The sequence below is a fragment of the Taudactylus pleione genome, unplaced genomic scaffold, assembly GCF_031769625.1.
Source record: "Taudactylus pleione unplaced genomic scaffold, aTauple2 ptg000037l, whole genome shotgun sequence".
Taxonomy (NCBI): Eukaryota; Metazoa; Chordata; class Amphibia; order Anura; family Myobatrachidae; genus Taudactylus; species Taudactylus pleione.
The window spans coordinates 10,445,154-10,517,242 of NW_028284439.1; positions in this window are offsets into that span (position 1 = coordinate 10,445,154).

Genomic DNA, 72,089 nt, shown 5'->3' on the forward strand with positions numbered 1-72,089 from the left:
CAGCTACCCCCTTTTGGTGCGAAACCCGGAGCAACAAAGCGCCCGTCGCTAGCCAGGTCTCGCGCATGCGCACGTCAGAGCTGGCTCCGGCGTGCGCAGTGACCTAACATCGACCCGCTCGCGAGCGCTATGTCTGAATCAGGCCCACTGTCCTCTGTGATTCTATTTCACATTTGATTACTGATTTCTTTAGAGGCCTTACATTGCACTTATTTGGTAAGTGCGCATTGTTTTAATGTTTAAAGGCGCTCTGGCGGGGTCCATCTGGAGGGGGTGAATGGCTGCTGGCGATTAGCTTGTTGTGCAGGCAGGTCCCTGTGAGGCAGTGCTGGGTCTCTGGCATCTTGGAGCTACTGTGGCTGGAAGTCTGTACTAGCGCTACTGGGTGCCGCCATCTTGGATTTGGTCACATGTCAGGAAAGAGCCAATCCAGTCTGAGTGATTCACAAGGGCTCTGACAGCCAATCCAGCTCCAGCCTTGGGTACTTAAGGGCTTCCTGGGAGTTCTCAGGTTGCCAGTGCAACGTCTAACATAGCTACTCTGTGAGCTAGTTCTCTGTGCTTCTTGTCTCGTTTACCTCCAGTGTCCCAGTTGCAGTACTCAGTTGGTGAATTAGTTTGCTGCCAGCTCCAGTTCATAGTGCCACTGCCAGTGCCTTGCTCCTCTCATTTCCGGTAATCTGCCGCTACGTTACAGATCCTCCTCCACCATCATTCCCAGTCAGCACCAGTACCAGGTTCCCATACCTCAGAGTCTTTGGAGCTGCGCTCTGCATACCTGGTGGGGTTTAGTTTCCCTTTCCCTGTGATCTCCGTCCTCCGCATCAGAGGGTCTTGAACTTTCTCACCGTCAGATGAGACAATTTATGCAAGAAATGTGTCAACGACAGGACACTGGCAAGCCTCCCTTGTCACGATCAACATCCCTGCTACAACCAGCCCTCAGCCTAGTTCTATCAGTCCTACCATAACTACCTTTCCATCACATCTCCATCTGTCGCCCCCCAAGCAAGTTCAATGGGAATCCAAAAATGTGCCTTTGATTCTTAAATCAGTGTGACGTCCATTTTTCGCTCCATCCCGCTAACTTTCCCTCTCCCAAAACTAAAGTCGCTTTTATTGTATCACTCCTCTCTGTTCCAGCCCTGGAATGGGTCTCACCGTTGTGGGATTGGCAGATTAAGTAAAATTTCTGTTGACATTTCATGGGATCTTTGACGAGACTGGGAGGGCGAATTCAGCATCCACTGAAATCATGCGCCTCCATCGGTATGTAGTCAGGAAGCCGGCGGTCAAAATGCTGTGAAACCTCGGCATGGGACTAATGATAGGCGTCTAAATACTGCCGCCTATCATCAGTCCCATGCCGAAATCCCGATGCCCGGCATACCGAACGTAGGTAAGCCGGGCGTCGGGACCTGTTAGCCTTGCGTAGGGGGGTGAGGTTTAGGGAATCCCGGGGGGACTTAGGGTCAGTCACCCCCCCCGGGAGGGTTAGGATTAGGCTAGGGGAAAGGGGGTTAGGGTCAGGCACCCCCGGGTGGAGGTTAGGGTTAGGCACCATCCCGGGAGGGTTTGGTTTAGGGAGCTGGGAGGGAGGTTAGAGTTATGCACCCCTAAGGGAGGGTCAGGGGGGGGAGGGGAGGTTTAGGATACTTACCAGGCTCTGCCGGGATCTTCATCTGCCGGACTTCTGGTGTCGGTATTTCATCCGCGTGCTTAGGTCCGGTGGTATGTCATACCAATTCCGCCTCCATCAGGGGAACAGGACGGTAGGCCAATATGTTATCTAGTTCCAAACATTGGCTTCGGAGCTGCAGTGTAACAAAGAGGATCTGACTTTCTGATCGCCTAAAAGATGATTTAGCGACACGTGATTTACCACCCAAATTGGATGACCTTATCTCGTTATGCAATAAAGTGGATCTCCGCTACCGTGAGCGACAGGCAGAGAAAAGTTAAACAGATCGCTTTAGGTTTTGGCCTACTCCACCGCCTCCTCTTGCTGCTCCTACTGAGACCACCACAAACAACCTATGCAGATCAATAAGGCCGACTTACCTCAGAAGAACGACAGAAATGTTGCCGGGAGAATCTCTACATGTATTGTGAAGAGGTCGGTCATCTGGTAGCCTCATGTACCCGTCGTCCGGGAAACTATCGCTCCTAAACAACCATGGAAATACTAGGTTGAGAGTACTGTTACTGTCTCCAACTAAATCTGAATCTACTATCCTTGTTGCCCTGTAGCTGACAAAAGGATCTAAATTGTTCTCTCTCTTCTAGCGGCCGGGAACTTAATTTCGGTTGAATTGGTCCAAAAGTATCAAATTCCTGTACAGTCATTGTCTCATGCTATTTCTCTCTCTGCGGTTGATGGAAGTCGCATCCTTAATGGAATCGTCACTCACCAGACTCATACGCTACAACTTTGTATCGGTGCTCTTCATGTGGAGCTATTGAAACTTTTAGATATACCGAAGACCTCTCTTGGAATTATTTTAGGTTATCCTTGGTTAAGTAAGCATAGTCCAAGAAATGATTGGCTGTCAATGCAAATTTTGTCTTGGGGGGATTCTCGTCATTATTCCGGTCTTCAACGTGTGAAAACTGTAAATTATATTCAAGTATCTGAACTTTCTCAACTTCCCTCTCAGTATGCCTCTTTTAAAGATGTTTTTTGTAAATCAGGAGCTGATATCTTACCTCCCCATAAGAGTTGCGATTGTCCCATAGAGTTGATGCCCGGAAATACTCCTCCACGTAGACGAACCTATCCACTCTCAGTTCCAGAATATAAAGCAATGTCGGAATATCTACCTCACCTGCAGGAGCAGGGTTCTTCTTCATAATGAAGAAAGATGGAGGACTTCGTCCCTTCATAGATTACCGTGGGTTAAATCACATTACAATCAAAAACCGGTATCCCTTACCCCTTATCACCAAGCTATTTGAATGGATAAAAGGAGCTACAGTATTATCCAGAGTACATATTCTAGCATCAGCTGCTTGTGTCAACCCGGCGGCACAGGCCGCATTCCAGCGCCAGCTGCTTGTGTCGACCCGGCGGCACAGGCCACACTCCAGCGTCAGGTGCTTGTTTCAACCCGGTGGCACAGGCCACACTTGTGTCCTAAGTACACTATCCTGTGTACCAATGCATGTGTCACCCCAGTGGTTCTTATCTTCATCTTCCACATCTAGCCAAGTTATACCAGCCCACAAGGCTGCTACACGGCCCAAAGGCCACATCTTGTTCTACAGCACACAGGCCACAGCTAGCCAAGTTATACCAGCTCACAAGGCTGCTGCGTGACCCAAAGGCCGCATCATATCGTACGGCCCACAGGCCCATCAAGCCAAGGCATACCAGCCCTCAAAGCTGTTGCATGGCCCAAAGGCCGCATCATATCATACGGCCCACAGGCCCATCAACCCAAGGCATATCGGCTCTCAAAGCTGCTTCTCGGCCGCATCTAGACAAGGTATACCAGCCCTCAAGCTGTTGTGGGACTTTATCCTCAAGAGTCACACCAGTGGCTTAACAAGCATTCACTAAATTGGACTTGCGAGGGGCCTATAACCTCATCCAAATTCGCCCAGAAGACGAGTGGAAGACCGAATTCAATACTAGCGACAGAAATTCTGAATATGTGGTCATGCCCTTTGGTATTAACAACGCTCCCGCAGTTTTTCAGAGTTTTGTTAATGAAATCTTCGACGATATCCTAATTTTCTCTTCCAATCTAGAAGATCATCGGCATATTGTAAGAGAAGTTCTGTACAGATTGCGAAAGAACAGTTTGTATTGCAAACTGAAAAATTGCCAATTTAAAGTTACCTTTATACCCTTTCTGTGATATATAGTATCTGGCTCGGGATTAGAGATCCTTAATTGGTCACGGCCAATGTCCTTGAAGGCGATACAAAGATTTTTGGGCTTTTCAAATTACTACCGCAACTTCAGTAAAGGCTTCTCATCTCTAGTAGCACCAATTACGGCTTTGACATGCAAAAGGAGCAAACTCCACGCAGTGATCCCCTGAAGCTGAGACTGACTTCCAGCTGGTTAAACAAGCATTTATCACTGCACCAGTATTACGCCAGCCTGATGTAAATAGACCCTTTTTCTTGGAAGTCGATGCCTCTTCTGAAGCAGTAGTGGCAGTTCTGTCGCAAAAAATGGAGGATAATAAGTTGCACCCATATGGATACTTCTATAAAAAAAAATTTGCCCGTAGAAAAACAAATTTTGCCATAGGGGAGCAAAAGTTGCTTGCAGTCAAACTAGCATTAGAGGAGTGGCATTATCTCCTTGAAGGAGCAAATTTTCCAGTCACTATCTACACAGGCCACCGGCATCTATTATTTCTGATGAATATCCAATCTCCAAATACCAGATTGGCTCAATGGGCTATGTTTTTTTCACAATTTAATTTCACCTTGACCTTTCGTCCATGATCCCAGAATCAGAAGGCTGATGGTCTGTCTCGCTCGATCATCCCAGAAAATCCTACTGAAACCCAAAGAGAACTTCCTGTCCTAGAACCCAGGGATTTTGCTGCCACAAAAATTACTCCGCCTCTTGGTAAAACCTTTGTTGCTCCAGAACTATGTAAGCAATTATTGGTATGAGTGCAAGTATCCCGCTTCGCCAGACACACTGGTATCTATAAAACCACAGAAATTCTTACAATGTTCTTATTGGTGGCCATCTATGAAGTTTGACATAGCGGAATTCATATCAGCATGCACTAAATGTGCACAGCATAAATCCTCCAGGCAAACTCCAGCTGGGAACCTTGTATATTTATCAATTCCTACCCATCCATGGACACATTTAACGATGGACTTCGTAACAGACCTTCCAGCTTCCAGAGGATATACCACGATTTGGGTGGTTATAGACCGATTTTCCAAAATGGTCCATTTCGTCCCTCTTAAGAATTGGTTCAGCATTTTATTTCTAAAATCTTTTATTTACATAGACTACTCTCTGAAATCATCTCTGATCGTCTTACGGAACATGTTAACAAGGATCTGGGAGCGTTTCTTCGTATTCATCTATCCTCCTCACAAGATAACTGGATGGATCTTCTGCCTCGGGCAGAATTTATACACAATAGTTCTTACCACTCCTCCACCGGTCATACTCCATTCTTTACTGTTTATGGCACACATGTACGGGTACCCGAGTTTCAAAGTTTACGAACTTTCAATCTGCCAACAGTTACATCTTCCTTACAGTATTTCTCCAATATTTTGAAAAAAGTTCAATCTACACTGCAGAAAACTTCTTATCGTTACAAACATTGGGCGACAGTTCCAAGTTTGAAAGTAGGGGACCAAGTATGGGTTTTTACTCAAAACCTACATCTACGAGTGCCATCGATGAAATTCACCCCTCTTTTTATTGTCCGTTTCCAGTGGAAGGAGTTATCAACCCGGTTGCTTTTAAGCTCAAACTGCCTTCTTACCTCAAGATTCCCAATTCTTTTCGCATCTTGTTACTAAAGCCCCTGGTTCTGAATCAGTTTCTCAAAACTCTGCCTCATTCTCCTAAAGTAATCACCGAAAGAGGAATTGAATTTGAAATTGAAAAGATCCTTGAATCCAGTATTTGGTGGACTGGAAGGGTTACAGTCCAGAGGAACGTTGCTGGGTGAACTCTTCTGATGTCCATGCTCCCATATAGGTCAGCAGGTTTCACTCTGAGAACCCAAGAAAACCCAAAGAGTGTCCAGAGGCCAACCCAAAAGGAGTGGGTAATGTCACAGGCTGCTCTGGAGGGCCGAGGGGGGTCCGGGACTTACCTGCCCAGGCGTTCTGGTGGGGTCCGTCTGGCAGGGGTGCAGACTGCTGGCAATTAACGCATTGTGCAGGCAGGTCCCTGGGAGACAGTGCTGAGTCTCTGGCATCTTGGAGCTACTGTGGCTGGTAGTCTGTACTAGCGGTGCTGGGTGCCGCCATCTTGGATTTAGTCACATGTCAGGAAAGAACCAATCCAGTCTGAGTGATTCACAAGGGCTCTGACAGCCAATCCAGCTCCAGACTTGGGTACATAAGGGCTTCCTGGGAGTTCTCCGGTTGCCATTGCAACGTCTAACACAGCTAGTCTGTGTGCTAGTTCTCTGTGCTCCTTGTCTCATTTACCTCTTGTATCCTCAGTTGGTGAATTAGTTTGCTCCAGTTCATAGTGCCACTGCCAGTGCTCTTCTCATTTGCGGTAATCTGCCGCTACCTGCGCTACGTTACAGAGCCTCCTCCACCAGCAATCCCAGTCAGAACCGATACCAGGTTCCCATACCTTAGCGTCTCCGGAGCCGCGCTCTGCATACCTGATGGGGTTTAGTTTCCTTTTCCCTGTGATCTCCGTCCTCCGCATCATCCTGCTAAGGGAGAGACATTCATGAACAAGTACCCCCTGCGTCCAGCCTCATTCCAATATCAGGAAACTGCTCACAAGGACTTACCTGCACCCAGTCCAGGTCCACTTCCCACTTCGGATTTGACAGAATGTAAAAGCACATTATAAAATGTATATGTTCCTTATTGCCTGTAACATTGTCTTACTGCCATATTTATTATTCATATGCAGTGTACACATACTCACATTTGTGAAATTAGGTTGTGCAGGAAGTATTCCCATAAATGTAAAAATGTAGATGTAATGTAAATGTATAGTTAATGTTATCTATCCATTGCAGCTAGACAAAGACATATTAAACTATCGAACAAAACAATTATATATAAACACTCCCTAGTGTAAGTGAATAAATTAATTTGTTTCTTTTTGTTTATATGTGAATCCTAACTGAATTTCCAGCCATTTTGAACATCATCATAGTTAATTGAATATCTATTTAATATTTCTCTGGTGAGTCGATTTCAACACTGTGTTTAGGAAAAGATACAGTTTTACTGGTAACACAAATATATCAAGTTTAACGTAATTCATTTGTTTAACTTTAAAGCAAACTGAGGACCTCTGTGAAAAATTATGCAAGTATTACATTGAGAAGCTAAATGAAACCATAATGACACAATAGATTTATCACCTGGGCTCGCTGTAACGACCGAACACATTTTCTGAAGCAGGAAAATGGTTTATTGATTTATTTTAGAAAAAAAATAGAAGTTGTCTGGTACTTTTTGAGCCTTGGCGTACTGCCTGTAGATAGCTTGTCTGGATGAAATAATGTGTGTGATGCAAAAGAATGCATTTATTAAATTAAAGCATATAACTCTGAGTTTTATATCCTGTGGAAATGTTTTCCTAACACGATGCCAAGTGAACCTTTGACTTTTGCGTCTTGATTACAATTTCATTGTATAGGATGTATTGAAGTTCCACACAGCATCTGATTCCCAATCAACTAATGGACATTGGGCACTGATGTCAGCGATTTTTTAATCAGATCATAATTTCTATTTTGTGATGCATCATCTACTGTGATGTTACATCTTTCGGTAGTACTGTATTTAGGGCCTCATTCATTACGCACGCAGACCCACTGCGAAAATATGCTAATGTTTGTAATTGCAATGCCGTCGCAGCCTAACATAAGGACGCCCACTTCCCCTTACTCACATTCATAATACATCACCAATCCCAAACGATCACTTTCTGTCAATCACTCTGCGATGGGTCTGTGTGTGATCGCAGTGAAGCCTTCGCGCACTGCTCAACAATCGGCAGTCTGTATGCGTAATTGCAGTTGTGAGCCATAATGAATCAGGCCCTTAGGGCAGAGCAGTCAACATCCAAACATTGGGCCTGATTCAGAGCTGAACGCTCTGACCAGAGTGCTCGCTCTGAATCAGGGCCCTCCTACCTTTTTTTGGAGCATCCTCATGGACGCTCGCATAGCTGTGGGTTACCACACACAGCTATAGCGAGCGTCCATGATGATGGTCGCGATGGTCTCTTGACCATCGCGACCATCGGGCTTGCGACGGAGACCCTGCGGTAGGGTCTCGCTGCCGCAAGCCCTGGAGTGATTTTGGCTCTATCAGAGCCAAAATCACTCCCACTGACATCACTAGTGATATCAGTGGGGCCAGCTTGAGACGGTAGGCGTTCCCATGGGAACGCCTCCGTCTGGCAGGCACGCCCCCGGCACGCCCACCAAAGGGGGCGTGCTGTCAATCAACATCGACAGCACGCCCCCTTTGGTGCGAGACCCGGAGCGATGATGAGCCCATCGCTCGCCGGGTCTCGTGCATGCGCACGACGGAGCTCCCTCCGTCGTGCGCATACGCAGTGGGGAACATCGACCCGCTTGCGAGCGTCCTGCCGCTCGCGAGCGGGTCTGAATGACCCCCATAGAACTGTATTTCAACATAGAACTCTATTTGAATGCAATGCTGTCCATATTAAACTGTAGAATGTGTTTTCAGATCCCAGTTATCCCTCTTTCTGCAGGCGTTCTCTTGATGTGACGGCAGATAAAATTGACTTACCAAACATGTCTTCACTCAGGAGAGGATATTAGGAATCATATTGAAATTTATCTCTCAGGCGTAAGCAATATGACATTAGGGACCTGATTCAGAGGTGGATGCTGCTGCATCAGCTCTTCTGTTGTCAGATTCATGGGAGTGATAATATGCAAATGCTAGTATCATCCTTCCCCTGGTGTAGTAGCCTGGGTCTGAGTGAGCTAGCTCTGAAACGCCCACTTTCTGCATCTCTGCACGGTGTAACACCGCCGGTGATTCATGACATGACACCAGCGCGTGCTCCAGCCCTATGGCAGATACAGTTTCTCTGTCTGAACAAGGACTCTGTGGCTGCCTGAGAACACAGCCGCTCTCACTGACACACCTGCAACACTCCCATATCACACCCAAGAGACTATTTTTGCGTTCACTTTAGGCCACCTCTCAGTCACCACCCAGGAGATCCCATCTCTTTGCCGGGATGTAGTCGTCATCCCTTCGTGCGGGAAGCCGATGGTTTAAATACTGGTGCCAAAATCCCGATAGCGTCGGGATCCTGGCACCAGTATCCAACCGACGGCATCCCGAAGGTAAGTATTGCCAGTTAGGGGAGGGTTAGGATTAGTGTGCGTGGAGGGGGAGGTTAGGTTTAGGCACTAGGGGGCAGGTTAGGTTTAGGGGCCATGGAGTGGCAATGGTGCCGCCCACAGAACCCTGCGCTCTGTGCGGCCTCCCTGGTTGCACACCTCTAGTTACGGCCCTGCCTCTAAATCAGGCCATAGATATAATAGGCCTCTGAAACACAGCAGATGCTGTTTCATTTCAGGGAAGAACGGTTGTCCTGAAGGCTCTGGATTAGAACAGAACTATTTGCTGATGTTTGGCAGAGAAGACAATATTACCTCTAAATTCTGCTGCAATGCAGAAAGAGACCCTGTCCGCAGTCAGAGCCTGATGCAATGCTGATGGTCACAAAGTTGAAAACTTTTTTGCTACTGCAGATGCGCGTAAATCCCTAAAAACTTGTAAGGTGCATGTGATACATACAGTTTATTCACAAAGGCGTAGTTGCGATTGCGACGCACTGTCTCAGAAATGTGTTGGAACAGTGTCGGCCATTCCTGGATGATGACTGGGTGGTGGCTATTAAGATGGGCAAATATGGTCTGTCTTATGTGCATATGGGAATGTCGCGGGCGTGTCGCTAAAGCATCTGCGTACACAGGTGCTTCATTGCTCAGATGGAATAGCTGCACCTGCCATAGGTGCGATTGATGGTGGCATCTAAATATGGACCAGTCGGTATTAGAGTGTCTACAGATGCCCAAAGTGGTCCTCTCAGTCCTTGCACATTCATACACATGGTTGAACACCAGGGAAGCGCTTTGCAGCAGCATTTACATAAAGTTGCAGGCAGGAGATGAACGTCAAAAGATGGAGTCGCATCTTTGTCCACCCATTATCATTTTTAGAACATGGCAGAAATAAACAGGGCCATTAGGGGGGCGCTGCCAGGCTCCGGAAGTCTACATAAAGAGACTTGCACTGTTGCTCGAAGGGCAACTCTGATGAAGATCCCTACCCTCCACCCACCCCCTATCAATAATGGTATGCACTCAGGGGGAGGGAAAGGGGCGGCAGTGCAGCACAGGGTGCACTACCGCCCTGATAAGACACTGGAATTAATAGTAGGCGAAAGCTGAATAAGCTTGAGAATATGTAAGAATACTGTTTTTTTTTGCTGTATGGCTGTTGATGACAGCCTTGTTGCTGGGAAGTTAGTTGGTGCTGTCTGGTCAGCTGGTTGGTAGAGCCAATGATATTGCTTGAGGGAGTGATCAGAAGAACTGTATCTATTGGCTCGTTTGCATGTATACAGCCTCTTTTTCTGGATCTTTGAAACAGGATCAGGCTGAGTATCTTTGTTCCATTTGTAAATTCTTTCTAACTTTGTATTTCCAGTTTCATAGTGCCTTTCCTTGCTTCCTCTTTGTATTTCTTCTCCACTGGTGCCATCCTTTATCCCACTATACCCCATCCATACTATTCTGCCTCCCCCTCCCCCCCGCCGGTGGGCTTAGTTCGCCCACCCACTGGTGCAGCTCCTGCAAGGGCTCCCCTTTCTCCTTCCCCACATGCTCAGGCTTCTCCTGGGCTGCGGGGTCTCCTGCCTGCGCAGGCCCCGGCAGCAGGCTTGCCTCTGCTGCGTCAGCGGGAGCGCTTCCGCTGCTCTCGCTGGTCACTCTGCAATATATACCATTCCCCCTCTGGCGGTTAGCGCCATTGCGCAGGCACCGGATCGTGCAGCACTGGCCCTCCAGCTATGGGTGGTCCCGGAACCCTGCTCTTGCAGTGTGCCCAGCGGCCATTTTAAATCCAAGCGGCCATTTTGGGCGATGCTCCTTCAGCATGTCTAGGTAGGGCAGCCAGGCTGCCATCCCCTGGATGGCCCAAATATCCCCTTGCATTTAGGCAAATGGCCACAGTGTCAGTGCATGTCTGCATGCGGCTCCTCGACAGGTGCCCTGTTACTAGGTCTTGTGTCAACTTCACTGTTATTCTGCGCAAGGGGTTCCTGTGGCTGGACCTTCCTGGTCTGGCATCATTGAGCTCCAGGTTTGCACCCCAGTTCACCATACCCATTTATCCTTCTTTTTCCTCTTATTCTTTCACTCCTCACTCCCCCCCCTTTTTACTTTCCCCCACTCCATTACCACTGAATTCCTCCTTCACAATTGCCCCCCACTTTGGATGCATTATCCCTTAGCTCACACCTCTATTTATACCAGGTGCCCCCCTTCCACTGCGGCCACCGGCAGCTCCTGGTTCACACTTGGGGCCTGATTCAGACCCGCTCGCAAACGCTATGCGCTCGCAAGTGGGTCGATGGTGGGGCATTGTGTGTGTGAGCCCTGGAGCGAGTGAGAAATTCACTCGCTCTGGGGTTCGCTACAAACGGGGCGGCTGCCGATGTTGATCGACAGCTCGCCCCATTTTTTAGGTGGGGAGGGGGGGTGGCTGGTCAAATGGACCTGCCGTTTGTGGGCAGCCCTACTGACATCACTCGTGATGTCAGTAGTGAGCTTCCTGCTCTATTAGAGCAGGAAGCTCACTGAGGCTTGCGGGAATGAGACCCTACCGCAAGGGTCTCGTCGCAAGCCCGATGGTCGCGATGGTCATGACCATCACCTGGGCGCTCGCAAAAGCTGTGGGTGGTCACCCACAGCTTAGCGAGCAGCCAGGAGGCCGGGTTTAAAAAAAAAGCGCCAGCCCTGGTTCAGAGCGAGCGCTCGCTTTTTGCGAGCGCCTCTGAATCAGAACCTTGGTTTTCCCGTGCAATCCGGGTCAGGCCTACCACCTCTAACAACCGCTTCCCGGCCACCCACTCCCCCATACCTCCCCGCTCCCGCAGTGGTGCCTCCTTTGTTTTTTCCTCACCTGTCTCCTATAGTTGCAGGCTTCCCTGGTTGCAGGAAGAGTTGGGTGAAGACTCGGTGGCTCATGCGGCTGAGGATCCTGTGCGCGTCGAGGTGGCCCTGGCGGTTGAGCTGGCGGCTCCTCTGCTTTAAAGCATTGAAGAGGAGGTTCTGGGACCATCTGGTTCTGGTGAGTATGTATTGTTTCACATTTTTCCCTCTGACTCCTGTTCTTCCTCTCATTCTTCAGTTTACCTGGCGCACCCGCGTAAGATTGACAAGAGGGTTGCGCTGCGTTAGTCAAGAGGTCAGGCGGTAATTATAGGAAGTCTGTTGATGCAGGTTATAGGGATTAGGAAACAAGGATACTGTACATTGTGCGAATACATTGTTTCTGGGCGGTTGCGCTACAGCGAGTAAGGATCCGCAGAGTTAATTGTGAATTTTTCTCGCTCACTTATGAGATGTAGTAGGATGGAATTAGGCTACGAATGCGAGTGTCATGGGTGAGATTCAATTTTGTGACTATAATAATTGGTTGAAGGGCATGATCATCTTCGCCGCGTGCTATTTGGTGAGCGGGCTGAGGAGCATGGGCACTTTATTAATACATCTGTTAGGTGCTTGACAGGTTTGTCCGGTCCAGAAATTTGGCATGGGGTAAGTTTGATGCCCAGTTCGGGCCGAAACCACGATGGTAGGATGGTTATGCCTTTTGGGGGTTAAAGATGTTAGGTTTGACAAAAGAAACACCGTCCTCCTCCCTCTAACCTTCCTCCAACACTTAAATTTCTCCTACACATATGGGTATTATATTCATTTAAATTTGATATTACCACCCCTATATCTCCTCTTACCCCTATATGTTGCAACCCCAATTTCCCCCCAGGATTGCATGTGGCCCACACAAAATCATGGATAACAGAATCCCTTAAATTTCCTGCTGATTTTTGTTCACAAGGGCTCTGGCTCTCCCTCCCAGACCTACAACTGCAATGTCCAACCCAATCTTTAATCCCTTTGAATATTTCCAAATACAAAATTTTTTTAGGTTCCTTACCTCAGGCCCCACTTCTCCATGACCTCACCCAGTTTGAACGACTCTGTAAATATTGCCCCATGTCTAAAGGGATGATCTCTGCCTATTACTAACCCCCATGAATCTTCCTGGGAGATAGATCTTGACCCTCCACCTTATGAAGAGGCTTGGGTCAACATGAGACTGGCAATTGCTAAAATCTCTATCTCTACCCGCCTTAAAGAAACTTCCTATAAATTGTATTACCGTTAGTACTATACCCCAGTACGGCTCTCCCATATGTTCCCTTCTGCCTCACACCTTTGTTGGAGGAACTGTGGGCCTGATTCAGACCCACTCGCGAGCGGCTGTCCGCTCGCAAGTGGGTCGATGGTGTGCACTGCGCATGCGCACGACGGAGGGAGCTCCGTCGTGCGCATGCGCGAGACGCGACGAGCGAAGGATTTCCTTCGCTCGTTGTGTCTGATCAAAGGGGGCGTGCTGTCGATGTTGATTGACAGCACTCCCCCTTTGGTTGGCGTGCCGGGGGCGTGCCTCCCAGATGGGGGCGTTCCCAAGGGAACGCCTACCGTCAGAAGCCGGCCCCACTGGCATCACTAGTGATGTCAGTGGGAGTGATTTTGGCTCTGATAGAGTCAAAATCACTCCAGGCCTTGCGGTTGAGAAGCTCAACCGCAGGCTTCGGCTCACAGTGGCGATGGTCGCGATGGTCAAGACCATCGCAACCATCATCCTGCACGCTCGTATATGCTGTGGGTGGTGACCCACAGCTATACGAGCGTCCAGGAGGACGCTCCATAATAATGGAGGTGGGCCCTGATTCAGAGCGTGCGCTCTGGTCAGAGCGTCCGGCTCTGAATCAGGGCCTGTGGCCTCCGAGGTACTCTAGCCCATATCTGGTGGACCTGCCCAGCTCTTGAACCCTTCTGGACCTCGGTTCATGCTCTCCTGAACACTGTCCTTGGAGACCCGATTCTGAAAGACCTATGGACCTTCCTTTTAAGTTATCCCCCTCCAGATCTCTGCAAACGCTCCGTTAAATTGTTGTCCTACATTTTAGTTGCTGCTAGAACTTTGATTGCTCGTAACTGGAAAAACCCTCTTCAGCCAACCCTCTCTGCTCTAAAATTACAAATCCGAGATATAGCTGAAATGGAAAACATTACCTACTATCTTCATGATAGAAGACATATGTTTTCTCAGGTTTGGGCCCCGTGGCTCTCCTACGATAGCACTTCACCACCTCTGCTCCCTACGCTCGCTGCCCATATGTGACTGATGCACGATGGCCGAGTCTGCTCCTTCCAATCTGACTCCTCTGTGATAAAACCCCCCTAATTAACTAACTGCATACTCTACTCTCCTGTTCCCCAAATGACACATTTTTCTTCCTTATAATGCTTCTTGTCTAGCATTTGGTACTCTCTATGATCTCCTGCTTCCTTTGTTAGTTCTGTTCCCACCCCTCCAATACCCTTCCACCCCTTTTACTGACCCCCACCCACCCTTATATACTTATCGCTATAAAAAAATGGCTCATTTGTACTGTATATTTCATTTGTGTTTTTCTATGTTCTTTTCTGTGAGCTTTCTAAATAAAGAATTAAAAAAAAAAAAGATGTTTAGGTTTGGTTAGAGGTGTCGCAGCAGCGTCGACCCACCTTGGTTATGGGGCCGCCCCGCAGATCCTCTTCTACTGGCAAGCCTGGTTTTGACGGAGGTGGCAAAAGGCAAATGTTCGCCTGTTATGATTCCCGATGCTCTCAGGGGTCGGGCTGTCGTTTAGCCTCTCCTGCTTTTTCTCTGTGGTTAGTTAACCTGGTAGGTAGAAGTTTTTGTTGATGTTGCGGGATTTTTCATTCAGCTTTCGTAGAGCCAGTGCTTGTCGGGGCACCCCGTAGCTTGCGTTCTGTCAGGGTTTATACTGAGGTTTTGCAAGCCAAAGTTTGGGCAGAACTCTTGCGGGGGCGGATGGAGGTTCATTATTCTCGTTTTCCCTTGCAGGAACTTTGTACCTCTTCGGTGGGGTGGTTCCCACGCAGGTGGCGGGTTAGTTTCAGTTAATGCAGCATTTATCATATACGTGGTGGAGTTCCGTTTATTATGCCATCCCCGTAGGTCCTTTGGAGCAGTTTCTCCATTTTGACAAGTGTTTGATTTTAGTGCGCAGTTTGAGTTACGGTGCCTTGCTGGTTATCGTTTGATTGTTGTCTTGCACTTGGAGGCCATGCTATTCATGGGGTTTCAGGTAATTTGGTAAATAAATGTTTGCCTACAGGCTTTGTGGTTTCCTGTGCCTATTTCGAAAAATCCAGTTTCTTTTGCAATGGTGAGTTCATGCCGGCACTGGACAGGTTGGTGTAGCACATTATCTGGTCGACTTTCTCTTCATAGGTTCAGGAAAGAGTGACGTCTGTTCGGATCTCCTTTTTTCTGCGTAGGCACCTTATCCGTGTTTTTGGGGGTTCCAGTTACACATAACCAGATTGAAGGTCACATTTCCTGTTTGTCATGTGGGGATCGAGATAGTCGCGCTAGCAGGTTGTTTCCCAAGTGCTAGGTTTGTAAGTTGCTTGCTCACATTGCGGGTTGCTTAACGGTTGACACAGTTACAGTGAGCATGGGTTAGTTATTTGATAGGCTCCTTTTTGCTTTGTTTTCTATATGATTCCCATGGGTAACTCGTCTTCAGAAAGTAGAGCGGGCCACTGCCTTGGAGAGCCAGCCTCATCATCAGGTTCGTTTGTTGGCGGAGAGTAATGATGTACTCAGTAGTTGGGCCAGATTTCTGGTTCAATTTAACGGCGAATGCATTTGGCCTTGGCCTTCAGTGGCAAATTATCCCGGCAACTATTCATCAATGCGGCTGGCTCGTCCGGGTTTTTGGCTCCTATTTTGATGGGGATTTCTGCACGGCTCCTTGGCCCTTGGTTTGGCACGAGGTAGGTCTTACAAGTAATTTGTTGCTGTTGGAGCTGCTCCCAATTGTAGTGACCGTAGAACTCTGGTCAGTGTGACTGAGTTTTCGACTAGTTACTTTCTAGTGCGACAAAATTGATTTTAGTTCATGCCATCAATAACAAAAGCTTGTTTTCGCTTTTCGTTTTGTGTTTGCTGCGTCATTTAGTTTTGTGTGTTTCAGTATCTAATTTTTTGATTTTGAACATACAGTTTGGTGCTGCAGTCTCTCATCCCAAGGACACTCTGGATGTAATCGTCTGCCTGGCAGGTTTGGCGAGCTTATGGTGCTCAGCCATCTAAGGAGGGAAGTCTTCGAATAGTTGCTTTACTTCTTTGTTTGGAAACATTAGTAGCAGGGTCAGTCCAAGGCCTCCGTGGTGGTGGTGCTAGCGGGGATCTCATTCTATTGTAAGCTTAATGGTATTCGTGACCCAACCCAGTCGTTTATTTTAGCTAAGCTATTACAAATTGGGTGAAGGGGTTCCCCGCACGCGCCGTCTCCCGGCGGCCTATTGACGTGCAGCTTTTAAGGGAGTTGCTTGTGGTTATGTCAGGTGGCTTCTGACGGGTTTGAGGCCTCTCTCTTCCATTTGACCTTGTTGGCTGCAGTTTTTGGGGCGTTTAGTTTGAGAGAGTTGGTGGCTACCAATTAGGCATCTTCATCAGGGTTTTAGTTTAAAGATATTATTTTTATGAGATCAGTGTTGCTTTGCATGCTTTGGTGGCCGGAAGAGACCAAACAGGTTGGGGTAGATAGTTTACTTTTTTCAACATCCCGAGGTTTATTTGCCCAGTACACCTTGTGGCGCATTATAGAGGTGGCAGCCTGCTGGTGGGGCACAATGGTGGTTTACATGCTGATCTTACCCTGCTTACTAAATTTCAGTTCACTGCTGTTTTGGACGGGGTTTGGTTGGGTTAGGTTTATATGCTTCAGCTTCTGGTACTCATCTCTTTCGAATTGGGGCAGCTATTGGTGCAGCGATTGCGGGGGCATCTCCTGCATACATGCAGAGTTTAGGGCGTTGACATTTGGCCTACGAGACTGAAACACATTGCGACAATTGGTAGTTGCGCGCAGTCTCGCACTGCAGCCCCACACAAGCAGAGCTGCTGTAAGGGGGGGGGGGGGCGATGCTGGACCCGGGCCCCGCCGGGCCCCTCTAGCAAGCCTGGGCCCGGGTAAACTGTACCTGTCCCCCCCCTCTCGCCGCCCATGCTTACAGTATAGGTTTCTCCTGCTTACAGTATAGGTTTCTCCTGCTTATAAGTTTCTCCTGCTTATAGGTTTCTCCTGCTTACAGTTTAGGTTTCTCCTGCTTATAATGTATTTTTTATTGAGAAGTAACAGACAGTGCAGTTGTTATACCTGTAGATCTTTTTCTCAGGTCTCATTCGTAATTGTTAAATGGTATAATGTGGGTTTGATCATAGTGTTAAAGCAAGTGATAACGCTGAACTTAATAGACCCTTTATCCTCCACAACTCACATACAGCGGTCAGCCACCAGTTAACATAATGCATTTTATGGCCGGAGAATGATGGGAAACAAGAAGACCTGTGTGTTTCCAAAACCACTCTGCCTTTATTTTGGACAGACAGATTATTTTATAGCACTCAAATTAACATAGAGACAAAGAAATCTATTCTGCACATGTGAAACAAATTTTCTTATCTACCTAATTAAAATATATATGAATATATTTAGCATATTCCAAGCATTACACACATTGTCAGTAGATGGAGGTATTGCCTAACTTATCAATAAATTAATATTGGTACTACTATCTATATCTATAAATCTATGACCTCTCAAGGGATTTACTAGCTATGTCTAATCTTAGAGACAATACATCGTTGGTATAAGGCAACATACACCATTGTTCTCAGTAGTACCATATAATCTCTTATCTTTCCTGTCATATAACTCAGACTTGAATACAAAGGATGAACACACTCTACTATAGTCTTAATTGTCTAACATAAGTTATTTCTATATGAATACATTCCTAAGAGCTAAAATAGATAGATAAGGAATGTGGCATTTCTCAGGCACAAATGTCTCATACAGAATATCATTTCTTCTTAGCATTTGAACACAAATTATAATCATGCTTTAACATGATTCCCCACTTTATCACAAGCCAATACCTTTTTCTCAGTCAAGCATTAATGCATTGGAAAGCGTGTATAAATGCACAAAACTGCACCACATTGTGTATATTCCCCTTGTAAGTCTGGCTCGTGAACTCCTAAATTTTCACTCTTTAACAAAACACAAGGTAGCTGTAATAACAATTTACTGATAGCATTGTCTGCATACAGCCTAGCTAGCCACCATTGGACTCAACAAAGCATTAAATAAACAGTATCTTGGAATGATTGCAAGAGTGGCTGGGTCATTGCCCAATGCACAATTGTTAATAAAAAGGTTTTTAATGCGTTTGTTTCTGCAACTATCTTTTGTCAGTGTTGAGGTAAACATGTGCAAAGTATTCTCATTTATTCTATGTATATACATGGCATAGTCAAAAGTGGGGGTATTTCAGAGGTGGACGCTACCGTGTCTTTATTCTAATGCCACAGCTGTGGTACGAAACTGCCGTTGTGAGCACGAAGACGCATGTGACCATTGGTCACATAAATGACAGGCGCAGAATGTCTGACTGAACATGGCAGCTGGTGTCAGTGTAAATACGTCTGTAGACGCAGTACCCCACAGAAATGCCCATTGAAATTACATGGATTTGCATGCAATTTTAAGCTGCGTCTTTGTGCAGTAACCATAAGGAAGCATGCACAGTGTGGCTTGTATGCATGCTCAGCCACTTTACCCTATGGCTTCCCTGCGTCCACCAATGAATCTCCCCCAGAATGAGGAAATCCAAACATCACATATGTGGTTCATTCCAAAACCATGGGCATTAATATGGAGTTAATCACTCCTTTGCTGCTATAACAGACTCAGGTCTTGGATTCGATTCCCACCATGGCCCTGTTTGAAGTTTGTATGTTCTCCACATTTGTGTAGGGTGTGTGTATGTGTATACATGTGGTAGGGAATATAAACTGCAGGGCAGGGACTGATGTGAATGGCCAAACATTTGCGTAGGGTCTCCCTGTAATTCACAGAACCAGCCCTGGACTCTTTCTAATGGGGGACTGATGCCACAGCCAGGGGAGCCCTATCACTGGTCCCCCCAGCCGCAGCATCAGCCCTGACCGCTAGTCAGCCCAGGTCAGGGATCCCTGGGGAGTTGGAGATCCCTCCACTAAAGGGGTCTCCCTCTCCAGGGCACCCCTAGCCTAGGCTGATAGTCCGGGGCTAACCCCGCCACCCCTGGGCGGTGGGTGGCAGGTTGATTGTGTTAGTGTAGTGTAAAAATAGAAGAATAAAAACATTGGACCTTATTCAGAGTCGGTCGCAAGCACCGATGCACTCGTAACCGACTCAATGGTTAGTCCTGCGCACATGCAGCGGCCGCACTGCGCGTGCACAAGCCCCGGAGCGACAGAGAAACTCTGTCGCTCCGGAGCTCGCTACCAAAGGGGTGGCTGTCGATGTTGATCGACAGCTCGCCCCGTTTGGTAGGCGGGCCGGGGGGGTGGTTTCCAAAACGGAGGCGTTCCTTAACGAACGCCTACCGTTTTGTAGGCGGCCGCACTGACATCATCACTGATGTCAGTGGGGAGCTTCCTGCTCCATCAGAGTAGAAAGCTCCCTGGGGCTTATGAGTGCCCAGACCCAACTTTAGGGTCTGGTCGTAAGCCCCGATGGTCGCGATGGTGATCACCATCGCGACCATCAACCTGGTCGGTCGTTAAGCTGTGGATGTTAACCCACAGCTTAACGATCAACAATGAGGCGGTTGTTCAGGATGCAAGCGGCCGCCCTGATTCAGTGCGACCGCTTGCAACTAACGACCACCTCTGATTGAGGTCCATTGTCTTTACAGTAGATCTGCATGTCCCAGCAAGCCTCCTCCGCATGCTGGTACTTGGAGAACCACAAGTACCAGCATGCGGGGCATTAAGGGCCCACTGGGACCTGTAGTTCACCTGTAAAGAAATGTTGAAAGAAATACACATGCACCTTACACAGTATAAGTTTAATACATGCATACAGGTTGAGTCTCCCATATCCAAATATTCCAAAATATGGAATATTCCGAATTACGGAATATTTTTAGTATGACTGAGAACGTGAAACCTTTGCTTTCTGATGGTTCAATGTACACAAACTTTTTTAAAGCACAAAATCATTAATATACAGTATACAATAACCTTCAGGCTGTGTGTATAAGGTGTATATGAAACATAAATGAATTTCATGTATGTACACAAACTTTTTTTGATGCTCAAAATTATTAAAAATATTGTATAAAATGACCTGCAGGCTGTGTGTATAAGGTGTATATAGAATATAAATGCATTCTGTGTTTAGATTTGGGTCCCATTCCCAAGATATTTCATTATGGTATGCAAATATTCTAAAATACAGAATATTCCGTTATCCAAAATACCCCTGGTCCCAAGCATTTTGGATATGGGAGACTCAACCTGTACATACACACTCACACAATACTCACCTATATTACCTCGACTGGTCCCCTTGTCCAGTAGGCATCCATGGGTCTTCTTAACATAACAACACGAAAAACCGGACCCTCGCACTAAGCAATAATCATCCTAACCAGGATGATTATTCCTTCCCGAATGAAGCGCTCAGACGCGGCTTCCTCCTTTGAAGGTCCGTGTCTGAGTGTTCATTGGCTGAGAGAGGTCAGGCCCCGTCTCTCAGCCAATGAACGGCTCCCTCCATTGAACTCAATGGAGAGCAGCAGGGTAACTACAGTTTATCCTGCGATTCCCACGTCATTTTTTTTTTACTTTTAACTCTATATTTACTTTTTACAGTGAGATACATGCAGGCATCTCACTGATGTCTGCATGTATCTGTGTGAGAACAAACTGCTCATGCTGAAAGTGAAAGCATGAAGCAGTTCTATGCTGTCGGGAATTTGCAGTTCGGTTTGAAGTGTGATTTGCCGTTCGATTTGTACATGAACATGCCAAATCGAACAGCAAATCACTGTTCAAAACCGACTCAAATCAAATTTATTTTGCAAATCGCAAAACAAATGTATAGTAAATCTGGCAAAATCACTGTTTTTCGATTTGAGTCAGTTTGAGAAGAGTTAAATCACTCTTCAAATCAACCAGCAAATTGACCTTTGATAAATTTACCCCATGGTCTCCACTCTTCTGGGATGACTTTTCACTAGATTGTGGGACATATTAATGTTTAGTGATAAGGCCTGGCTCGCAGCCAGCATTCCAATTCATCCCACAGGTGTTAAATGGGATAGAGGTTGGCAAACCATTCTCAATGGACCCCTCTTTATGAAGAGGGGTAATGTCATACTGAAATAGGATGAGTCCTACCCCAAACTATTGTCATAAAGTTGGAAGCATGCAATTATATAGAATGTCATTATATGCTGTATCATTTAGATTTCCTTTAATTGGAACTAAGTGGCCCAGGTCAAACCATGGAATAAAGCTCTAGACCAGTGGTTCCCAAACTGTGGGCCGTGGCACCCTGGGGTGCCTCGGGACACTTGAAGGGGTGCCTCAGGTTGGGGTGCCTCAGCACCAAATAAAATTATTTATGGTCAATGTATGTAAATATTAGGGATATGCGCCGGACCATTTTTGCTGGATTTGGATTTGGCTCTGATTCGTCGTCCGGCTTTGGATTTGCGGCAGGCTTGGCAAATCCAAATCCAAGACCAGTGACTGGTTTTGGATTTGGATTTATTACAAAAATTGGCAAAAAAACTAAAATCACATAATTTGGCCTTTTTATTGTTCCTAGAGTATTATTAACCTCAATAACCAGAGTCGGCGTTTCCACTAGGCAAGCTTAGGCAGCTTCCTAGGGGCACCGGCCCTCCGATCACCTCCACCCCCCCCCTTCCCCCCCGGTTCTTTACCAACTCCCCCAGGGCGCCAGCCGGGGGGCGGAGCACTCACCTGAGCTCCATCCTCAGGGTCCCGCAGTGCACTATGGGAGTGATGCTATTACGTCACTCCCATAGTACTGAGGAGCGGGCGCCTGGGACGGACGGCAGCAGGCACTGGAGCGGGGTTGGTAGGTAAGTGTTGTGGTTTTTTTTGTGTGTGTGTGTGTTTGTCTGTATGTATGTATGTGTGTGCGAGGAGGCCGCACTATTGGGAGCACTACATGGACTGCACTACTAGGGGCACTACAGGGGCCACACTACAGGGGGCATTACAGGGGCCGCACTATTGGGGGCACCACAGGGGCCACACTACTGGGGGCACTAAAGGGGGCATTACAGGGGCTGCATTACTGGGGGCATTATAGGGACCGCATTACTGGGGGCACTACAGGGGCCATAAACTGGGGGCACTACATGGGGCATTACAGGGGCTGCATTACTGGGGGCATTATAGGGGCCTCATTACTGGGGGCACTACAGGGGTCGGACTATTGGGGACACTACAGGGGGGCACTACAGGGGGCATTACAGGGGCTGCACTACTGGGGGCACTACAGGGGGCATTACAGGGGCCGCACTATTGGGGGCACTACAGGGGCCGCGCTACTGGGGGCACTACAGGGGGCACTACAGGGGCCCGCATTACTGGGGCACTACAGGGGCCGCACTATTGGGGGCACTACAGGGGCGGCACTACAGGGGGCATTACAGGAGCTGCATTACTGGGGGCATTATAGGGGCCGCATTACTGGGGGCATTACAGGGGCCGCACTATTGGGGGCACTACAGGGGGGCACTACAGGGGGCATTACAGGGGCTGCACTACTGGGGGCACTACAGGGGCCGCACTATTGGGGGCACCTCAGGGGCCGCACTACAGGGGGCACTAGAGGGGCCCGCATTACTGGGGGCACTACAGAGGCGGCACTATTGGGGGCACTACAGGGGGCATTACAGGGGCTACTACAGGGGCAGCACTACAGGGGGCATTACAGGGGCTACACTATTGGGGGCACTACAGGGGCAGCACTACAGGGAGCATTACAGGGGCTGCACTACTGGGGGCATTACAGGGGCCGCACTACAGGGGGCATTACAGGGGCCGCACTATTGGGGACACTACAGGGGCCACACTACTAGGTCACTACAGGGGGCATTACAGGGGCCGCATTTTACTGGGGGCGCTACAGGGGGCATTACAGGGGCCACACTATAGGGGGCATTACTGGGGGCACTACAGGGGGCATTACTGGGGGCACTACAGGGGGCGCACTACTGGGGGCACTACAGGGGCCGCACTACTGGGGGCACTACAGGGGGATTTACAGGGGCCGCACTACAGGGCCTTACTGTTGGGGGCACTACAGGGGCCTTACTACTGGGAGCATGATATGGGGGCACTACAGGGGCCTTACTCTTGGGGGCACTACAGAGGCCTGCAGGGGGTATTACAACTGGGGGCACTACTACAGGGAGCATTATTTTTGAGGGAAATATTACTGCTGGGAGCACTGCGTAAGGGGCACCATTACAGTGGGCATTGCATAAGGGGCACCATTACAAGTGGTATTTAGTGTTTTAGGGGAACTACTACTGCGGGCTTTGTGTAAGACATAAGTTAGGGGGGGCCCCTTAAAAATGTTGCTATGGGCCCCAAAAAGTTCTAGTTACACCCCTGATACTGTGTGTGTGTATGAGTAGATATATATATATATATATATACAAAAAACAGCGGAGGAGCAGCAGCACTCCCGCTGTTTTTTATTGGAAATTCCTTCTGTGCGGGCACCCTGCGCCATTGATCTAGACAGGAAGAGCCGGACACGCTGGTCTATATATATATATATATATATATATATAAATAAATATACATCTAGCCTGTGCCCCCTCTTCTTACTCATTTAGCCCCTCAGGTGAAAAATTAAAAATTAAAATTACTTTGCACAGGTGGTGTGGCGGAAGAGTTTTGCATGTTTATATTTATATTAGGGATGTGCAGGCTCGGTTCTACTCTTATTGGCTATCCAAAACTCGTGACAGCTGAAACCCAATAAGATTCGGGAAAAAAATCCGAACGGAACCGAGTAGAACCGAGCCTGCACATCCCTAATTTATATATATATATATATATATAAACATTTATTTTAACACAAAACTCATACCCCAATCCACCTGTGCAAAGTTATTTTCACCAGAGGGGTTAAATGAGTACGGGGGGGCGTGGTCACATGCAGGACTACTACCCAAGGAGTCAAAGTGCTTTTATACACAGAGGGCTACTACCCAAGGATTCAAAGTGCTTTTATACACAGAGGGGTACTGCTCAAGGAGTCACGGTGCTTTTAATTTATACACAGAGGGCTAAGGCCCAAGGAGTCACGGTGCTTGTATACACAGAAGGCTAAGGCCCAAGGAGTCACAGTGTTTGTATGCATGAGAGCTAAGGCCCAAGGAGTCACAGTGCTTTTAATTTATACACAGATGGCTACGGCCCAAGGAGTCACGGTGCTTGTATACACAGAGGGCTAAGGCCCAAGGAGTCATGATGCTTTTAATTTATACACAGAGGGCTACTGCCCAAGGAGTCATGGTGCTTTTAATTTATACACAGAGGACTACTGCCCAAGGCGTCACGGTGCTTGTATACACATAGGGCTATGGCCTAAGTAGTCACGGTGCTTGTATACACAGAGGGCTAAGGCCCAAGGAGTCACGGTGCTTGTATACACAGAAGGCTAAGACCCAAGGAGTCACAGTGTTTGTATACATGAGAGCTAAGGCCCAAGGAGTCATAGTGCTTTTAATTTATACACAGATGGCTACGGCCCAAGGAGTCACGGTGCTTGTATACACAGAGGGCTAAGGCCCAAGGAGTCATGATGCTTTTAATTTATACACAGAGGGCTACTGCCCAAGGAGTCACAGTGCTTTTAAATTATACACAAAGGGCTATTGTCCAAGGAGTCACGGTGCTTGTATACACAGAGGGCTAAGGCCTAAGGAGTCATGGCGCTTTTAATTTATACACAGAGGGCTACTGCCCAAGGAGTCATGGTGCTTTTAATTTATACACAGAGGACTACTGCCCAAGGCATCACGGTGCTTGTATACACAGAGGGCTAAGGCCCAAGGAGTTACGGTGCTTGTATACGCAGAGGGCTAAGGCCCAAGGAGTCACGGTGCTTGTATACACAGAAGGCTAAGGCCCAAGGAGTCACAGTGTTTGTATACATGAGAGCTAAGGCCCAAGGAGTCATAGTGCTTTTAATTTATACACAGATGGCTACGGCCCAAGGAGTCACGGTGCTTGTATACACAGAGGGCTAAGGCCCAAGGAGTCATGATGCTTTTAATTTATACACAGAGGGCTACTGCCCAAGGAGTCACGGTGCTTTTAAATTATACACAAAGGGCTTTTGTCCAAGGGGTCACGGTGCTTGTATACACAGAGGGCTAAGGCCTAAGGAGTCATGGCGCTTTTAATTTATACACAGAGGGCTACTGCCCAAGGAGTCATGGTGCTTTTAATTTATACACAGAGGGCTACTGCCCAAGGAGTCACAGTGCTTCTATACACAGAGGGCTAAGGCCCAAAGAGTTACGGTGCTTGTATACACAGAGGGCTAAGACCCAAGGAGTCACAGTTCATGTATACACAGTAGGGTACAGCACCAAAAACTACGTTTTTTCTTTTTCTTTTACTTTTTAAAACTTTTTTTTTGTACACACAGCCACTTGTGAGTCTGGACACAGTCACTTTAATCAGCAGAGTATAGCGCAGCATACGTCAGCGTGCAGTGTGCCCCCTATAAAGTCACTTTAGCAGCATAGCCACTTGTGAGTCTTTGGATACAGCCACTTAATCAGCAGAGCAGTGCGCAGCGTGGCAGTGAAATGGCACCAAGTTCCGGTCTCGGTGCATTATGTTGAGGCGAACTCTCACGAGAATCCGACGTCAGGAGGATGACGTTTGGCCTCGCAGTGGGATCCGAGTCAGGTGGGAACACCCGGGCCATACTTCGGGTGGACTCGGATCCCCGCTGTTCGGAGCGGTTCGGATTCCACAGAATCCGAACCGCTCATCCCAATTTTAAACACATATAAATTCGGAGATGAAGCACAACTTGACATGGGAAAAAGCAACGGGCGATTCGCACACAGATAGACAAATGTTGCACATCAATTTGATCAGCATAATCTAGTAGTTTTGTCACTCTCAGTTGTTTTATACGACCAAATAAGATGCACAATTTGAGCGATTAAGACCATTGACGTGGCCAAGTCTCACGGGACCTGGAGCACTGAGAGCGACTGTTTGGCAGGACTGAAGCCACAGGGCCTGATTAAGAGCCGTTCGTAAGCGGCCGCTCGTTCACTCCGAGCGATGTTCGCACATCTGCGCATGCGTATGGGTCGTAATGCGCATGTGCCAACCAGTCATTGCGGTCGGAAATCGTGTGTTCGCAAAATAGCAAGTGCCTGCTAATTGAGTGACAGGATGAGGCGTTTGTGGGTGGTAACAGGGGAAGGTGCTTGAAAACGGGGAGTGGAGATCCGAACGCAGGAGTGCCAAACGGTGTTTTAAGGGTGTGCATAATTAACAAATCAGCGTCATCGGCCACGTCACTTGGTTGTCTCTTAGCCTGAACTGTTCGCATGATTGCGGTAGGAAAATCCAACCACAAGCACTGCGAGCAGTTCAGACGCCTTTCGATGTACTCGATTAATCTAATAAATAGCGGAGATTACTTATGATGCGAGCGGCCAGGGGGTGTCTTTACAAAATAGCGAGCGCATGTTTCGTTCACTCGCTCAGACATAGAGGCGTCAAAAGACCGCAAAGAGCGAGCGCTCAATTTAAATAGCCGGTCCCTTTTTCTGAACGAGCGAGCGCAAATAGCATCCGGCTCTGAATCAGGCCCACAGTGTATGGAGACACATCTGTATGCGGTGGTGTAACTATAGAGGGTGCAAGGGGTGCGCTTGCTATGGGGCCCGGTAGCTTAGGGGGCCCACCAGCCCAGCAAGCAACCCCCTGCACCAAGTTTTTTTTAACTTTCAAAACTCCCTAGGTGGTCAGGCGAGCGGTCAGATGGGGGTGGGGGGGGCCAACGAGGGCAGGTGACCCTTACTGAAGTGAGGCGCTCAGGCTCTGCCCCTGATACCTCTGGACAAGTGTAGCATGTACGATTGTGTATTCTACACTTGTCTGGAGGTACCGGGGGCAGAGCCTGAGCGTCTGACATCAGTAAGGGGAGGCCATGCACCATGGGGTTGTGGGAAGGGGTGGCCATCTCTACCAGCAGCAGAGCCTCTGAGAGAGTGAGTGTGCCTGCTTTCCTGCTTCAGCTTCAGCAGTGTCAGCGCCAGAGGCTTCTTCTCCTCCCAAGCCCCACAAAATGTCAGTAGTACTCAGATAACAATGTGGCCTGTGCTGGGAGCTGCAGGCAGCGAGGTAACCAGGTCTGGGATGGGGTCACTTTGCAATCCAAACTGATATATAGGCCTGTTATTGTTACTGCTGCAATATTACTCTCCATCGTGGGGAGAGGGAACCAGTAGTATTGCAGCAATAACAGGCCTTTATATCAATATGAATTGCACAGTTCCCTTCTGGGTCCTAGGAGGAGGATGAGTGAGTCCCATGATCCCTGTATTATGCTGCTGGTGCCCATATGTTACAAGGCACTCCAATAGTAATAAGATCAGCTGCCAGAACCCTCCTGCCCCCTCCACAGCGCCAGGGGTCACATCAACTTTCAGACATTAGTGGCAGCTGTATTTTTTACCCTGATGGTGCCCATGCTGACTATTACATCCAAATATACAGAGAACTGCTGCCAGCATCCCCCTGTACCCCCACCCCCCGCCATGTCGGGGTCATCTCACCTTGCAGGAGGCAATGCTTTCAGCTATGATTATAACCCTGCTGGTGCCCATATTACACTATTACTACTGAGAGCCAGCCCATGTTAACCACACTACAGAGAGCCAGCACCCTACATACCCACCCCATTGCCAGGGGTGGGTATGTAATGTGTTATAAGGTTATTACTGTGTGGCATAATGAGTTATAAGGGCATTACTGTGTGGCATAATGTTATAAGGGTATTACTGTGTGGCATAATGTGTTATAAGGGCATTACGGTGTGGCATGTGTTATAAGGGCATTACGTTGTTGCATAATGTATTATAAGGGCATTACTGTGTAAGAATGTATTATAAACTTTAGTGTGGCATAATGTGTAGGGGCATTACTGTACCACAAAACCACACGGGAGTGCGCGTGCAGAAGAATGTCTTCTTTGGGGGGGGGTGCGCTATAAACTTTTTTGGCTGGGGGGAAAAATTTATAGTTACGCCATTGGCGAGTGCGGGTGTCACTCATTGACACTGTCCTTCCATCCGCCGCGCCCCCGCGGTCTGCAGAGCTAGTTTTCTCACAAGATGATTATGTCATCATCTCATGAGTCTCTCTACTCCCTGGGCGGTGGGCAAGGTAGACTGGGAGGGACTCGAGTGGTTCAGATGCAGTGTTAGCAGTTAGCAAGGCAGCAGCTGCTTCAGTGAGCAGAGTCTGAGACACAGGCAGTAAATGTCTGTGATGTGAGTCAAAATCTGTGCTGCTGCTTCTGCTGCCTCCATCATAAAACTGATAACTTATAATTTACAAATTTAATATGCCCATTAATAATAGTTCCCAATTATGCCGGCAATCTCAATATTAGTCAGGGTGACATTTCAGGCAACGTTTCGGGTGCAACCACCTTCCTCAAGCCCGCACCACAGATACAAACAAGTTTGAATATATGGAATTTTTTGGGTAATAGTCTCCGAGTGCCGTCTCTTCATTTGAATAATATATATATATATATATTTGTATATACATATTAGGGGTGTGCACCGGCCACTTTTCGTGTTTTGTGTTTTGGATCTGGATCTTTCTTCGTGTTTTGGATCTGGATTGGTTTTGCCAAAACCACCCTTCCGTGTTTTGGGTTCTGGGTTTTGTGTTTTGGATCTGTATTTTTTTGAAAAAAAGCATAAAAACAGCTAAAATCACAGAATTTGTAGGTTTTTCTGCTCCTATGCTATTATTAACCTCAATAACCTTAATTTCCACTAATTTCCAGACTATTCTGAACACCTCACACCTCACAATAGTGTTTTTATGTCCAAAAGGTTGCACCGAGGTAGCTGGATGACTATGCTAAGCGACACGAGTGGGCGGCACAAACACGTGACCCATCTAGGCGTGAAACTGCAGTGGCAGACAGGATGGCAGTTTGAAAAACTAGGCCCCAAACTGTACATAATGCAAAGAAAAAAAAGAGGTGCAAGATGGAATTGTCCTTGGGCCCTCCCACCCACTTTTATGTTGTATAAACAGAACATGCACACTTTAACAAACCAATTATTTCAGCGCCAGGGTCTGCCACACAACTGTGGCTGAAATGATTGGTTCGTTTGGGCCCCCACAAAGCAAGCTGGCAATTAATGTGTCCCTGCACAAACTGGCTCTACGGAGGCAAGATGTCATCCTCATCCTCCTCATCCACCGATTCCTCACCCTCTTCAGTGTGTACATCCTCATCCTCACAAAGTATTAACTCGTCCCCACTTGAATCCACCACCACAGGTCCCTCTGTATGTTCTGGAGGCTGGTCTCCCTGGAAGAGCTGATAATTCATTTTGATGAACATCATCTTCTCCACATTCTGTGGAAGCAACCTCCTACGCCTTTCGCTGACAAGGTTCCCGGCTGCACTAAACACTCTTTCGGAGTACACACTGGAGGGGGGGCAACTCAGGTAAAATAGAGCCAGTTTGTACAGGGGCCTCCAAATTGCCTCTTTTTCCTGCCAGTACAGGTATGGACTGTCTGCCATGCCTACTTGGATGCTGTCACCGATGTAATCCTCCACCATTCTGTCAATGGTGACAGTATCATATGCAGTGACAGTAGACATGTCAGAAATTGTTGCCAGGTCCTTCAGTCCGGACCAGATGTCCAAACTTGGTCCTGCCTGCCCTGCATCACCGCCAGCGGGTTGCTTAGGATACCTAAGTTTTTTCCTGGCAGCCCCAGTTGCGGGAGAAAATGAAGAAGGAGCCGTTGACGTGTCACGTTCCGCTTCAGCTGACAGTGTGTTCACCAGCAGGTCTTTGCACCTCTGCAGGCTTGTGTCGGCCGGAAAGAGAGACACCACATAGGCTTTAAACCTAGGATCGAGCACGGTGGCCAAAATGTAGTGGTCTGATTTCAACAGATTGACCACCCTGGAATCCTGGCAAAGCGAATGAAGGGCTTCATCCACAAGTCCCACATGCCGAGCGGAATCGCTCCGTCTTAGCTCCTCCTTCACTTTCTCCAGCTGCTTCTGCAAAAGCCTGATGAGGGGAATAACCTGACTCAAGCTGGCAGTGTCTGAACTGACTTCACGTGTGGCAAGTTCGAAGGGCTGGAGAACCTTGCACAACACGGAAATCATTCTCCACTGCGCTTGAGTCAGGTGCATACCCCCTCCTTTGCCTATGTCATAGGTGGATGTATAGGCTTGTATGGCCTTTTGCTGCTCCTCCATCCTCTGAAGCATATAGAGGGTTGAGTTCCACCGCGTCACAACCTCTTGCTTCAGGTGATGGCGGGGCAGGTTCAAGAGTGTTTGCTGGCGCTCCAGTCTTCGGCACGCAGTCGCTGAATGGCGAAAGTGGCCAGAAATTTTTCGGGCCACCCAAAGCGTTTCCTGCACGCCCCTGTCGCTTTTCAGAAAATTCTGCACCACCAAGTTTATTGTGTGAGCAAAACATGGGACGTGCTGGAATTTGCCCAGATGTAATGCCCGCACAATATTGGTGGCGTTGTCAGATATCACAAATCCCCAGGAGAGTCTAAGTGGGGTAAGCCACTGGGCGATGATTTCCCTCAGTTTCTCTAAGAGGTTGTCGGCGGTGTGCCTCTTACTGAAACCGGTGATACACAGCGTAGCCTGCCTTGTAACGAGCTGGCGTTTCTGAGATGCTGCTACTGGTGACGCTGCTGCTGTTGCTGCGTAAGGTGATACATCTACCCAGTGGGCTGTCACAGTCATATAGGCCTTAGTCTGCCCTGTTCCACTTGTCCACATGTCCGTGGTTAAGTGGACATTGTGTACAACAGCATTTTTCAGGACACTGAGGACACTTTTTCTGACGTTTCTGTACAGTCTCGGTATCGCCTGCCTAGTGAAGTGGAATCTAGACGGGATTTGGAACCGGGGACACACTACCTCCATCAATTGTCTAAATCCCACTGCACTAATGGCGGATACCGGACGCACGTCTAACACCAACATAGCAGTCAAGGCCTCAGTTATATGTTTTGCTTCAGGATGACTGCTGTCGTACTTCATCCTCCTCGCTAAGGACTGTTGGAGCGCCAATTGTTTAGTAAAAGTAGTGGTGTTCCTACTTCCTCTCTGGGATGATGAACGACTCCCAGCAGCAGCAACAGCAGCAGCGGCAGCAGTAGGCGTAGCAATGCAGGATCCTCCGGAGGAATCCCGGATAGGAGAGTCAGTCATGCCAGTGACATGGCCTGCAGGACTACTTCCGATCCTGACTAAGGAGGAAATTGACGAGGAGGGAGTTGACGGTGTGGTTTGGAGGCGCTTGGATACAACAGGACAACGGGATTTAGGTGTCCCTGGACTGCTTACGGTCTTAGCCAAAGTTTCTGAACTTGACAGTAACTTTTTATGAACGCGCTGCAGGTGCCGTATAAGGGAGGATGTTCCTAGGTGGTTGACGTCCCTACCCCTACTTATTTCACCTTTACATATGGTACATATGGCAAGACAGTTGTTGTCCGGATTTGGATAGAAATATTGCCAGACCAAAGAGGTGGAATGTTTGGTCTTCTGCCCAGGCATGACCGTGATGGGCTTTTTCATCCCACGGACAACAACTGTCTCCCCCGGAGCCTGATTTAAACAAACCACATCACCATCAGAATCCTCCTCGCCAACTTCCTCCTCAGCGCCAGCTACACCAGTATCCTCATCCTGTTGTACTTCAACAGTGACATCTTCAATTTGCATATCAGCAAGTGGACTGTGGGTGCTCCTTTCAGCACTTGCAGGGGGCGTGCAAATGGTGGAAAGAGCCACCTCTTCCCGTCCAGTGCTGGGAAGGTCAGGCATCGCAACCACCACCACACTTGGACTCTCCTTGGGGATTTGTGATATCTTCTTAGAAAGCACAGTTCTTCTCTGTGCTTTTGCCAGCTTAACTCTTTTGATTTTTTTAGTGGGAGGAGGGCTTCCATCGTCATGTGAAGCTGAACCACTAGTCATGAACATACTAGGGATCGACCTTAGCCGTTCCTTGCCACTCCGTGTCGTAAATGGCATATTGGCAAGTTTACGTTTCTCTTCAGATGATTTAAATGTTTTTTTCAAGGTCATTTTCCTGAACTTTGTCATTTGGGATTGTATGTGCCCTCTACTATGACATTGGGCATCGGCCTTGGCAGAAGACGTTGATGGCATGTTATCGTCTATGTCATGACTAGTGGCAGCAGCTTCAGCACTAGGAGGAAGTGGTTCTTGATCTTTCTCTATTTTATTTTTATCGGAGAAAGTTTGGTCCTCCATTTATGTTATATCGATTTGATATATACGTGCGGCTAAACACAGAAAATATTTTTTTATTTTTGCTGGAGAGTAGTGCACTTTGTGGGTTACACCAGCCTTTAAGAAATGAGCCAGCCAGCTCTTTACTTATGGGACACAGGCGCACGCTTGGCGCTGCTCCTTTGTTGATGCACGTGCGGCTACTGCGCACACAATTCACAAACACAGAAAATTTTTTTTTTTTTGGTTTGGAGTGTACTTTGGGGGTTACAGCACCCTTTAACGGTCAAGCCAGCCGGCCCTTTACTTATGACACAGGCGCACGCTTGGCACTACTTTGTTGATGCATGTGCGGCTACTGCGCACACAATTCACAAACACAGAAAATAATTTTTTTTTGGTTTGGACTGGAGTGTACTTTGGGGGTTACAGCACCCTTTAACGGTCAAGCCAGCCGGCCCTTTACTTATGACACAGGCGCACGCTTGGCACTACTTTGTTGATGCACGTGCGGCTACTGCGCACACAATTCACAAACACAGAAAATAATTTTTTTTTTGGTTTGGACTGTAGTGTACTTTGGGGGTTACAGCACCCTTTAATGGTCAAGCCAGCTGGCCCTTTACTTATGACACAGGCGCACGCTTGGCACTACTTTGTTGATGCACGTGCGGCTACTGCGCACACAATTCACAAAACAGAAAATAAATTTTTTTTTGGTTTGGACTGGAGTGTACTTTCGGGGGTTACAGCACCCTTTAACGGTCAAGCCAGCCGGCCCTTTACTTATGACACAGGCGCACGCTTGGCACTACTTTGTTGATGCACGTGCGGCTACTGCGCACACAATTCACAAACACAGAAAATAATTTTTTTTTTGGTTTGGACTGGAGTGTACTTTCGGGGGTTACAGCACCCTTTAACGGTCAAGCCAGCCGGCCCTTTACTTATGACACAGGCGCACGCTTGGCACTACTTTGTTGATGCACGTGCGGCTGCTGTGCACACAATTCACAAACACAGAAAATAATTTTTTTTTTGGTTTGGACTGGAGTGTACTTTCGGGGGTTACAGCACCCTTTAACGGTCAAGCCAGCCGGCCCTTTACTTATGACACAGGCGCACGCTTGGTACTACTTTGTTGATGCACGTGCGGCTACTGCGCACACAATTCACAAACACAGAAAATAAATTTTTTTTTGGTTTGGACTGGAGTGTACTTTCGGGGGTTACAGCACCCTTTAACGGTCAAGCCAGCCGGCCCTTTACTTATGACACAGGCGCACGCTTGGTACTACTTTGTTGATGCACGTGCGGCTACTGCGCACACAATTCACAAACACAGAAAATAATTTTTTTTTTGGTTTGGACTGGAGTGTACTTTCGGGGGTTACAGCACCCTTTAACGGTCAAGCCAGCCGGCCCTTTACTTATGACACAGGCGCACGCTTGGCACTACTTTGTTGATGCACGTGCGGCTACTGCGCACACAATTCACAAACACAGAAAATATATTATTTTTTTAGCACTTGGGGGGAGCACCCCTGATGGACAGAGCACCCCCTGGACAACACTACAGCACCCCTTTAGGACTGGGACACTGCACAGGACTTTGGAGTGGACACAGCCCCTATGGAGAACTGACTGCACAACACAGTCCAGCCAGCCCCTATGGACTTTGAAGTAGTGGACACAGCCCCTATTAACAACAGCAGCACAGCACAACACAGCCAGCCCCTATGGACTTTGAAGTAGTGGACAACAGCAGCACTACACTACACTACACTACACAGCCCTAACTCCCACCCTCCCTCTTCACTGTCCACAGCCGAGTGAGAAAATGGCGCCGACGCGGGTACCTTATATAGGATCCAAAACCCGCGAGACTCGGAAGGCGGGATGATGACGTTTTGCCTCGATTTCAGATCCGAGTCAGGCGGGAAAAGTCGAGCCTGACTCGGATCGGACTCAGATCGGGGGGGCTCGGGGGGGTTCGGATTTCAGAAATCCGAACCCGCTCACCCCTAATACATATATAAACATATATACACGTATATACATGTAAATATATGCATATACTCTGGTTTAGACTAGGGGTGAGCGGGTTCGGATTTCTGAAATCCGAACCCCCCCGAGCCCCCCCGATCCGAGTCCGATCCGAGTCAGGCTCGACTTTTCCCGCCTGACTCGGATCTGAAATCGAGGCAAAACGTCATCATCCCGCCTTCCGAGTCTCGCGGGTTTTGGATCCTATATAAGGTACCCGCGTCGGCGCCATTTTCTCACTCGGCTGTGGACAGTGAAGAGGGAGGGTGGGAGTTAGGGCTGTGTAGTGTAGTGTAGTGTAGTGCTGCTGTTGTCCACTACTTCAAAGTCCATAGGGGCTGGCTGTGTTGTGCTGTGCTGCTGTTGTTAATAGGGGCTGTGTCCACTACTTCAAAGTCCATAGGGGCTGGCTGGACTGTGTTGTGCAGTCAGTTCTCCATAGGGGCTGTGTCCACTCCAAAGTCCTGTGCAGTGTCCCAGTCCTAAAGGAGTGCTGTAGTGTTGTCCAGGGGGTGCTCTGTCCATCAGGGGTGCTCCCCCCAAGTGCTAAAAAAATAATATATTTTCTGTGTTTGTGAATTGTGTGCGCAGTAGCCGCACGTGCATCAACAAAGTAGTGCCAAGCGTGCGCCTGTGTCATAAGTAAAGGGCCGGCTGGCTTGACCGTTAAAGGGTGCTGTAACCCCCGAAAGTACACTCCAGTCCAAACCAAAAAAAAATTATTTTCTGTGTTTGTGAATTGTGTGCGCAGTAGCCGCACGTGCATCAACAAAGTAGTGCCAAGCGTGCGCCTGTGTCATAAGTAAAGGGCCGGCTGGCTTGACCGTTAAGGGTGCTGTAACCCCCGAAAGTACACTCCAGTCCAAACCAAAAAAAAAATTATTTTCTGTGTTTGTGAATTGTGTGCGCAGTAGCCGCACGTGCATCAACAAAGTAGTGCCAAGCGTGCGCCTGTGTCATAAGTAAAGGGCCGGCTGGTTTGACCGTTAAGGGTGCTGTAACCCCCGAAAGTACACTCCAGTCCAAACCAAAAAAAAAATTATTTTCTGTGTTTGTGAATTGTGTGCGCAGTAGCCGCACGTGCATCAACAAAGTAGTGCCAAGCGTGCGCCTGTGTCATAAGTAAAGGGCCGGCTGGCTTGACCGTTAAGGGTGCTGTAACCCCCGAAAGTACACTCCAGTCCAAACCAAAAAAAAAATTATTTTCTGTGTTTGTGAATTGTGTGCGCAGTAGCCGCACGTGCATCAACAAAGTAGTGCCAAGCGTGCGCCTGTGTCATAAGTAAAGGGCCGGCTGGCTTGACCGTTAAAGGGTGCTGTAACCCCCAAAGTACACTCCAGTCCAAACCAAAAAAAAAATTATTTTCTGTGTTTGTGAATTGTGTGCGCAGTAGCCGCACGTGCATCAACAAAGTAGTGCCAAGCGTGCGCCTGTGTCATAAGTAAAGGGCCGGCTGGCTTGACCGTTAAAGGGTGCTGTAACCCCCGAAAGTACACTCCAGTCCAAACCAAAAAAAAATTATTTTCTGTGTTTGTGAATTGTGTGCGCAGTAGCCGCACGTGCATCAACAAAGTAGTGCCAAGCGTGCGCCTGTGTCATAAGTAAAGGGCCGGCTGGCTTGACCGTTAAGGGTGCTGTAACCCCCGAAAGTACACTCCAGTCCAAACCAAAAAAAAAATTATTTTCTGTGTTTGTGAATTGTGTGCGCAGTAGCCGCACGTGCATCAACAAAGTAGTGCAAGCGTGCACCTGTGTCATAAGTAAAGGGCCGGCTGGCTTGACCGTTAAGGGTGCTGTAACCCCCGAAAGTACACTCCAGTCCAAACCAAAAAAAAAATTATTTTCTGTGTTTGTGAATTGTGTGCGCAGTAGCCGCACGTGCATCAACAAAGTAGTGCCAAGCGTGCGCCTGTGTCATAAGTAAAGGGCCGGCTGGCTTGACCGTTAAAGGGTGCTGTAACCCCCAAAGTACACTCCAGTCCAAACCAATAAAAAAATTATTTTCTGTGTTTGTGAATTGTGTGCGCAGTAGCCGCACGTGCATCAACAAAGTAGTGCCAAGCGTGCGCCTGTGTCATAAGTAAAGGGCCGGCTGGCTTGACCGTTAAAGGGTGCTGTAACCCCCGAAAGTACACTCCAGTCCAAACCAAAAAAAAATTATTTTCTGTGTTTGTGAATTGTGTGCGCAGTAGCCGCACGTGCATCAACAAAGTAGTGCCAAGCGTGCGCCTGTGTCATAAGTAAAGGGCCGGCTGGCTTGACCGTTAAGGGTGCTGTAACCCCCGAAAGTACACTCCAGTCCAAACCAAAAAAAAAATTATTTTCTGTGTTTGTGAATTGTGTGCGCAGTAGCCGCACGTGCATCAACAAAGTAGTGCCAAGCGTGCACCTGTGTCATAAGTAAAGGGCCGGCTGGCTTGACCGTTAAGGGTGCTGTAACCCCCGAAAGTACACTCCAGTCCAAACCAAAAAAAAAATTATTTTCTGTGTTTGTGAATTGTGTGCGCAGTAGCCGCACGTGCATCAACAAAGTAGTGCCAAGCGTGCGCCTGTGTCATAAGTAAAGGGCCGGCTGGCTTGACCGTTAAGGGTGCTGTAACCCCCGAAAGTACACTCCAGTCCAAACCAAAAAAAAAATTATTTTCTGTGTTTGTGAATTGTGTGCGCAGTAGCCGCACGTGCATCAACAAAGTAGTGCCAAGCGTGCACCTGTGTCATAAGTAAAGGGCCGGCTGGCTTGACCGTTAAGGGTGCTGTAACCCCCGAAAGTACACTCCAGTCCAAACCAAAAAAAAAATTATTTTCTGTGTTTGTGAATTGTGTGCGCAGTAGCCGCACGTGCATCAACAAAGTAGTGCCAAGCGTGCGCCTGTGTCATAAGTAAAGGGCAGGCTGGCTTGACCGTTAAAGGGTGCTGTAACCCCCAAAGTACACTCCAGTCCAAACCAAAAAAAAAATTATTTTCTGTGTTTGTGAATTGTGTGCGCAGTAGCCGCACGTGCATCAACAAAGTAGTGCCAAGCGTGCGCCTGTGTCATAAGTAAAGGGCCGGCTGGCTTGACCGTTAAAGGGTGCTGTAACCCCCGAAAGTACACTCCAGTCCAAACCAAAAAAAAAATTATTTTCTGTGTTTGTGAATTGTGTGCGCAGTAGCCGCACGTGCATCAACAAAGTAGTGCCAAGCGTGCGCCTGTGTCATAAGTAAAGGGCCGGCTGGCTTGACCGTTAAAGGGTGCTGTAACCCCCGAAAGTACACTCCAGTCCAAACCAAAAAAAAATTATTTTCTGTGTTTGTGAATTGTGTGCGCAGTAGCCGCACGTGCATCAACAAAGTAGTGCCAAGCGTGCGCCTGTGTCATAAGTAAAGGGCCGGCTGGCTTGACCGTTAAAGGGTGCTGTAACCCCCGAAAGTACACTCCAGTCCAAACCAAAAAAAAATTATTTTCTGTGTTTGTGAATTGTGTGCGCAGTAGCCGCACGTGCATCAACAAAGTAGTGCCAAGCGTGCGCCTGTGTCATAAGTAAAGGGCCGGCTGGCTTGACCGTTAAAGGGTGCTGTAACCCCCAAAGTACACTCCAGTCCAAACCAAAAAAAAAATTATTTTCTGTGTTTGTGAATTGTGTGCGCAGTAGCCGCACGTGCATCAACAAAGTAGTGCCAAGCGTGCGCCTGTGTCATAAGTAAAGGGCCGGCTGGCTTGACCGTTAAAGGGTGCTGTAACCCCCGAAAGTACACTCCAGTCCAAACCAAAAAAAAATTATTTTCTGTGTTTGTGAATTGTGTGCGCAGTAGCCGCACGTGCATCAACAAAGTAGTGCCAAGCGTGCGCCTGTGTCATAAGTAAAGGGCCGGCTGGCTTGACCGTTAAGGGTGCTGTAACCCCCGAAAGTACACTCCAGTCCAAACCAAAAAAAAAATTATTTTCTGTGTTTGTGAATTGTGTGCGCAGTAGCCGCACGTGCATCAACAAAGTAGTGCCAAGCGTGCGCCTGTGTCATAAGTAAAGGGCCGGCTGGCTTGACCGTTAAGGGTGCTGTAACCCCCGAAAGTACACTCCAGTCCAAACCAAAAAAAAATTATTTTCTGTGTTTGTGAATTGTGTTCGCAGTAGCCGCACGTGCATCAACAAAGTAGTGCCAAGCGTGCGCCTGTGTCATAAGTAAAGGGCCGGCTGGCTTGACCGTTAAGGGTGCTGTAACCCCCGAAAGTACACTCCAGTCCAAACCAAAAAAAAAATTATTTTCTGTGTTTGTGAATTGTGTGCGCAGTAGCCGCACGTGCATCAACAAAGTAGTGCCAAGCGTGCGCCTGTGTCATAAGTAAAGGGCCGGCTGGCTTGACCGTTAAAGGGTGCTGTAACCCCCGAAAGTACACTCCAGTCCAAACCAAAAAAAAATTATTTTCTGTGTTTGTGAATTGTGTGCGCAGTAGCCGCACGTGCATCAACAAAGTAGTGCCAAGCGTGCGCCTGTGTCATAAGTAAAGGGCCGGCTGGCTTGACCGTTAAGGGTGCTGTAACCCCCGAAAGTACACTCCAGTCCAAACCAAAAAAAAAATTATTTTCTGTGTTTGTGAATTGTGTGCGCAGTAGCCGCACGTGCATCAACAAAGTAGTGCCAAGCGTGCACCTGTGTCATAAGTAAAGGGCCGGCTGGCTTGACCGTCAAGGGTGCTGTAACCCCCGAAAGTACACTCCAGTCCAAACCAAAAAAAAAATTATTTTCTGTGTTTGTGAATTGTGTGCGCAGTAGCCGCACGTGCATCAACAAAGTAGTGCCAAGCGTGCGCCTGTGTCATAAGTAAAGGGCCGGCTGGCTTGACCGTTAAAGGGTGCTGTAACCCCCAAAGTACACTCCAGTCCAAACCAAAAAAAAAATTATTTTCTGTGTTTGTGAATTGTGTGCGCAGTAGCCGCACGTGCATCAACAAAGTAGTGCCAAGCGTGCGCCTGTGTCATAAGTAAAGGGCCGGCTGGCTTGACCGTTAAAGGGTGCTGTAACCCCCGAAAGTACACTCCAGTCCAAACCAAAAAAAAATTATTTTCTGTGTTTGTGAATTGTGTGCGCAGTAGCCGCACGTGCATCAACAAAGTAGTGCCAAGCGTGCGCCTGTGTCATAAGTAAAGGGCCGGCTGGCTTGACCGTTAAAGGGTGCTGTAACCCCCAAAGTACACTCCAGTCCAAACCAAAAAAAAAATTATTTTCTGTGTTTGTGAATTGTGTGCGCAGTAGCCGCACGTGCATCAACAAAGTAGTGCCAAGCGTGCGCCTGTGTCATAAGTAAAGGGCCGGCTGGCTTGACCGTTAAGGGTGCTGTAACCCCCGAAAGTACACTCCAGTCCAAACCAAAAAAAAAATTATTTTCTGTGTTTGTGAATTGTGTGCGCAGTAGCCGCACGTGCATCAACAAAGTAGTGCCAAGCGTGCGCCTGTGTCATAAGTAAAGGGCCGGCTGGCTTGACCGTTAAAGGGTGCTGTAACCCCCGAAAGTACACTCCAGTCCAAACCAAAAAAAAATTATTTTCTGTGTTTGTGAATTGTGTGCGCAGTAGCCGCACGTGCATCAACAAAGTAGTGCCAAGCGTGCGCCTGTGTCATAAGTAAAGGGCCGGCTGGCTTGACCGTTAAAGGGTGCTGTAACCCACAAAGTACACTCCAGTCCAAACCAAAAAAAAAATTATTTTCTGTGTTTAGCCGCACGTATATATCAAATCGATATAACATAAATGGAGGACCAAACTTTCTCCGATAAAAATAAAATAGAGGAAGATCAAGAACCACTTCCTCCTAGTGCTGAAGCTGCTGCCACTAGTCATGACATAGACGATAACATGCCATCAACGTCGTCTGCCAAGGCCGATGCCCAATGTCATAGTAGAGGGCACATACAATCCCAAATGGCAAAGTTCAGGAAAATGACCTTGAAAAAGACATTTAAATCAGCTGAAGAGAAACGTAAACTTGCCAATATGCCATTTACGACACGGAGTGGCAAGGAACGGCTAAGGTCGATCCCTAGTATGTTCATGACTAGTGGTTCAGCTTCACATGACGATGGAAGCCCTCCTCCCACTAAAAAAATCAAAAGAGTTAAACTGGCAAAAGCACAGCGAAGAACTGTGCTTTCTAAGAAGATATCACAAATCCCCAAGGAGAGTCCAAGTGTGGTGGTGGTTGCGATGCCTGACCTTCCCAGCACTGGACGGGAAGAGGTGGCTCTTTCCACCATTTGCACGCCCCCTGCAAGTGCTGAAAGGAGCACCCACAGTCCACTTGCTGATATGCAAATTGAAGATGTCACTGTTGAAGTACAACAGGATGAGGATACTGGTGTAGCTGGCGCTGAGGAGGAAGTTGGCGAGGAGGATTCTGATGGTGATGTGGTTTGTTTAAATCAGGCTCCGGGGGAGACAGTTGTTGTCCGTGGGATGAAAAAGCCCATCACGGTCATGCCTGGGCAGAAGACCAAACATTCCACCTCTTTGGTCTGGCAATATTTCTATCCAAATCCGGACAACAACTGTCTTGCCATATGTACCATATGTAAAGGTGAAATAAGTAGGGGTAGGGACGTCAACCACCTAGGAACATCCTCCCTTATACGGCACCTGCAGCGCGTTCATAAAAAGTTACTGTCAAGTTCAGAAACTTTGGCTAAGACCGTAAGCAGTCCAGGGACACCTAAATCCCGTTGTCCTGTTGTATCCAAGCGCCTCCAAACCACACCGTCAACTCCCTCCTCGTCAATTTCCTCCTTAGTTAGGATCGGAAGTAGTCCTGCAGGCCATGTCACTGGCATGACTGACTCTCCTATCCAGGATTCCTCCGGAGGATCCTGCATTGCTACGCCTACTGCTGCCGCTGCTGCTGTTGCTGCTGCTGGGAGTCGTTCATCATCCCAGAGAGGAAGTAGGAACACCACTACTTTTACTAAACAATTGACCCTCCAACAGACCTTAGCGAGGAGGATGAAGTACGACAGCAGTCATCCTGAAGCAAAACGTATAACTGAGGCCTTGACTGCTATGTTGGTGTTAGACGTGCGTCCGGTATCCGCCATTAGTGCAGTGGGATTTAGACAATTGATGGAGGTAGTGTGTCCCCGGTTCCAAATCCCGTCTAGATTCCACTTCACTAGGCAGGCGATACCGAGACTGTACAGAAACGTCAGAAAAAGTGTCCTCAGTGTCCTGAAAAATGCCGTTGTACACAATGTCCACTTAACCACGGACATGTGGACAAGTGGAACAGGGCAGACTAAGGACTATATGACTGTGACAGCCCACTGGGTAGATGTATCACCTTACGCAGCAACAGCAGCAGCGTCACCAGTAGCAGCATCTCAGAAATGCCAGCTCGTTACAAGGCAGGCTACGCTGTGTATCACCGGTTTCAGTAAGAGGCACACCGCCGACAACCTCTTAGAGAAACTGAGGGAAATCATCGCCCAGTGGCTTACCCCACTTAGACTCTCCTGGGGATTTGTGATATCTGACAACGCCACCAATATTGTGCGGGCATTACATCTGGGCAAATTCCAGCACGTCCCATGTTTTGCTCACACAATAAACTTGGTGGTGCAGAATTTTCTGAAAAGCGACAGGGGCGTGCAGGAGATGCTTTGGGTGGCCCGAAAAATTTCTGGCCACTTTCGCCATTCAGCGACTGCGTGCCGAAGACTGGAGCGCCAGCAAACACTCTTGAACCTGCCCCGCCATCACCTGAAGCAAGAGGTTGTGACGCGGTGGAACTCAACCCTCTATATGCTTCAGAGGATGGAGGAGCAGCAAAAGGCCATACAAGCCTATACATCCACCTATGACATAGGCAAAGGAGGGGGTATGCACCTGACTCAAGCGCAGTGGAGAATGATTTCCGTGTTGTGCAAGGTTCTCCAGCCCTTCGAACTTGCCACACGTGAAGTCAGTTCAGACACTGCCAGCTTGAGTCAGGTCATTCCCCTCATCAGGCTTTTGCAGAAGCAGCTGGAGAAAGTGAAGGAGGAGCTAAGACGGAGCGATTCCGCTCGGCATGTGGGACTTGTGGATGAAGCCCTTCATTCGCTTTGCCAGGATTCCAGGGTGGTCAATCTGTTGAAATCAGACCACTACATTTTGGCCACCGTGCTCGATCCTAGGTTTAAAGCCTATGTGGTGTCTCTCTTTCCGGCCGACACAAGCCTGCAGAGGTGCAAAGACCTGCTGGTGAACACACTGTCACCTGAAGCGGAACGTGACACGTCAACGGCTCCTTCTTCATTTTCTCCTGCAACTGGGGCTGCCAGGAAAAAACTTAGGTATCCTAAGCAACCCGCTGGCGGTGATGCAGGGCAGGCAGGACCAAGTTTGGACATCTGGTCCGGACTGAAGGACCTGGCAACAATTTCTGACATGTCTACTGTCACTGCATATGATACTGTCACCATTGACAGAATGGTGGAGGATTACATCGGTGACAGCATCCAAGTAGGCATGGCAGACAGTCCATACCTGTACTGGCAGGAAAAAGAGGCAATTTGGAGGCCCCTGTACAAACTGGCTCTATTTTACCTGAGTTGCCCCCCCTCCAGTGTGTACTCCGAAAGAGTGTTTAGTGCAGCCGGGAACCTTGTCAGCGAAAGGCGTAGGAGGTTGCTTCCACAGAATGTGGAGAAGATGATGTTCATCAAAATGAATTATCAGCTCTTCCAGGGAGACCAGCCTCCAGAAGGTACAGAGGGACCTGTGGTGGTGGATTCAAGTGGGGACGAGTTAATACTTTGTGAGGATGAGGATGTACACACTGAAGAGGGTGAGGAATCGGTGGATGAGGAGGATGAGGATGACATCTTGCCTCCATAGAGCCAGTTTGTGCAGGGACACATTAATTGCCAGCTTGTTTTGTGGGGGCCCAAACGAACCAATCATTTCAGCCACAGTTGTGTGGCAGACCCTGGCGCTGAAATGATTGGTTTGTTAAAGTGTGCATGTCCTGTTTATACAACATAAGGGTGGGTGGGAGGGCCCAAGGACAATTCCATCTTGCACCTCTTTTTTTTCTTTGCATTATGTACAGTTTGGGGCCTAGTTTTTCAAACTGCCATCCTGTCTGCCACTGCAGTTTCACGCCTAGATGGGTCACGTGTTTGTGCCGCCCACTCGTGTCGCTTAGCATAGTCATCCAGCTACCTCGGTGCAACGTTTTGGACATAAAAACACTATTGTGAGGTGTGAGGTGTTCAGAATAGACTGGAAATGAGTGGAAATTAAGGTTATTGAGGTTAATAATAGCATAGGAGCAGAAAAACCTACAAATTCTGTGATTTTAGCTGTTTTTATGCTTTTTTAAAAAAAAATACAGATCCAAAACACAAAACCCAGAACCCAAAACACGGAAGGGTGGTTTTGGCAAAACCAATCCAGATCCAAAACACGAAGAAAGATCCAGATCCAAAACCAAAACACAAAACACGAAAAGTGGCCGGTGCACACCCCTAATTTAGACCTGAATTGGGGTGGGCCCTTAAAAATTTTTGCTATGGGGCCCACAAAGTTACGCCCCTGTCTGTATGTATGTTTATGCCTATGGTGTATCCTTAATCATCCTGAATTCTATAATACCACCATCTTCACATGTACGCAGATACCATCTGAGTGCACAAAGCAATAACAAAGGTAAATGACATCACAAAATACAAATATTACTTTGCACCATGTGAAATGTTCATTGTAAGATAAATCCATTATATGGTGAAGTGTTTGCATTTATTCTGTAACTTAATACAAGGAACTAAATAGCACATACTTAGAACATAAGTCAAAAGGAAATTGGTTCTCAGTTCTCTGACAATCAGACTTGTTTCATATTAAACCATGTAAGAAGACAGTACTCTTACACACCAGCTGGAATATATTACTGTACTTGAGCTGATGTTTAGGGATACATTATCTCTCTGCAACATCCAGCTTCTGATGTGACAGACAATCGTCAAGGTTCAATAATGATTTCAATTATAATAATGTAAAGGCTGCTCATAAAATAGTAAGGATCCTGTTTATCATTCTGTTTTTTACTAAACAAGTGTAAAAAGCGTGTTTTCACACCCTTTTCACATTATTTTAGTTTCACTTAAATGTATTAAAGGGCTTTTGGAGCAGTTTTCCTAAAAAAACTAACCGTAAGCACTTTAATTCACATACTTTTAGTAAGCAGATTGCAGGTAGCCGGCGCATGCAGGCACCTTCTCTCGGGAATTTTAGCAAAAAGTAACCGGAGAAGTGCACAAAGAAGAATTGCAGGGACAGAGCTATATTGCAAGCGCTGTCCCTGCACGCAGATGTTAGTACATCCAAGTAATATTTCCTAAATTTGCAATGTGAATTTAGGCGAAAATATCACACAGTTTGTAGTAAATAGGGGCCTAGGTCACAATAAAAGTGTAAAACCTCATACAAATGCACAATGCTGTGTTGCTCAGGTAGTCTCCAGTATGCAAGCAGTTACACACTGATTCAGAGGTGGACACAAAACTGTTGTTTGCGTAGTTGAGTAATTATTTGCTACTGGGAATGTTTGAAAAGTCCTGAAAACTCCTACAGCGCATACTCAATGTGTGGCTTTACATTCTATTGCATATGGAGGAGCTGGCATTAGAGCCAGCGAGGCAACCTTGCACATTCCTGGGTGGTGTCTAGGAGTTGGCCTGAAGTGTGCGCAAAAAAAAAGGCTGTCTAAGGGCAATGTTATGGAAGTGTCACAGGCATGTCAGTGAATGCAGAGCCTTAGCGTCACACGGGTGGTTGAGAAGCTGGTAGAGAAGGAAACAATGCACCTGCCGTAGGCGGGTGCAATTGTCAATAGTGGATGCAACAGAATGCCATTGGTGGAGTGTTCGGATTTGCACTGTCCATGGCATTGAAAGTGGGCGTCTCAGAGCTTGCACAGTACGGCACACACTAATACACAAGGTGAAGACTGAAACTAGCATTTGCATATTACCACCACTGCGACTCCGAAAACATTGTAACAATGGCGGCATTAGTGGCCATCTCTGAATCAGGCCAAGAATACCCATACTAGGATGTAGCTTTCCAGTTCCAGAAGTTATGGAAAAAGTAATGATCACTGCATTGTTATGAACTGAGACCAGAGAACAGCTTTTATGAGCCTGGCCCACTTTAATGCATACTTGCCTACACTCCCGGAAGTTGCGGGAGGCTAACGATTTTTCGGGTAACCACCCCTTACCCCCAGAAGTGTATGCAGATCTCCCGCATCCTGCCCACTTCCTAGTGAAGCGGGCAGGATGGGGAGATTTAATGTGGAATTTACGAATCCGTAAGGAGTAGGTGGGGCTAAACGGCACAATATGCTTAATTTAGCCCCACCCCCTTTCCCAGGAAAGTGGTGGGCCTAATCGAGTCATCAGTCCAGTCCCATCGACCCACCTCCGAACCGGCCTCCTGCGGCAGCTCTCGGAGCTGCTCCCAGATTTGATGTATATAAGGATGGTAAGTATGCTTTAATGTCTGCAAATGGACTTGTAACTAACAGACCCTATACTCACAGAAGTACACATATTAAGGCCCCTATTTACAACACTCTGCATTTTAAATGCGGTTGTAGTGTGATATTTTCGACTAAATTCATCTTGCGAATTTAGGAAATATCACTTGATCACTTGGATGTACTAACATCTGCATGTAGGGACAGAGCTTGCAATAAAGCTCTGTTCCTGCGAATCACTTCCACACACTTCTCACTGTATTTTTCGTAAAAAATACAGTGAGAAAGTGCCGCACGTGCGCCGCCGACTCACCATACCCACTCATGCGACCGCAATAGTCCCCCCTGCTCCCCACCGCGACCCCCCTAGCGGTGTGTCCCCCCCTCCCTCTCCTTAGCTTACACCTACCTAGGTAATCTGTGCCCAGGTGAGATTCTCTCTCTGGGGCTCCGGTCAGCTGGTCTCCTGCACTGCGACCCTGGCCAGCTGCTCTATGCTTCAGACAGAGATGCCGGCATAGAGCAACTGACTGGAGTCACAGTGCAGGAGCCCTGAGACTTCACCAGAGCACCAGTCACCGGTCCCTGGATGCAGGTGGTTTTTTTTACAATTTTTTTTCTTTCAGTGATTAGCTTGTTATCTATTTAGACCACACAGCTGATCAGAGGGGCCGGCTCACAGCTCTGCTCTGCCTGTCAGAGCAGAGCAGGAGTCGGGGAACAGGGGCAACCCTAATAACGCCATCTGAAGGTGGTGTTATTATCACAGGGCTTCCCTAGGTATTTTTTCACAATATATTTTTAGTAAATCTGAGCAGATCACACTTCCCATTACAAGTATGGGAAATGTCATCTGCTTACTAAAAATATGTGAATTGAAGGGATTGGAGTAGTTTTTCACGAACACTACTCCATTTGCCCTTTCATAAATTTATGTGATAATAAAATTAAGTGAAAAGAGTCTGGAAAAACACCCGTTTTCACATTATTATAGTAAATATAAAGTTAATAATGGCCCTTAAAGAGAAATATGCTTTCAGAAAAGTATAGTTGCTGGTTTTTGCTGGTTTTTGGTGAGGTGCACTTAAGATTCCCTACTATATAGCTCCCAGAGGCTTTCTGCATAACTGTCCTCGGCAGGAACCTTGGATGCTGTCGTAGTTACCGAGGTAAACAATACTGATTTATCTGTCATGCCTAATTTAATCAAATACATGTTTCTCTGGCATACTATCACTTCTACAGTAAGTCTGTAATTCTGGATGAAATGATAACACTTGGCTATTGTCATTACGTTATGCTCAGTATTTGTCTACATATGACATTGTAGACAAACATGATATTTACATACCTGTCACAATCTGGTTTTATGTTTGTTTTGTTTACAGCTTTTTACACAGTCACAAGATTGTGTATTCTTGAGTTAAGGTTTGCTTAAAATGTGATTTATGTTTTCAACATTCTGCGACTGCATGGTAATTATTTTTGCATTCTCTAAGGTGTCTAGTTTCATAAAATATGTAGGTTTGGAGTTACTATGGGGAGTCTGTATTTCATGTTTAATTCATAGTTTAATGAAAATTTCACATGTGAGTAGAAATCTAATATGTATTGTTCCCATTTTAGCAGTGTTGCTATATATATATATGTTTGGTATCTGTTCTGCATGCACAGCAATATTTTGCAGATTGACTGGAATATATTCATATATACTGTATATAGCTACAAATTCTGTTTTTGTATTAAGTCGGGTACCATGCATAATTCACAAGAGTGCCTATATTCAGAAAACATATGTTTTCTGTGTATTAAGCCAAATACAGATGTGTCCACACATACATCTAGTCTCCTTGCGTGTGAAAAACAAGCCCTTCTTGTCGCACCATGCCGTGGAATGACTCGGTAGCGCCGAGCAACTTTTGGTGCAATTTTTTACCTTCAAATGTGCCTTATTCGCGAATGTGAATAAAATGCACAAGCGGCTTCTGTTGATTAAAATTATATGCGGTATGACTATGGTCTGTATGCGACTGTGGGTGTATCTGCATGTGAAACATTATGTTACAGTGTCACAGCCGCATTTGAAGGTAAAAAGTTGCACCAAAAGAGGCTCGGCGCTAAGTCACACAGCGCTCATGTGTTATGTGTAACACAACTTGCAGCGCACGGAGGATAGATGTATGTGACACATCTGTAAAGAGGAACAAGTAACAAGGTTCCACTCTTCCTTACATATTTCTCCCTTCTTTTTGGCTTTGCACAGCGGTCCACCAGTAGAGGCTTCCCACAGGACAAATTGGGCGGATCAGGGATGCACGTAATTATTAATCATTATCATGTTACATGTTGCTCCACTGTCTCCCTTCATGTGTAAGGCAACAACCACTGACGTACAAGAGTTCAAATCTGTTTTTTAGCAAAACCTGCGTTATATGACTAAATATTACATATGGTGCCGAGTACTAGGGCTCAATGTAGGTTAGTACAAGATTCCATGAATTATTTAGGGACAATGAATGTAAGGAATCGGTATGACACACCGCCGGACCTAAGCCCGGCGGGTGAAATACCGACGCTGGAAGTCCGACAGATGAAGATCCCGATGGCACTTGGTAAGTGCCGTTGGGGTCTTCCTAACGTACCCCTCTCCCTCCCCTAACCCTCCCTTAGGGGTGCCTAACCCTAACCTCCCCCCCTAGTGTCTAACCCTAACCTCCCCCCAGGGGTGCCTAAACCTAACCTCCCCTCCACGCTCCCTAAACCTAACCTCCCCCGAGGGTGCCTGACTTTAAGCCCCCTTCCCCTAGCCTAATCCTAACCCTCCCGAGGGGGGGGGTGCCTAACCCTAAGACCCCCGGGGGATGCCTAAACCTACCCGCCCCCTTCCCCCTCGGCTAACAGGTCCCGATGACCGGCTTTCCTACGTTCAGTATGCCGGGCGTCGGGATTTCGGCGTGGGGCTGATGATAGGCACACCTATCATTAGTCCCATGCCGGGATTTCACAGTCGGGATGCCGGCGGTCGGCATTTCAAACGCTGGCTTCCTGACTACATACCGAATGTAACATATGATTTATTCATGCTGTTTTTAGTAAGATATTTGAGACATGTGTTTGCCATATGTGTAGTGAAATCAATATTAACCACACAATTCACTTAATTTCCAACATTACCAATTAAAACATCAAGATAAAAATCAAGATAAATTATACTATGTCCCTGATCTTTATAGCCATGTCCAATTCACCCAGGGTATGCCAACAATTGATCTTGACCACATCCTAACATGTCTGTGCAATGCAGTGGGTTGAGTTTATTGACACGAGTCACTGCAAATCTCATCATCAAGCTCCTGAACCACCCACATCACTGTGGCATACCTCCCAACTGTCCCGCATACAGCTGGACAGTAAAGTTTCTCTGGGACTGTCCCGCAGTCCCACCCGCGGGCCAAGATGTCACCATGGTGGGGGAGCACACATCACTACTCTACATAGTAGAACAGCAGGTAAGCAGAGGGAGAATATGCACACGGCATCTATTCACAGTGTTGTGGAAGCCCGGGGGCAGCCCAGGATCTTGGAGAGTGCTGGGTGTGCCCCTGAGTGATGTAAATGGGGGCATGCTGTTAGGCCACATCCCTTTACTGATAGGCATCGTCCCCTTTTCAAGCTAGGGGAAGTCCTGATTATGGATGTTCAAATGTTGGGTGATATGCTGTGGGGAGGGAGGAGTGTTGTGATTTGGTTCATCGGGGTCCCACTCTCAGCAATGCAATGCAGCAAAATATGCATCCCACAGCTGTGAAAGTGCTTATTGATACAACTCATCTTAAGGGGTCTATTTACTAAGCAGTGTTAAGAGACAGAGGGCCTGATTCAGACCTGGTTGCTATCTGCGTACGCTCACTAGATGTGTATGTAAATATTTCAAAGTGACGCCACGGGAAGCGATTGCTCGCCAAGGCATAAGCACGCCCACCATGTCTTAGCGTGCGGCCACTTTGTGTATGCGTACGCCCATTCGCACAGGCAGAGCCGCCCACCAGCACCACGTCATCTCCAGGAAGTGTATTAACACATTGGTACATCGAGTACCATCGGATGTGAACGTAGTGCTTGAGGTAGCTTTACTCTACCGCAAGCATTGTGAGAAAATCAGTGTAAAAAAATGGCAAGTGACGTGTACTATGACGCTGCCTGTTAATTACGCACGCCTTTAAAATAGCGTTGAAACACCCAGGCACGCCTCCGTTCGCATCTCCAACCCCCCGTTATTAGTGTCCTGCCCCTGTTACCACCCACAAACGGCCTTTCCTGTCACTCATTACCCTGGGCTGCCTGTGCTGGGCGAGCGAGCGGTATGCGATCGCAGTGTGTAGTTCGCGCACGCGCAGAACGAAGGATGCGCATGCGCGTACGCAGAACATCGGGCCGCTTGCGAGCGCACGCATATAGCGAACAGGTCTGAATCAGGCCCAGAGTTAAAAGTGATAAGAAAGTGATAAGGTGCCAGCCAATCAGCTCCCAACTGTCATTTTTCAAACACAGCCTGTGAGATGACAGTTGGGAGCTGATTGGCTGGCACCTTATCACTTTCTTATCACTTTTCACTCTGTCTCCTAACACTGCTTAGTAAATAGACCTCTATATAACATCATCAAGCCCCTGGACCACCCAATTCACTGGAGAAGAGGACGTGATCTTGGTTGGTCTACTGAGTCTGCTTGACACACCAAACAATTTGATTATTACACATTCTCTGAGAGATCAGTGTCAGGCATTGGCCACAACTTTCAATGGGATGACATCTAGATGTATTTTATATTAGAAAATGGGGTATAACTTGCTCTATCTAGTGCTGGGCATACACTATACAATCATCTGTAATGGTGCATACACACGGTCAGATTTGTTATCAGATATGAACAATCAGGGCCGTAGCTACGGTGGTGCAGCTGGTGCGCAGGCACAGAGCGCAGAAGCTCCGGGGGCGGAACCGGCGCCTCCACAATGTCTATTTGCCGGATGGCTTCCGGTTCTTTCACACGTGGCTGGACTGTGGGCCGAATGATGTATGTGGCCCCGCCCCCAGTCGCATGTCACTCACTGCACCATTATACAGGTACTGGCAGCCCACCAGCCCAGCGCTTCTCAGCTTGTCAGTAGCCCCCAGCGTGGAAGTCTGTTCAGCTCTGAGCTCCTGAACTCACGCAAGAACAGTCTCCTCTCGCGAGTTCAGGAGCTCAGAGCTGACAACCACGCTGCAGGCCACTAGAACTTACAAAGTTCCTGAACACGTCGCTGCGCAGTGCTCCCAGTCCCATATGGCCGTCTCTACTCTGCTGCAGCAGAATACCGGCAACAGTAAGTAACCCCCCTCTCTCCTGGTCTCCAGTCTTTTAGAGAAGCAGGAGGTAGAGGAGGAGCGGAAATGGGTGGGGGGGGGGGGGTGTAATTGTGAGATTTAGGAATGAATAGTTATAAACAAATGCCCCCCTGCGGTTCCTTCCGCCCCTGGAACATGAACCTTTTACTTCCTGAACCCTGTAAGTACATCACCTGTGAAGTGTAACTGAAACCCCCACTCCCTGCAATTATCCCTACTGCACACTCTATCTACACCCCTGCAGCTGCCACCTCTGCACCCTGTAATTACCCTCATGCAAGTGACATCCCTGCAACCTGTAAATGCACCCCACTACACGCTGTACCTCCCACACTTACACTGTGTAACTGTCGCCTATGCAAGTGACACCACTGCACACCCATGGAACTACCCTTGCATGCCATAAGTGCACCCGCCTACAACTGCACCCCCACATTCTGTAACTGCCCTCCCTGCACCATGTAATGGCATTACTGTGTGGCTTAATGTGTAAGGGGTCTTGTGTGGTGTAATTTGTTAGGGGAACTCCTGGTGGGTGTAATGTGAATTGGGGGTACTATTGTGTGGTCACGACACTTGCCTGTGAGACCACGCCCCTTTTTTGTCTCTCCCTATTTAAAGTAGGGGGGGGCACCAATGCGCTTACTGGCACAGGACACCAAAATGTCTAGCTACAGCTCTGTGAACAATAATGATTGTAAATATCGTTCAATCGTTCATATCTTTGACATGTAGGGCATGCATCGACCAAAGATGCATGCCCGATAACGATCTCTGACGTCGACTGTGTTTGCAGTCAGATTTTGACAATTTCATTCATATTAATACTGTCAGAAATCGTTCATCGTTCATGAAATCGTTCAAATCGTTGTAAAAATTGTTGAAACGTTCATCAAATCTGACTGTGTGTATGCACCATAAGATATCTGTCCAATCTGGCTGGTTGGAATAAAAACCTGGTAATGTATGGGAGCAAATGACAATCGATTATATGGTTTTAAACACTGGAAAAAGGACAAAAAACAATTGTTCAAATTGGTTACATTTGTGTATTTTAACCAATTTGTCTGAACAACCATTTTTGTCTGTTTTCTAGTGTTTGTGAGCAAATTATGTATGTCATTGGCTCCCATACATTACCTGATTTTCATTCCAACCAGCCAGATTGGCAGATATCTGACAGATAATTGTATAGTGTATGCCCAGCAATACTCTATTCCCAAATCTGAATCAGGCCCAGTATTAACTAGTTAAGAGAGTAGTCCAAATTTACCCAGGTCATTTCAGTATGCACTCCTTTCATCATTTGCAATCAAACAAACTAGTATGAAAAACCTCTGTACAAATTTCTTTTACACATACTTGTGTATATGCATTGAAAATGCTTTCTGGTTTGTAAATTACCTCTCCTATTTATATAAAATAAACACATATGATACTACCTAAATAAATATATATTTCTTTAATCCACCATGACATAAAAGGTTATGCAATACAAACATATTAGTTTACATTACACTAGTATCTTACTACATACTAAGCACACATTATCAGGCTTGCTAAAAGTCAGTTTTATCCTTAAACTTCATATTGCGATAATGTTTGCCTATGACATCACTTACTAACAGAAAGACAAATACTTTATCAGTAAACTAATATTTTTGCAAACAATATTGTATTCCAGAGTGTGCTCTACAGAGACCAATTATTTCTAATCTAACCTTCCCTGTATACATGATAGTGTGAAGGCATGGCAAATCCCTGTTATCTGAAATCAATGTTGCCCTGCGCAACACAGACGGAGCTCCGTCGTGCGCATGCGCGAGACCCGAATAGCGATGGCCAATCCCTCGCTATGGGTCTCGCACCAAAGGGGGCGTGCTGTCGATGGTGCGTGACAGCACGCCCCCTTTGGTGGGCGTGCCGGGGGCGTTGCTGCCCAGACAGAGGCGTTCATGGGAACGCCTACCGTCTGGGTCCGGCCCCACTGACATCACTAGTGATGTCAGAGGGAGTGCTTTTGGCTCTGATAGAGCTAAACGCACTCCTGGGTTTGAAGCAGCGAGACCCTACCGCAGGGTCTCGTCGCAAGCCCGATGGTCGCGATGGTCTTGACCACCGCGACCATCTTTTTGGCTGCTCGCTATAGCTGTGGGTGGTCACCCACAGCTATGCGAGCGGCCAAGAGGCCCCTCCAAAATGAAGGAGGGACGGCCCTGATTCAGAGCGAGCGCTCTGTCAGAGCGTCCGGCTTTGAATCAGGGCCACAGTCCCATAGACTATATTTAGGTCTTTCGGCAACACTGCCAGGGCCATTTTCCTGGAGATATGCTCATGTACAGTAGAATCTTCCACAATGTCAAAGCCTACTTAGTGCCTGCATCGAGGTGGCGGATGGTAGGAGCACATAGACTACACACAGGCTCTCACCTCTCTTAAAATTACCGTGGCTGGTATAAATAGAGAACGTTTCAGAAGGGCTTTTCCTTTTCAGGAAAATGTAGTTGTTTCCCCTTTTAGACTCTACCTGTCCGCATCCTCATTAGGGGATGAAGTCAGGAACCCGACGGTCGAAATGCCGACCGCCGGCTTCCCGAATGTCAAATCCTGGCAGGGTACTAATGACAGACGTCAAAATCCTATTGCCTGTCATTAGACCTACGCCGGGGGCCCGACGCCCGGCATACCGAACGAAGGTAAGCTGGGCGCGGACAGCCGCGGGGGGGGGGAGGGTTAGGTTACAGGGCTCCCGGGGGGACTTAGGGTTAGGCACCGCCCGGGAGGGTTAGGGCTAGGCTAGGGAAAGGGGGAGTTAGGGTTAGGCACCTCCGGTGGGAGGTTAGGGTTAGGCACCTCCCCGGGAGACTTAGGTTTAGGCTGCGGGGATAGGGGGGTTAGGTTCAGGCACTTAGCAGGGGGTTAGGCACTAGGGGGGGGAGGATAGGATTAGGCACCCCTAAGGGAGGGTTAGGGTTAGACTTAGCATTACTTACCTAAATCCGCTGTCTGGATCTTCACCCCTGCCAGCGTCGGGATTACATACTGATTCCCTCATTAGTACAGAGGCTTTTCATACCAGTTTATTTGATTGCAATTGATGACAGGAGTGAATACATTAGGAGAAATTACATTTTGTTTGCATGTGGGGTAAATACTGGATGCTTTTGCATGCAGCCCACAAATGCTGGACAGCTTTATTTTTAGACTGCAATTTAGATTTTAGTTTGGACACACCCCTAACATTCTATAGAACGTTTATAGTCTTATGCTGGGCACACACTATACAATTATCTGTCAGATATGTGTCCAATCTGGCAGGTTGAAATGAAAATCGGGTAATGTATGGGAGCAAAGGACAATCGACCATTTGCTCACAAATACAGTACTGGAAAACAGACAAAAATGGTCTTTCAGACAAATCGGTTAAACCACACGAATGTAATCAATTCGAACAATTGTTTTTTGTCAGTTTTCCAGTGTTACTTTAAAACCATATGATCGATTGTCATTTGCTCCCATACATTACCAGGTTTTCATTCCAACCAGCCAGATTGGACAGATATCTGACAGATAATTGTATAGTGTATGCCAAGCATAAAGTCAATGTGAGACCTGTCAGTCATGCTCTGCTCACACAGGGCCTTATCTAGAACTAGAAACAAGTTAAACTAAAACGTGACAAATTGCACCTGCACAAACCATGTTTGTTGTGGTCCAACGAGGTGCAAATGCAAATACTTGAATGCAGGGATAATACAGTCTGTTTTTGTATGTATCACATCAATACTGGACACAGGGCCGGAGTAACGTCAAGGCAACATGGGAGATTGCCCCAGGGTTTCCACACACAGGGGGTCATTCAGACCTGCTCGCGAGCGCAGGACGCTCGCAAGCAGTTCGATGGTGCCCTACTGCGCATGCACACGACGGAGGGAGCTCCGTCGTGCACATGCGCGAGACCCGGCTAGCGACGGGATAGCCGTCGCTCCGGGTCTCGCACCAAAGGGGGCGTGCTGTCGATGTTGATTGACAGCACGCCCCCTTTGGTGGGCGTGGCTGCCAGACGGAGGTGTTCCCATGGGAACGCCTACCGTCTGAAGCCGGCCCCACTAACATCAGTAGTGATGTCAGTTGGAGTGATTTTGGCTCTGATAGAGCCAAAATCACTCCAGGGCTTGCGGCAGCGAGACCCTACCTCAGGGTCTCCATCGCAAGCCCGATGGTCGCGATGGTCCTGACCATCGCGACCATCATCATGGACGCTCGCTATAGCTGTGGGTGGTCACCCACAGCTATGCGAGCGTCCAAGAGGCCGCTCCATTTTCATGTAGGAGGGCCCTGATTCAGAGCGAGCACTCTGGTCAGAGCGTCCGGCTCTGAATCAGGCCCACAGTGCCTCCCTCCCTTTTCCCCCAGTGTCGGTCTGACCCACCAATAGCTGAGAGCAGGTGCCGTACCAGGACAGCCACAAGGACTGCAGTCATAGTGTATACAGAGCAGCTCCCAAGTCCCTTAAGCTTGACGATACATCCGTGACCCTTAAAGTACTCGTAAGCTGCTATGTATGCACTCCACATTCAGAAGCAACGGCAGCAACAATCTATATACTCTACCACATCTACACACACACACTGGTTATTTTTTTTGTCAGAAGCCAGCTGATTTACCAGTATCTTTTGAGTGTGGAAGGAAACTGGAGCACTTGGAGGAAACACATGCAATCATAGGGAGAACATACAAACCCCACACATATGTGCCATGACCGGGTATTGAACTCATGATTTCAGTGCTCTGAGGCAGTAATTATACGCCATCCAAGCTGTCAATGATGTTCATGTGTAGAAGAGAGAGCTTGCTGTTGATTGGTAGACAGACTAGGGGACAGGGGAGGAGTAGATACTATGTGAATTGCTTGGTCTTAGAATTTTCACTACTGACTGGAATCGGTATTTTACATCCCGGCAGCGCCAGCCCCACATGAAAGGAAATCCCGATCGTCCCAAAGGTATTTCCTAACCTAATCTACCCCCCTAACCCTAACCCTCCTATAGGGTACCTAACCCTAACCTCCCCCCCTGTGCCTAACCCTAATCCCCCCTCTAAGTGCCCTAACCTAACCCCCCCCCTTTCCCCGCCATCTAAACCTAAGTCCCCCGGAGGGGTGCCTAACCCTAAGTTCCCCCGGGGGTTGCCTAACCCTAACCCTCCCTCCCCCGAGCCTAAACATAACCTCCGGGGGGGGTGCCTAACCCTAAGTCCCCCCCGGGACCCTAAACCTAACCCCCACCCCGCGGCTGTCCGCGGTCGGCGCCAGGCATCCCTTCGCTCGGGATGCCGGGCACCGTTCTCCTAGCGTAGGTTAATTAACCCTCGCCGGGATTCTGAAGTGGAGATGCCGGTGGTCAGCATAGCAACCACCGGCATCATAAACGCATACCCTGCTGATTGACAGCTCTGTTGTAGGCCCATCTTAACTGATATAGCGTTCCCGCTAGGCTGTTTTAGTGGGGCGCGGCGCCCTGCCCTCCTTCTGGAGGGCAAAAAGAGCGCTCTGCCCTTACAGCCTGCGGGTGCCGTCTTCACCCGCGGGACGCAGTGTCCCGCGGGTGGAGAAATGTGCGGTGACCCGGTCACCGCCGGAGAATAGACGCCGGGCGCATGCGCCCGGCATCTATGCTCCCTGTCTGCAGCGCTTGGGGGCTGCCCGGCGTGTCCGTAAGTGCCGGGCACGCCCCCAAGTATGACGAAAAGGGGACGCGTCTTATAGACACGTCCCCTTTTCATGACCACGCCCTTTTCGGGCACTTGAGTCGAAGGCGCGCGCACAATGTTGCCCTCTCTAGCTCCGGCGCCCTGCCTGCCGCTGGAGCTAGAGTGAACACTATGATAATTATATGGACTGCTTAATAGAAGTCAATCAGAGATGGGAGTATAATGGGAGCAGTGACACATTGTTACTAGACTTGTTTCAGTAAAGGCACATGTACAGACAGCCCACCATTTGGAATGGAGGCAGAATTCAAAAGTTATTGTGGCTATGAGAATGTATGGATGCAAGCTGAGATCAGGATGTATTATACAATCTGCGCGAGTCAAGAGGGTGGTGTATTCTGTTTACCCGGGCTTGGGCTTGTTGTAGAGGCTTGGCGGGGGCCCAAGTTCGCCCACTTCTAGTAACATTTCTTAACTGTCAGTGGCAGCAGCATCTCTCCCCAGCCCGTAGCACAGACAGCTGTGTGCTGGTCTGCGGAGGGTCTAGGGAGGCTGCTGCCACTGAGCAGCAGCAGCTTCCTCTTTCATCATGATGTATGTATTTCACTGATCACCCCACCACCACCACCTGGATTGGCCCCGGGCCCCTCCCAGCTCTCAATGTCACTGTATACAAGTGATGTATAAACTCAGTACATATTATCTGTGTAATGGTAAGTTCTGATGTCACTAGTTATAATTGGTGAGTTCTAATGTTATTAAGAAAATGTATGTATTTTAATACATAACACACATTCTTCTTTCAAACATTACACATAGTAAAAGTCACGCAAGGTCTGTGGCCTGCATAAAAGAACTATTTGTGCCTTTATATAGTCACGGAACTCCTTGGTGCCTTATATCCTTTTACTTTACAGAAGTTAGTACATTATTCCATATAGCATGTTAATATACCTTTTACTGCAGGGGTTGACTTAGTTAGGGGCATAATTATTATGAATTGCTGTGTGTCCCCGATACTAAAGATTCCTTATGTTGAATGTTTATTCGCTGGAATTTATGAATCCTGAGTCAACGGGACAGGGCCTTCGATAAGAGCCCATGCCAGCGATCGGTAAGTAAAGTGATCGCATATGTGATATTGCGAGAGACTACACCTAATTTGGCCTTTTTACGCCTGTCATATGACTTGTAGCTTTATCTATGGACTGACTGGCAGTGCCTAGAATTAAAATACAATATAGGATTGTCCATATAGGCGCTAAAATGGGCTACATGTAAACACACCAATTAGCGAATTTCATGACAGACAATGTGGAGGCCCACAGCCCTAATATAATAGCCATTAACTTCTTACTTGTGAAACAAGTAGAGTTTTAAGTGTCGCACAGTTTTTCCAAGTTAATCTTCTTGGATGCAGTGTTAATGATAGTCCTTCTTTGTTTCAAGTAGGGAGTAATGGCAACTTTCACCTCCTAAGCAATCATTACATCAGTCCTCATTGAATACTCTTAGGGGTAAATTTACTAAGATTCAAGATTGGTCGAGATGCTAATCACGGGTGATTTAAGGGTTGATTTTCATCTCACAAATTTACTAAATGTAAAGGTAAAATGGCTCCACCAACCCTGCAAATATGTCCCTCATACCCTTATGTTGACTGTTTTCAGTTTGTTTTCTTCAGTTTGTTTTTGTTTTTGATGTTGTAAAGTCGGGTGAGATAGAGAGAGATTTCTCTCTTCTCACTCTTAAAACTCGGGGGAGATAGCTAACTCGAATCAACTCACCATCGGGCAAATCGGAAGTACTTTTCACCTAAAATATACATCTCTCAAATTTACCAAGAATCGGGATAACAAGCTCGGGTGAGATGACAGCAAACTTTTCTAACTCTCCACCTCCTGAGGTGCGAGTTAGCCTGAAACATACACAAATCATTGTAATTTGTACAGTCAGGTGCATAAATATTGGGACATTGACAGAATTTTCATATTTTGGCCTCTATTCACCACCACAATGGCTTTGAAATTATACAAACAAGATGTGCTTTAACTGCAGACTTTCAGATTTAATTTGAGGGTAATTACATCCAAGTCAGGTGAACGGTGTAGGAATTACAACGGTTTCTATATGTGCCTCCCACTTTTTAAGGGGCAAAAAGTAATGGGACTATCAACTCAAAACCTATTTCATGGACAGGTGTGGTCTATTCCCTCATTATCAATTAAGCTGGTAAAAGGTCTGGAGTTGATTCTAGGTGTGACATTTGCATTTGGAATCAGTTGCTGTCGACTCTCAATATGAGATCCAAAGAGCTGTCACTATCATGCACCTGACTGTATATGTTTTTGCCATTAATTAGTTAAAAAGTACGCGTTAAAGTAATTTTAAAAAAATTACGTGAGGTCCCCCCCAAAAGCCTAACCAGCCCCGGACTTATCAGCCCCTTGGGTTTCAGACACCTACCAGCTCCCAGATGGTATTAGGGAAATAGAAGAACAGCAAGATCCAGGTAACCAGCAGTCCAATCTATAGGTAAGCGTCCAAAGTCCTATCAAATGGCACCCATAGACATAATACTAACAGCCCTTCCATGCAGCGGCTCGCAGGACCGTACTAACACCTAATAAAATCAAGCCCAGTGTATGCACCCTGCTAGTCCCTGTACAAAGCACACAAACCACTGCAAATATTCTTTAGGTATTTAAAACAAGAAAAAAAATTCAAGGATGAAAAACAAATATACAGTACATATCAAAAGTCACAAATTTTGCTCATCTGTCTGCACTATGTACAGACATGAACACACCCATATAGTGACTACAACGTCAAACTCCACCCAATTATAGATATAGGCACTCTCAATCCCTCCAATCCAGCAATTCATGCAACAACTAATAATGCACTAAGTTTAGCACAATAGGTGCAGTACACATTGCATCCATTCCACAGTTGGGAATTATTATCAGACACCATTGCATACACTATGCTGGGTTGGTAACACCTAGAAGAGGAAGACATGCTCACACTTCACCTTATAATGACCAAAAACAAACAAAAAAAAAAAACATTCTTATAATAAAAAACTCACAGACTTCAGTAGGATATACAGTCAGGTCCATAAATATTGGGACATTGACATAATTTTCTGATTTTGGCCTCTATTCACCACCACAATGGTTTTGAAATGAAACAAACAAGATGTGCTTTAACTGCAGACTTTCAGATTTAATTTGAGGGTAATTACATCCAAATCGGGTGAACGGTGTAGGAATTACAACAGTTTCAATATGTGCCTCCCACTTTTTAAGGGGCCAAAAGTAATGGGACTATCAACTCAAAAGCTATTTCATGGACAGGTGTGGGCTATTCCCTCGTTATTTCATTATCAATTAAGCAGGTAAAAGGTCTGGAGTTGATTCTAGGTGTGACATTTGCATTTGGAATCAGTTGCTGTCAACTCTCAATATGGGATCCAAAGAGCTGTCACTATCAGTGAAGCAAGCCATCATTAGGCTGAAAAATCAAAACAAACCCATCAGAGAGATAGCAAAAACATTAGGTGTGGCCAAATCAACTGTTTGGACCATTCTTAAAAAGAAAGAACGCACCGGAGAGCTCAGCAACACCAAAAGACCCGGAAGACCACGGAAAACAACTGTGGTGGATGACAAAAGAATTATTTCCCTGGTGAAGAAAAACCCCTTCACAACAGTTGGCCAAATCAAGAACACTCTCCAGGAGGTAGCTGTATATGTGTCAAAGTCAACAATCAAGAGAAGACTTCACAAGAGTGAATATAGAGGGTTCACCACAAGATGCAAACCATTGGTGAGCCACAAAAACAGGAAGACCAGATTAGAGTTTGCCAAACAACATCTAAAAAAGCCATTACAGTTCTGGAACAACATCCTATGGACAGATGAGACAAAGATCAACTTGTACCATAGTGATGGGAAGAGAAGAGTATGGAGAAGGAAAGGAACTGCTCATGATCCAAAACATACCACCTCATCATGGAAGCATGGTGGTGGTAGTGTCATGGCGTGGGCATGTATGGCTGCCAATGGAACTGGTTCCCTTGTATTTATTGATGATGTGACTGCTGACAAAAGCAGCAGAATGAATTCTGAAGTGTTTCGGGCAATATTAAATGCTCATATTCAGTCAAATGCTTCAGAACTCATTGGACGGCGCTTCACAGTGCAGATGCACAATGACCCGAAGCATACTGCAAAAGCAACCAAAGAGTTTTTTAAGGCTAACAAGTGGAATGTTATGCAATGGCAAAGTCAATCCCCTGACCTGAATCCGATTGAGCATGCATTTCACTTGATGAAGACAAAACCAAAGGGAAAATTCCCCAAGAACAGACAGGAACTGAAGACATTTGCAGTAGAGGTCTGGCAGAGCATCACCAGGGATGAAACCCAGAGTCTGGTGATGTCTATGCATTCCAGACTTCAGGCTGTAATTGCCTGCAAAGGATTTGCAACAAAGTATTAAAAAGTGAAAGTTAGATTAATGGAGCATACACACGGTCAGATTTGTCAGACTTGTCAGATTTGTCAGATGAACGATTGAACGATTTGAACGATTTGAACGATTTTACCAAAGTTTTGAACGATTTGAACGATTTGAACGATTGAACGATTTTTGACTGCATTAAAATGAATGGAATCGTCCAAGTCTGACTGCAAACACATCAGATGTCAGAAATCGTTATCTGACAAACGGGAACGCGCATCGTTGATCGTCCATCGTTCAGGCATGTCAGATATGAACGATTTTCCATCAGATATGAACGACTGAACGATTTTTAAATCGTTATCGTCCATATCTGAAGAAAAAATCTGATCGTGTGTATGCACCATTAGGATTGTTTAGTTTGTCCCATTACTTTTGGCCCCTTAAAAAGTGGGAGGCACATATAGAAACCGTTGTAATTCCTTCACCATTCACCTGATTTGGATGTAATTACCCTCAAATTAAATCTGAAAGTCTGCAGTTAAATCACATCTTGTTTGTTTCATTTCAAAGCCATTGTGGTGGTGAATAGAGGCCAAAATATGAAAATTCTGTCAATGTTCCAATATTTATGGACCTGACTGTATATAGCTGCACATTTAAGTGGTTTTGTTAAGTCCTAATACTATAGGAGGTGTCATTAGTATGCATTGTGAACTGGCAAAGATGGTCATAAATAAACAAATACGCAAACTTATTTTCCTTAAACTTTATCCTCTAATAACTAAGTCAGACATGTTGCATACAGCTGTTTATGTGTACTCAACATTATAAATACCTCCCTGCTTCTGTTCATTAAGGGGGGAGGGCTTCATCATTCCTCAGCATTCAGCAAACATTACAGAGGCTTAGCAGGCACTGTTGCCTTGCTCTGATGAAGCCCTCCCATGAGGGTGCTGCCAATCTCCTCCACGGGTCAGTGAAGCATGTGATAACTTCCACCAATCAGAGCTCAGCACTTGCCTCTATGATCTTTTGTGGTACTCATCTAACAGCAATGCACTGCACTTGTGTAGATTAGGGATGGGCAGATCGATTCACTGCACTGAGTTGAGCCTCATGGTTCAACTCAGTGAAGTGTCTTGAGACACTGTCTCGAGACGGCTCTTTAGATAGAGCAGCGCTGGAGCCAGCAGGGGAGCCAGCGACTCAGAGTGAGTCGCTGACAGCTCCGCCCCCTGCAGCCCAGCACTACAGCTCAGGGTTCTCACTGACTCTCCTGAGTCAGTGAACTCCCCAAGCCCTGGCTGTAGCTGTGCGACTCAGTGAGTCGCTGACAGCTCCGCCCCCCCGCAGCCCAGCTCAAGCCTCTGCACTGACTCAGAAAAGTCAGTGCATTGCCCTAAGCCCTGGCAGTAGCTGCACGACTCAGAGTGAGTCGCTGACAGCTCCGCCCCCCTACACTGCCGATGTGACTCAGTGCACATAAGTATGATCAGGTCGGATCAACAGTGTAGGGGGCGGAGCTGCCATTCACTAGCTCCCACTGACAGAGAGGCTAGGGGAGGTGGGTGTCTCAACTCACCAAACACTGACTCGAATCATTCACTCATCTGAATGATTCAAGTCAGTGTGTTGAGACACTCACTCACTAGCCATCTCTAGTGTAGATTCAGTAAGCTAGCGCCTCTCTCGAATGTTGGGAGGAAAACTAGCCACCTCTTTGTCCCCAAATCCCCCCCCACCACATTCCTGCGCCTATGGTAAGGTTGGAGGGTACCGCATTATGCTGCTCGTAGTCGCCTTATGATGCCTGGTGTGCCTGCTCCCAGTTTCTTGTCTCTATATAGCCATATATCCATGTTTCTTGCCAACCATTATGTTTTGCAACTAGAGCGTGCAGGTGAGTGGGATAAAACTTAGCGGTAATTCTTTCTCTGAACGTTATAAGGTTCCTGTTTAAGTATGGATGTAAATGTGAAAGTAGAAATAAATTATGTGTGTGATGAAATGAACAGATAATTTTTTTATTGGTGTGCTATCATTAGTGTAACACAGTAGAGGTAATCGTTCATTACAGTTTAGTCTTGTTATTCATTTGTCTGTCCGTTTTCACTCTCACATCCTACAGCGCTATATTACACATAAACATACACTAATATTACAATTAAAAGAAGGGGGAGCCACGTACCAAGACAGAGTGGCCACATACCTGCAATATTCACATGCTAGGCCAAACTACCCCCGACTCCCACAAAAAAACTTGTGATCTAAATGTTGTCATGACTAAAATCTAGGTGCACCTGTGCAAATTAAATGGCATGCCTAGGCCAGTTTATTGCTTTGTAAATAAGGCCCAGCTATTTTTGATGAATGGGAGCGGTCAGAAATCTACCAGGTGAGTAATAGCAAATAACCATATCCTATACAAAATTATGACAACAGATTGCTAAAGTGAAAAAAAATTGTCTAAAAAGAGACTTTAAATGTATAATTATAGTGTAAGGATTTGTAACTATCACTTTATTACCGATTCAAATTGAAAAGTGAAAGGTATTTGGTATTTGTATCAAACATCTTCATGTGAGTGTCACTTAGCAAGTTAATTCCAATAAGTGACAATAAAATAACTAGAGGCTATAGCCAGGTACAGGTAACCAGGTGCTACACTCTTGTGTTACTTGGACTCCCTAACAGGAGCTGAGCCACCTACTACACAGTAGCCAGTCACTAGTTTCTATGATCACTATAATCACTCTATTATACCTAAGAAATATTTCATTAACCACCCACGGCTACTACTGTTATTTTCCCTCTAGTTTATGTGTTCCCTAATACTGTTAAATTATAGTCTTGTTTTTATAGGACCACTTTATTCTTCAGTTTAATATATAATTGTATGTAGTCTTTAACATGATCTTTCTAATGATCACCACCAAATACGATATTGCCACTTTCTAAATAAAAGATAATAATAATATAATAATGTCAGGGAGGAGGAAGTTTTTAAACAGCATGCTGGAGACATAAATATCACACAAGTAATTGTAACATATACAAGGATTCATTCAGTCCCCTGGTCCCTAATCAGCCTACTTACGAAATGGTAAAAAACTGTATTTATTTAACAATACCTTTTCACATTACAAAGAGAGACACTTTCTATTAACCTTTACTCACTACAGCAGATTTATCAATAAGCTATAAGCAGAGGTGTCTTTATAATGGGTGCAAGGTGTGTGGTGCACACGGGCCCCTGGGTCCAGGGGGGCCCACACCGCACACCCAGCACCCATAGGTAATTATACTTACCTCTCCACCGATTCCCGAAGTGCTGCTCCACAGCACCGGATTGGCAAAGCAGAGCAGCAAATACTCCCTGGGAAAATGGCGGTGGCCATATTCCCAGTGATCTGCGCATACGCAGACAAGATGTCCCCCCAGGAAAGTAGGAGCAGGCGCCATTTTCACGAAGACCCGCACATGCGCAGTAGATTCTGCAATGAAGCCAGAATCTTCAGCGCTTAGTGCCGCTGAGCCGCCGACAGAGAGGAGGGGACCCAAACGGAGGCTGCACACGGGCCCCCTCCTCTCTTATAACGACCCTGGCTATAAGCATGTAGCTTAGATATCTATGGATAACAGTGTCTGTAGACCTGTCATGTTTTTTTATGTGTGCAATTGCACCTACTAGTCCATCAAATGCATTTCAAGGTACACAAACACCTGAGATGGAGCTGGCTGCCAATCACAAAGCTGGACACACAGAATCATAACCCTGTCCACCACCACATAACTGAACCTAAAGTTGCGTATCCACTAGCAGATAGTGGAACGACAGTACGATTAAAACATTGCAAGCGTACAGTCGTTCCTCTTCCCCTGCAGTGCCTACACTGAACGATATGTCATTCAGTGCAGGCACCCTGCCTCATCCCCGAACATGGTCAATCTGTCGTTATCGGCAGATTGACCAGCATGTTCAGGTGATGATTGAGGTCGAAAATGACGAGTGGGAGGTGCATCGCTGGTCGTTTTCATGCCCGATTCATGCACAATTAATGAGCAATAACGATATCGTTCAAGCGCTCATTTTAATCGGCAAGTGGATACGCGGCTTAAGGATGACATACAGTATAAGCACAATTTGCTTAACTTAATAATGATTGCAGAATTTCTCATAAAGAAACTTTTGGCCTAGGAGTGCCATGAAAAAAATACTGATACTTTACTGTGCCATGATTTAAGAAAGGTTTGGGGAACACCTGCCTCAAAGTAATCATGACAGTGGGAAGATATCAGGTCTGTTTTTATGACATCACTTTTGAATGTACGTACAAAGCTTCTTATTATGTTGCTTTCAATGTTCCTAGAAAGGTTATTTCCTACAGAAGTGCAAATGGAAGGTGTAAAATGAATCCCATTATACTGTAAGTGTGGGGGGTGCTGGAAAACTGAAGTGCTTTTCTGCAGGAAGAACAGGAGGTGTAGGAAACACTCCTCTCCAATTCCACCAAAAAAGCCACACTAGTGTAAAGAATGCCATAGATCAGCCCAACTGCTCCTGTCAGCCAGGGCCACCTTTTGCAATCCCACAGATGCTCCAATTATAGGGGGTGATTCACAGTGGCGTAACTTCATCCCAGTTGCCCGGAGGCAAGATAAATGTTTGTGCCTCTTCCCCCCCCCCCACATATTAAAATTTACCACCCTTCCAGCACCTATGCCTGCCCCAGACACCGTCGCCCCCCTATGCAGTGCCCCCAGTATTGCCCCATAAACAGTGCCCCCCTATCAGTGACGTAACTACGATATTTGGAGCACAGGGCAAGTTGAAAATGGATCCCCTCCTCCCTATGCATGCACCGAAAAATGGGCGTGGTCACTGAAAAATGGGGCACGTCAACATGACACACACCACTTTCTTGGCAGTCTGGGAGCATTAGTTCCATTCCATATGCACCTTAATACAGTGCCCCTTATACAGTCCCCCCTATGCAGTGCCCCCAGTAGTGGTCCCCCTTATGCAGGCCCCCAGTAGTGCCCCTTATACAGTACCCCCAGTATGCAATGCACACAGTATTGGTCCCCCTTATGCAGGCCCCCATTAGTGCCCCTTATACAGTATCCCAGTAGTGGTCCCCCTTATGCAGGCCCTCAGTAGTGCCTCTTTATACAGTGCCCCCAGTAGTGGTCCCCCTTATGCAGGTCCCCATTAGTGCCCAGTGCCCACAGTAGTGATCCTCCCTATGCAGGCCCTCATTAGTGCCCTTTACACAGTGTCCCCCCAGTAGTGGTCCCCCTTATGCAGGTCCCCATTAGTGCCCAGTGCCCTAGTAGTGATCCCTCTTATGCAGGCCCCCATTAGTGCCCAGTGCCCCCAGTAGTGATCCCCCTTACGCAGGCCCCCATTAGTGCCCCTTACACAGTGCCCCCCCAGTAGTGGTCTTCTTATGCAGGCCCGCAGTAGTGATCACACAGACATACACACACAAAAAACAGACTTACCTGAATCCCTGTTCCTGCCGCGCCTGCAGCAGTCTGCTCTTCTTCTCCATGCTCCCGTTTGGTCATATGGGAGAGACCTCATGACGTCTCTCCCATCACCCACTGTTGGGAGCTCATGAGTGAGCTCCAGCCTGGCTCTGGCAGTAGGCACAGCATCCATTGAGAGTCTATCTGACTTTCATTAGCTGCTGAAACACACACATCGCCGCCAGCGCTGCCGGCGATGTGTGTGTGTAAATGTATAGTGCAACCGCACTCACTGCAGTCTGCACTACACTGGCTAACTAGGACGGGCCTGTACCGTGGCGTCCACCCGCACCACCAGTCCTGCGGCGTCCAGGGCACGAGTACCCAGAAACCCCTCAGTAGTGGGTTCCTCCTATGTAGTGCCCCCAGTAGTAGTTCCCCCCCTTTGCAGTGCCCCCAGTAGTGGTCCCCATATACAGTGCCCCCAGTAGTTGTCCCCCTATGCAGTGCCTCTTACATATATAGCACAAGACAGACACATACAGATTACTTACCTAAATTCCCACTCCTGCACCCGCCACCATCCGCTCCTCTGTCCTCCCGCTCGGCACTATGGGAGAAACGTCTTTCTCATCACCACTGTGGGAGCCAGAAGGCGGAGCTCATGGTGAGCTCCAGCCCGGCTCTCTCCGTGGATGCAGCAGCCACTGAGTCTGTCTGACTCTCATTGGTTGCTAAAACAAACACATCGCCACCTCCGGCGGCGTGTTTATTACTGTGTAGTGTGGACCGAACTCACTGCGGTCTGCACTACACTCACTGATCGGCGAGCAGGGGGGGTTTCTGGGTACTCAGAAACCCCCCCTGTGTGCGCTTATGGGCTCAGGCGGGTAGCGGCGGTCACGTCCGCGACCATAGAGCACTCTAGCAGTAGCAGATCATGGAGGAGGAGTGCCGATCAGCAGCGGCGATCCTCCTCCATGCGGCTCCTCTGTTGCTCAGGCTGCAGCAAGTGGACACGGAACGGCCGGGTGACAATGGAGTTGGGTGCCCCTACAGGGCTGGCGCCCAGTGGCAACTTACTCCATTGTCTCCGGGAGTTCTGCCACTGGTGATTCAGCAAGGACTGCAATAGCAAAGCTACACACAGGCAGCTTTTGCAATTGCGATCCTTGCTATTAGGCAAATGCAGCAGGAGGTGTATGACACCCTGTGATCCAGCACTGTGACGAAGGTCGCAGGCTGGGCTCACCATCGCGATCATCGGTGGTCGATGGTCGTGACGGTGGACGACGCCGGGCCTCCGGCCAGCTGAGTATGCCTCAGCTTACTCAGAATCACACCCTATAATCGGAGCATCTGTGGGATTGTAAAGGTTGCCCCTGGCTGAAAGGAGCAGTTGGGCTGATGTATGTGCTGCGGTGTAACACTTTCACAGTTAGGAAAACCTAAATACTACATACATCTATAATGGAGAGCAGCTGAACTCTATCTATTGTTGAAAACCTAGGGCTTTCGTCTAGGTGATGCCATCTCGAGATGAAGGTACCTATACTCAGCATTGGGGACCAGCAAAGCAACTATATACTAGGGGTGTGCACCGGCCACTTTTCGTGTTTTGTGTTTTGGTTTTGGATCTGGATCTTTCTTCGTGTTTTGGATCTGGATTGGTTTTGCCAAAAACCACCCTTCCGTGTTTTGGGTTCTGGGTTTGTGTTTTGGATCTGTATTTTTTTGAAAAAAAGCATAAAAACAGCTAAAATCACAGAATTTTGTAGGTTTTTCTGCTCCTATGCTATTATTAACCTCAATAGCCTTAATTTCCACTCATTTCCAGTCTATTCTGAACACCTCACACCTCACAATAGTGTTTTTATGTCCAAAAGGTTGCACCGAGGTAGCTGGAATGACTATGCTAAGCGACACGAGTGGGCGGCACAAACACGTGACCCATCTAGGAGTGACACTCGCAGTGGCAGGCAGGATGGCAGTTAGAAAAAACTAGGCCCCAAACTGTACATAATGCAAAGAAAAAAAAGAGGTGCAAGATGGAATTGTCCTTGGGCCCTCCCACCCACCCTTATGTTGTATAAACAGGACATGCACACTTTAACAAATCAATCATTTCAGCGCCAGGGTCTGCCACACAACTGTGGCTGAAATGATTGGTTCGTTTGGGCCCCCACAAAACAAGCTGGCAATTAATGTGTCCCTGCACAAACTGGCTCTACGGAGGCAAGATGTCATCCTCATCCTCCTCATCCACCGATTCCTCACCCTCTTCAGTGTGTACATCCTCATCCCTCACAAAGTATTAACTCGTCCCCACTTGAATCCACCACCACAGGTCCCTCTGTACCTTCTGGAGGCTGGTCTCCCTGAAGAGCTGATAATTCATTTTGATGAACATCATCTTCTCCACATTCTGTGGAAGCAACCTTCCTACGCCTTTCGCTGACAAGGGTTCCCGGCTGCACTAAACACTCTTTCGGAGTACACACTGGAGGGGGGGGCAACTCAGGTAAAATAGAGCCAGTTTTGTACAGGGGCCTCCAATTGCCTCTTTTTCCTGCCAGTACAGGTATGGACTGTCTGACATGCCTACTTGGATGCTGTCACCGATGTAATCCTCCACCATTCTGTCAATGGTGACAGTATCATATGCAGTGACAGTAGACATGTCAGAAATTGTTGCCAGGTCCTTCAGGTCCGGACCAGATGTCCAAACTTGGTCCTGCCTGCCCTGCATCACCGCCAGCGGGTTGCTTTAGGATACCTAAGTTTTTTCCTGGCAGCCCCAGTTGCGGGAGAAAATGAAGAAGGAGCCGTTGACGTGTCACGTTCCGCTTCAGCTGACAGTGTGTTCACCAGCAGGTCTTTGCACCTCTGCAGGCTTGTGTCGGCCGGAAAGAGAGACACCACATAGGCTTTAAACCTAGGATCGAGCACGGTGGCCAAAATGTAGTGGTCTGATTTCAACAGATTGACCACCCTGGAATCCTGGCAAAGCGAATGAAGGGCTTCATCCACAAGTCCCACATGCCGAGCGGAATCGCTCCGTCTTAGCTCCTCCTTCACTTTCTCCAGCTGCTTCTGCAAAAGCCTGATGAGGGGAATGACCTGACTCAAGCTGGCAGTGTTCTGAACTGACTTCACGTGTGGCAAGTTCGAAGGGCTGAAGAACCTTGCACAACACGGAAATCATTCTCCACTGCGCTTTGAGTCAGGTGCATACCCCCTCCTTTGCCTATGTCATAGGTGGATGTATAGGCTTGTATGGCCTTTTGCTGCCTCCTCCATCCTCTGAAGCATATAGAGGGTTGAGTTCCACCGCGTCACAACCTCTTGCTTCAGGTGATGGCGGGGCAGGTTCAAGAGTGTTTGCTGGCGCTTCCAGTCTTCGGCACGCAGTCGCTGAATGGCGAAAGTGGCCAGAAATTTTTTCGGGCCACCCAAAGCGTCTCCTGCACGCCCCTGTTCGCTTTTCAGAAAATTCTGCACCACCAAGTTTATTGTGTGAGCAAAACATGGGACGTGCTGGAATTTGCCCAGATGTAATGCCCGCACAATATTGGTGGCGTTGTCAGATATCACAAATCCCCAGGAGAGTCTAAGTGGGGTAAAGCCACTGGGCGATGATTTCCCTCAGTTTCTCTAAGAGGTTGTCGGCGGTGTGCCTCTTACTGAAACCGTGATACACAGCGTAGCCTGCTTGTAACGAGCTGGCGTTTCTGAGATGCTGCTACTGGTGACGCTGCTGCTGTTGCTGGCGTAAGGTGATACATCTACCCAGTGGGCTGTCACAGTCATATAGTCCTTAGTCTGCCTGTTCCACTTGTCCACATGTCCGTGGTTAAGTGGACATTGTGTACAACGGCATTTTTCAGGACACTGAGGACACTTTTTCTGACGTTTCTGTACAGTCTCGTATCGCCTGCCTAGTGAAGTGGAATCTAGACGGGATTTGGAACCGGGGACACACTACCTCCATCAATTGTCTAAATCCCACTGCACTAATGGCGGATACCGGACGCACGGTCTAACACCAACATAAGCAGTCAAGGCCTCAGTTATACGTTTTGCTTCAGGATGACTGCTGTCGTACTTCATCTCCTCGCTAAGGACTGTTGGAGGGTCAATTGTTTAGTACAAGTAGTGGTGTTCCTACTTCCTCTCTGGGATGATGAACGACTCCCAGCAGCAGCAGCAACAGCAGCAGCGGCAGCAGTAGGCGTAGCAATGCAGGATCCTCCGGAGGAATCCCGGATAGGAGAGTCAGTCATGCCAGTGATATGGCCTGCAGGACTACTTCCGATCCTGACTAAGGAGGAAATTGACGAGGAGGGAGTTGACGGTGTGGTTTGCAGGCGCTTGGATACAACAGGACAACGGGATTTAGGTGTCCCTGGACTGCTTACGGTCTGAGCCAAAGTTTCTGAACTTGACAGTAACTTTTATGAACGCGCTGCAGGTGCCGTATAAGGGAGGATGTTCCCTAGGTGGTTGACGTCCCCTACCCCTACTTATTTCACCTTTACATATGGTAACATATGCAAGACAGTTGTTGTCCGGATTTGGATAGAAATATTGCCAGACCAAAGAGGTGGAATGTTTGGTCTTCTGCCCAGGCATGACCGTGATGGGCTTTTTCATCCCACGGACAACAACTGTCTCCCCCGGAGCCTGATTTAAACAAACCACATCACCATCAGAATCCTCCTCGCCAACTTCCTCCTCAGCGCCAGCTACACCAGTATCCTCATCCTGTTGTACTTCAACAGTGACATCTTCAATTTGCATATCAGCAAGTGGACTGTGGGTGCTCCTTTCAGCACTTGCAGGGGGCGTGCAAATGGTGGAAAGAGCCACCTCTTCCCGTCCAGTGCTGGGAAGGTCAGGCATCGCAACCACCACCACACTTGGACTCTCCTTGGGGATTTGTGATATCTTCTTAGAAAGCACAGTTCTTCGCTGTGCTTTTGGCCAGCTTAACTCTTTTGATTTTTTTAGTGGGAGGA